Source organism: Pongo abelii, chromosome 14, assembly GCF_028885655.2.
Source record: "Pongo abelii isolate AG06213 chromosome 14, NHGRI_mPonAbe1-v2.0_pri, whole genome shotgun sequence".
In the NCBI taxonomy this organism is placed as follows: Eukaryota; Metazoa; Chordata; class Mammalia; order Primates; family Hominidae; genus Pongo; species Pongo abelii.
In genome coordinates, this window is record NC_071999.2 from 66486628 (window position 1) to 66558716 (window position 72089).

Genomic DNA, 72089 nt, shown 5'->3' on the forward strand with positions numbered 1-72089 from the left:
AAAGATTTACACCAACCTGAGAATCATGGATCTTTCTGGGAAGACAGTCCAGGAAATAGCATGGGGTACATCTAAATTCTATCAATTATATTTTTATATATATACCAGGAAGAATGATTACTTCTGCATCCTAGTGTGGGTATTGTCAATGTACATACCAATTCTTCTTAAGGCTGTTAAACCCACCATTCTCACTACCAAAATATTATTATTCATTTTGTTTTGAATAAGTTCAATAATCTATGTTGTGCTATTATTATTGTTGTTGTTGTTTAATGAGCAAACCAAGTTTATGAATGTGTGAACAGTGAATGGATTCCATTTTGAGAGACATTGATTTATCACAATGAAATATAGACCAATTATAAGCCACAATTTCTTCAGGTGTGATTTTTAAAATATCTTATTTTACTCGAATAAAAATTCTTTTAGAAATTTAGTCGAATTTTTATTGTGCCCTCTGATAAATTACCTCCTACTTAATGTTGTCTGTATTGTCAGTAAAAAGTTTACCTAATATTTACGTGTATTTGCTGGGACATATCTGAGTTGAATTCCTCATTATGACTCTCACAGTTTATATGACCTAAAACAATTTCTGTTTCATCAGTTGTAAAATTGGTATGAAGAATTACAAGGTTTTGTGAGGATTAATGTGGGATGACATATGTAAAAACACAGGACTATGCTTGGCACACAGTACCATAAGACTTTGTACTATGTGCCAAGCATAGTCCTATGTTTTTACATATGTTAGTAGCATAAGTCATAGTACAAAGTATTACTAGCAACCTTATCAACACTGTTACTATTACCATCAGGCCATTCAATGATTTAGAAATAATTAGCATTTTATGGTTGTTAGCTCTTTACGTCAATACTTTGCATGGTTTTGAAAGTCCTCCTTAATTTCACCACACTTTCCCACATGTTAAGCTGATCTCTTTACCACATTGTATCTTAAATCAGCATGCTCTTACCAGACCTACGGCTTTTGATCTTTCATCAGCCTCACCGACAATGTCCTTTTCTTTGCATTTGTCTATTCTATCTATCTTCCAAAGCTTGCCTCAAATCTCATCTTGTCTACAGTTTCATTGAATTGACTTAAATCTTCTCAACCAATATTTATATTGTCTGTATCAGGTAATTTAGTGGTTAATTATGTTCTACCTTATATTCTTCACTGATGTTTTATATTCACATCGTCACCACAAAGTAAACTGTTTGAAGCTATGGGCTGCATCTGTGATTTCTTTCATTACTCTGATAGAGCTACTCATGAGTGAGTAGCAGATATTTGATACATTTTGACTGTAATAAAAAATAACCCATTATATTTTTCCTAGTATCCGATTGTGTCTATCACTCATCAGTTCAAGGAAAGTCTCTCTGCCATAAATGGTGATTTCCAATAAAATTTATTTCACTTAATTCATGTTGCACTCAGTTTATCTCTTGTCTAAGGTAAACTATCCAAGAAGAAAACCTTTAACAACTTTTCAATGCCATGATAAATACCTTTTGGATTTTTATAAAAAATTTTTACTAACATAATTAAGTGTGACCAAGTAGGATAATAGAATAAGAATGGTTATTCCTAAAGGTATGAAAAAGTGGGAGCATCAGCAAAATAGGGCTGCTATTTCTTATGGTTTTTTTTTTTTTGGTTTAATTAGGCCCGCTAATCTGAGAAATAACCTGAGACTATAAAAGAAATAAATAATCAAATACTTCTCCTAACAGTAGACCAAGTTAAAATACGGTGCCTCAGTCACAGTAGAGCCCCAATTCTTAAAGGACAGGAGCACTGCACACTGTAGCACTGAAATTATAATAAGCCACTGTGGGAATTAGACATCCTATAAGGCAATTTCAAAAATATTACAGATTATTCTGGTTAAAGCCTCCATCACTCATAGGATGATCATTTAGTTTAGAGCCAAAAAAATGCATATCAGATTATAATTTATAACACTGCTTAAAATATGAAGTCTTATAGCTATTTTAAGTTTAAAACATGTTTTAATAATTATCCTTCTGAACTTCTAGGAGCTATCATATATTACTAAAACTTTTGCTCTGCTTGAGGTTTTAGAAAATCATAGTTAACTTATGAAAAATTAAAATATTCTTTTTATCAATGCTCAGTGATGGAATCATGGTTCTAAAAATATATTAAATTTGTAATAGATATATTTTTATACATTTCTCAATCTTCTTTATACATGCAAATATTTTTAGTCTTTTATAATGTTCATCAGCAATTCCTCTAAAGCTTTGTCAGGAAGGTGATTCAGAATATCCCAGGCACTTTATTTCATTACAGTGTTGGAAACCAAATGATGAACTAACATAGACCCCGTATTCAAAAGAATAACTTTTCTGACATGGCTTATAGAGTAGAGATAAATGAAAAGCAAAACCTATTAAGGTGTTTCCAAGCATGTAGTCCATAAAACGCCATGTTCTAAAAATCATTGTTAATAATCATAATACACTTATGATCATTATAAACTTTTTTGTGATCATAATAAATTTTTGATCAATACACTCCTCTGTGTTCTAATTTTGAAGCTTAAAGTTTAGATAATATTTCTGCCTTCTAGGTTATAACAATCTGTATTCATTATTTGTTTTTTATCAACTAAAAAATGGTTATCATTCATCAATCATTTTTAATGAATGAAATTAGACAGTAGAGCACAAAAATAATTAACATGTCTCGTTTGCCTTTAAGAGCTTCATAGCTCATCAGAGAGAGACAGAGAAAGAGTGAGAGAGTGAGAGAATTATAATTGTACCATTTGTATATTAAACCCCGATTCCACCAGGAAGGAAAAACATAAACATAATTATAATTGTAGCATTTATATATTAAACCCTGATTCCATCAGGAAGGAAAAACATCATTTTGTGATGTTTTCTGTTTTCCTGGGGTTGTGATTAAATCCCAGGAGCGTGTGTATCCAAGGCTATAAGTGTGTTGGGGCAGGAGAAGATCTGTTTTCTGAAGGTATTCATTGAGACATATGAGCTGTCAGTAGCACCCTATTGCAGAGCCCAAGCATTCACCCAGCTGTTTCCCTGAGTCTCTAGCTCAGCAGGTAAAGTACAGATGCCTTTGTTCTCAGTCTCCACATCTCTAATATGTCCCCAGGTATCCAACCAGTGGAGCATCACACAGCATTCCACAAATCCCATCTCCACCCTTACTCTCTTCTTACTCATCACGGTTTTCCCTCAAAGACAAATTCCCTGCCCCAAAGTTGTTTGCCTCAGATATAACTCGCATAATCTCCTTAATAGCTAGAAAATTTTGGAAATGTAAGTCCAGAGGCTAACAAAGGATTTCTGTTTTCTGCCTTGTAATCCCTTGCTCTTCTTGAGAGAAGGAAACTCAAAGTACTATCTCCTTTCTGGAGGATGAGGGAGGGGTGGACTGCTCATAGAAAAAGGGAGATTTTTAAAAATATTATGACATGACAATTTAACAAGATCAGCAGAAGAAATAATGCTGGAGGACTATCAAAATGCAATACTAAAAAGACAAGAAGGCTCACAAAAAGACTGTACATTTCCTGGCATTTGAAGGAAAAGTATTTGTACCCACTGGAGAAATGGAAGAAAATATCATTCAAGGGCAATGATGTATGAGGATCATAAAGGAGAAAGGCAGTGCCTTCCCTTTTCCTAAGTAAGAGGATATAATGACAATCAATGGCATAAAATGGAATTCTGACATGCTGATTAAATGTGAAGAGGAGGGATCAGAGCAGGAGGAGGAAGCAGTGCCTAGTAGTGGGTGATATGGACTCAGTGGTGAATGTCAAGAAGGCAAAAATGGAATGGAGTAATGCTTATACAGAAAAATGTGGACTGACATCATGGATTTCACGTAGAAATTCCTTTAAAAAAAATGAACAAGAGGATGTGGCACTAACCCTGAAGTCATGTGCCAAATGACCAGAGCTTGTTGCTTAAGAGTGCCAGATATCCTGAAAATCTCTTAAAATTCTGAAAATCTCCTGAAAAATCAAAGAATGTCTCACTTCCTCCATTCAATGAGGAAGCCCCAGAAATACATGAAGGTGTGAGCCAGAGGATCAGTCACTTAATTAACCAAAGAAGAGTTTCTATAAAGCACAAATTATTTTAGAGAAATGCTGATAGAAAATTAAGCTCCACTACTTCTTTGAGTTTCATGATCTCTGAGCTTGCTGTTACCTGAACTGGGCCTTAATAATTTCCACTTCTCTTTCTCTTTCATTTCTAAGAAATATGGGTTGGTATAGTATTATTTTTCTTTAAAACATCCAAACACTGTTGTGGCATTTTAGGTTTCCTCAGATCCATAATATAAACTTTATTGATTTCTCATGAAATTGAAGGTTTAAACTTATTGTCTTCTAAAATTTCCTGTAAAATTTTAATGGTTCATGGAGAAAATACATTTATAAACCAATGCCTTAATTGATGACTACTAGAAGAGAGATTCAGGGAATTAAGAATTCATTATAAGCCTGTCACTTTCATATTATTAGATCAGGTAGACATTACTATGAAATAATGTCAAAAAAAGTATACATTCTATAGAAGAGAAAAATAGGTTGCATTCTACCTATTTGAAGATTCAGAACTGGAGGATTTGGTAGTGTTAAAATAATAAGTTTTTCTGAATGACTTTTCCTTTTCACTTTTTTACCACAAAGATATTTTTTATTTTTAAAGCTTTCCAATTACTGAGGATACTTTTATATTTCATATAAAGGCAATATCATATTTGAGATTGTCAGCTTTCATAATCAGTAATGTGTGGATACTCTAAATCGTATTACATGAGTTTAGCGTAATAATATGGAGGTACAATTTTTGCAATTGCTGATAGTAGAAAAAAAGACTACATGCTAACTAGTTGAAGTCCCTGCACCAAAGTGATGGAAGGCACTACCTTATGTTATGCTTTGCTGGAGGAATCTTGGCTTTACCTCTTAGTTTTGCCCAAAGTTTTTAATGTCCCAGTTCCTACATATGTGGAAAATAAATGACATAATGCATTCAGAAAGCTTACTCAGCATCTGGCAAATAGTTCGGGGATGATAACTCAAAGTGTGGGATTCATAAAATCAATATTTTCAGTATTTTACAAATAAGAATAGTTAGCTTTCAAGTACGGTGATTCTGTTTTCATTTTTTCTAGATTTTTTTTTGTTCTTTTGTTACAAACTTCATGGTATGGATAATGCTGATCAGGGACAACAAAGAAGGGAGTGAATGAAGAGTCTTTGGTTATTGTTTTGCAAAAGCCATCATTCATGCCTTTATTCCCCCTTCCACACATAAATTTCAGCATGGTTTATTTTCATGCTGATATCATTTGATGTTGATCAATTTGGACAGATAAGCACTACGGATGTGGAAATACTTACACATTAATTGTATTCAATTATATTCACATGTACTTCTGAAAAGCAACTCAAGATATTGACAATTTATTCCACACAAAAGATTGCCCTCTGTGCCTCTATTCTGTGACAGTCAGAAATTAAATTGGGATCATTTATATTGTAACAAGATCACTTTCCATCTACAATTATTACTTGGACTCTAAAATCTAAGAAATACATCATCATAGTTTTATTATATTACACTAGTGGAATCCAGAGTATGTAAACCTTGTATCCTCCCATTACACATTTGTACTCTCAAGCGAGACAGAGAAAGCAAATGTATCTTGTCTCATTCAATACAGTGAGGCAAGTGTCTCCATCCTCATGGAATAGGCCAGGAAGCCACTTGAGTGGTAAGATGTCCCGGTCAGGGCCACAAGGTAGCACATTCCACAGTGAGATTCAGAATTCTGAGGATCAGAATCTGGCAAAATCTGTTCTTCTGATTCAGTTTGCAATTATCTTGACACTATCCCCCTTGTTTTTATGCAAAAACAATTGAACATGTTTTAAATATGAATTGAAAGCCACATACAGACATTGACATTAAGTTTGACAGTGCTTTGGTTCCTGAAATTTCCATCCAAACTTAGTCACACTCTTATTTCAGATCAGTGATTGCCAAGAAAATCCCACAGCTTTGATTGTTACCTTTAAGCATTGCACTTTCTTATCATGACTTTCAAAGTCTGGGAGGAACTCTTAAGAGAAAATTTTATGTGAATAAAGAGTGCCTTTAAAAGACAGGACAGGCAAAACCAAAGGGTATCAGTGAATTGGAGTAGGGAAGTAAGACAATGTAAGTCACTTCAATTAACTGCATAATTATTTCATTCAAGAAACCATTTGATTTTCAATTTTCTAATTATAGAGAACATGATGAAATAATCTCTAACTTTAAATATTATCTTCTAAAATAAAGGACCACTTTCATAATCTTGAAATTTTTGTTGTCGTTCATAAATGTGTTAGGTGCAAGGAATCTATTGCTCTTTGGATCACAAGATTTCATTCATCTTTGCAATTAACTTAGTAATTATTAACCTTCCTTCCTGCCCCATGAATTAATGTAAAGATTGTCAGGCCTCTGAGCCTAAGCTAAGCCATCATATCCCCTGTGACCTGCATGTACACATCCAGATGGCCGGTTCCTACCTTAACTGATGACATTCCACCACAAAAGAAGTGAAAATGGCCTGTTCCTGCCTTAACTGATGACATTATCTTGTGAAATTCCTTCTCCTGGCTCATCCTGGCTCAAAAGCTCCCCTACTGAGCACCTTGTGACCCCCACTCCTGCCCGCCAGAGAACAACCCCCCTTTTTCCTTTATCTACCCAAATTCTATAAAACGGCCCCACCCCTATCTCCCTTTGCTGACTCTCTTTTCGGACTCAGCCTGCCTGCACCCAGGTGAAATAAACAGCCTTGTTGCTCACACAAAGCCTGTTTGGTGGTCTCTTCACAAGGACATGCGTGAAATTTGGTGCCGTGACTCGGATCGGGGGACCTCCCTTGGGAGATCAATCCCCTGTCCTCCTGCTCTTTGCTCCATGAAAAAGATCCACCTACGACCTCAGGTCCTCAGACCCACCAGCCCAAGGAACATCTCACCAACTTTAAATCGGGTAAGCAGCCTCTTACTCTCTTCTCCAACCTCTCTCACTATCCCTCAACCACTTTCTCCTTTCAATCTTGGGGCCACACTTCAATCTCTCCCTTCTCTTAATTTCAATTCCTTTCATTTTCTGGTAAAGACAAAGGAGACACGTTTTATCCGTGGACCCAAAACTCCGGCGCCGGTCATGGACTAGGGAAGGCAGCCTTCCCTTGGTGTTTAATCATTGCCGAGCTAGATCCCAATTCTTCCTCAGCCTCTGATCCCCCACCCTATAATCCTTTTATCACCTCCCCTCCTCACACCGGGTCCGGCTTACAGTTTCGTTGGTGACTAGCCCTCCCACACCTGCCCAGCAATTTACTCTTAAAAAGGTGGCTGAAGCTAAAGGCATAGTCAAGGTTAATGTTCCTTTTCCTTATCCCAAATCAGATAGCGTTTAGGCTCTTTTTCATCAAATATAAAAACCCAGCCCAGTTCATGGCTCATTTGGCAGCAACCCTGAGATGATTTACAGCCCTAGACCCTAGAAGGTCAAAAGGCCGTCTTATTCTTAATATACATTTTATTACCCAATCTGCTCCCGACATTAAATAAAACTCCAAAAATTAAATTCCAGCCCTCAAACCCCACAACAGGACTTAATTAACCTCGCACTCAAGGTGTACGATAATAGAGTAGAGGCAGCCAAATAGCAACATATTTCTGAGTTGCAATTCCTTGCCTCCACTGTAAGACAAACTCCAGCCACATCTCCAGCACACAAGAACTTCCAAACGCCTAAACCGCAGTGGCCAGGCGTTCCTCCAGAACTGCCTCCCCCAGGAGCTTGCTGCAAGTGCCAGAAATCTGGTCACCAGGCCAAGGAATGCCCACAGCCCGGGATTCCTCCTAAGCTGTGTCCCACCTGTGCAGGACCCCACTGGAAATCGGACTGTTCAACTCACCTAGCAGCCACTCCAAGAGCCCCTGGAACTCTGGCCCAAGGCTCTCTGACTGACTCCTTCCCAGATCTTCTCGGCTTAGCGGCTGAAGACTGACGCTGCCCGATCGCCTCGGAAGCCCCCTAGACCATCACGGACGCCGAACTTCAGGTAACTCTCACAGTAGAAGGTAAGTCCGTCCCCTTCTTAATCAATACGGAGGCTACCCACTCCACATTACCTTCTTTTCAAAGGCCTGTTTCCCTTGCCTCCATAACTGCTGTAAGTATTGATGGCCAGGCTTCTAAACCTCTTAAAACTCCTCAACTCTGGTGCCAACTTCGACAATACTCTTTTAAGCACTCCTTTTTAGTTATCCCCACCTGCCCAGTTCCCTTATTAAGCCAAGACACTTTAACTAAATTATCTGCTTCCCTGACTATTCCTGAACTACAGCCACATCTCATTGCCACCCTTCTTCCCAATCCAAAGCCTCCTTTGCATCCTCCTCTTGTATCCCCCTACCTTAACCCACAAGTATAAGATACCTCTACTCCCTCCTTGGCGACCGATCATGCACCCCTTACCATCTCATTAAAACCTAATCACCCTTACCCCACTCAACGCCAATATCCCATCCCGCAGCGCACTTTAAAAAAATTAAAGCCTGTTATCACTTGCCTGCTACAGCATGGCCTTTTAAAGCCTACAAACTCTCCTTACAATTCCCCCATTTTACCTGTCCTAGAACCAGACAAGCCTTACAGGTTAGTTCAGGATCTGAGCCTTATCAACCAAATTGTTTTGCCTATCCACCCCGTGGTGCCAAATCCATATACTCTCTTCTCCTCAATACCTCCCTCCACAATCCATTATTCTGTTCTGGATCTCAAACATGCTTTCTTTACTATCCCTTTGCACCCTTCATCCCAGCCTCTCTTCGCTTTCACTTAGACTGATCCTGACACCCAACAGGCTCAGCAAATTACCTAGGCTGTACTGCCACAAGCCTTCACAGATAGCCCCCATTACTTCAGTTAAGCCCAAATTTCATCCTCATCTGTTACCTATCTCAGCATAATCCTCATAAAAACACACGTGCTCTCCCTGCTGATCATGTCCAACTAATCTCCCAAACCTCAATCCCTTCTACAAAACAACAACTCCTTTCCTTCCTAGGTATTGTTAGATACTTTTGACTTTAGATATCTAGTTTTGCCATCCTAACAAAACCATTATATAAACTCACAAAAGGAAACCTAGCTGACCCCATAGATCCTAAATCATTTCCCCACTCCTCTTTCCGTTCCTTGAAGACAGCTTTAGAGACTGCCCCCACCCTAGCCCTCCCTGACTCATCCCAACCCTGTTCATTACCCACAGCCGAGGTGCAGGGCTGTGCAGTCAGAATTCTTACACAAGGACCAGGACCGCACCCTGTAGCCTTTTTATCCAAACAACTTGACCTTACTGTTTTGCCTAGCCCTCAAGTCTGCATGTGGTGGCTGCCACTGCCATAATACTTTCAGAGGCCCTAAAATCACAAACTATGCTCAACTCACTCTCTACAGTTCTCATAACTTCCAAAATCTATTTTCTTCCTCACACCTGACACATATACTTTCTGCTTCCTGGCTCCTTCAGCTGTACTCACTCTTTGTTGAGTCTCCCACAATTACCATTGTTCCTGGCCCAGACTTCAATCCGGCCTCCCACATTATTCCTGATACCACACCTGACCCGCATGACTGTATCTCTCTGATCCACCTGACATTCACTCCATTTCCCCATATTCTTTCATGTTCCTTACCCTGAACACACTTAGTTTATTGATGGCAGTTCCACCAGGCCTAATCGCCACTCACCAGCAAAGGCAGGCTATGCTATAGTATCTTCCACATCTATCATTGAGGCTACTGCTCTGCCCCCCTTCACTACCTCTCAGCAAGCCGAACTCTGCCTTAAGTCAAGTCCTCACTCTTGCAAAAAGACTAAACATTAATATTTATACTGACTCTAAATATGCCTTCCATATCCTGCACCACCATGCAAGAAGTTTCCTCACTACACAAAGGTCCTCTATCATTAATGCCTCTTTAATAAAAACTCTGCTCAAGGCCGCTTTACTTCTAAAGGAAGCTAGGGTCATTCACTGCAAAGGGCATCAAAAGGCATCAGATCCCATTGCTCTAGGCAACGCTTATGCTGATAAGGTGGCTAGACAAGCAGCTAGCTTTCCAACTTCTGTCTCTCACAGCAACGCTTATGCTGATGAGGTGGCTAGACAAGCAGCTAGCTCTCCAACTTCTGTCCCTCACGGCCAGTTTTTCTCCTTCACATCAGTCACTCCCACTTACTCCCCCGCTGAAACTTCCACCTATCAATCTCTTCAAGGAAAATATCTCCTTCCAGCCTCACAGGCCCATTCTATTCTGTCATCATTTCATAATCTCTTCCATATAGGTTACAAGCCGCTAGCCCATCTCTTAGAACCTCTCATTTCCTTTCCATCATAGAAATCTATCCTCAAGGAGATCACTTCTCAGTGTTCCATCTGCTATTCTACTACCCCTCAAGGATTGTTCAGGCCCCCCCCCCCTTCCCTACACATCAAGCTCCAGGATTTGCCCCCACCCAGGACTGGCAAATTAGCTTTACGCAACATGCCTCAAGTCAGAAAACTAAAATACCTCTTAGTCTACGTAGACACTTTCACTGGATAGGTAGAGACCTTTCCTACAGGGTCTGAGAAGGCCACCACAGTCATTTCTTCCCTTCTGTCAGACATAATTCCTCAGTTTAGCCTTCCCACCTCAATACAGTCTGATATCAGACCAGCCTTTATTAGTCAAATCAGCCAAGCATTTTTTCAGGCTCTTAGTATTCAGTGAAACCTTTATATCCCTTACGGTCCTCAGTCTTCAGGAAAGGTAGAACGGACTAATAGTCTTTTAAAAACACACCTCACCAAGCTCAGCCACCAACTTAAAAAGGACTGGACAATACTTTTGCCACTTTCCCTTCTCAGAATTCAGGCCTGTTCTCGGAATGCTACAAAGTACAGCCCATTTAAGCTCCTGTATGGACGCTCCTTTTTATTAGGCCCCAGTCTCATTCCAGACACCAGACCAACTTGGACTGTGCCCCCAAAAACTTGTCATCCCTACTATCTTCTGTCTAGTCATACTCCTATTCACTGTTAACTACTCATACATGCCCTGCTCTTGTTTACACTGCGGGTTTACACTGTTTCTCCAAGCCATCACGGCTGATATCTCCTGGTGCTATCCCCAAACTGCCACTCTTAACTCTTAGAGTAAATAAATAATCTTCGCTGGCAAGACTATGCTGAATCTCCTTAGGCACTCTCTAATTAAATGTCCTAGGTCCTCCCAATTCTTAGACCTTTAATATCTGTTTTTCTCCTTATCTTATTCCGTTTTTCAATTCATACAAAACCGTATCCAGGCCATCACCAATAATTCTAAATGACAAATGTTTCTTCTAACAACCCTACAATATCACCCCTTACCACAAAATCTTCCTTCAGCTTAATCTCTCCCACTCTAGGTTTCCATGCTGCCCCTAATCCCGCTCGAAACAGCCCTGAGAAACATCACCCATTATCTCTCCATACTACCCCCAAAAAATTTTCACCGTCCCAACACTTTGCCACTATTTCGTTTTATTTTTCTTATTAATATAAGAAGACAGGAATGTCAGGCCTCTGAGCCCAAGCTAAGCCATTATATCCCCTGTGACCTGCACGTACACATCCAGATGGCTGGTTCCTGCCTTAACTGATGACATTCCACCACAAAAGAAGTGAAAATGGCCTGTTCCTGCCTTAACTGATGACATTATCTTGTGAAATTCCTTCTCCTGGCTCATCCTGGCTCAAAAGCTCCCCTACTGAGCACCTTGTGACCCCCACTCCTGCCCGCCAGAGAACAACCCCCCTTTTAACTTTACCTACCCAAATTCTATAAAACGGCCCCACCCTTATCTCCCTTCGCTGACCCTCTTTTCGAACTCAGCCCGCCTGCACCCAGGTGAAATAAACAGCCTTGTTGCTCACACAAAGCCTGTTTGGTGGTCTCTTCACACGGACGCGCATGAAAAAGATCATCTAAAAACAACACAGATTAAAGATAATTTAATCTTAAAAATTAGTAAACTGATATCACTAGACTTCTTACTCCTTCTCAAATATTACATCAGAATATTCTCCAAGCATTTTATGTATCTAGAAATAAAATTATCCACTACAAAGTATAAGAATGACAGCATTTCAGACTTTGTAAATTAAATTGTGTGATTCATGTATTTTCTAAGAATCTGAATGACTTTCAAATGAGCCAGCTACTTTATGTTCTCTAATCCTTCTTAAAAATATAATGGAAGAAATATGCTGATTCTTCTCTTTACATGAATATTTCTACACAAGAGCCTTTTAAATATATGCTCCAATTATTTTATTTCTTTAATTGGATTACATTTCTCCTAGTTCCTTCAGAATCACAATTTGGTAAAAAGAATCCAAAATGACCTTTCTTTTCAGAGGTGGCATTAAAGTTTCAAGCATCTCACAATCATTTTGGTAATAGGTTCACTGAAGTAAAATAATTTATATGAATAAAGTGTTTGTTGATAAGAATGTGCTTATAGAATCTCTGAAGAGCAGCTGAAGAAAATTCACAAATGCTTCTTATCACTGAAATTTAATATTGTTTGGGGTTGATTATTTGCATTTATCAATTTTCATTCTGCCCATAAATATTTAGATTATTCAGACATAAGAAATGGAAATGGTCATGCGCTCTTAAAGGAGAAAGTAAGCTTCCATATGAATACATCAAATAAAATACATATCAGTGAAAGAGACAGAGACTACACCTTTGTATCAGAAGTGTATTTTTAGGTAAAAATTATCATTTTGACCTGTATGTCATGAAGAGCAGGTCTCTTTTCAAAACTGGAAATTCAGGTCATTTTGTCACCTACATGTGAGAGAGGCTTATGCATGGGAGACTTTCAGTAAGAGGATTTCTTGGCCACTTTCATCTCAACTGAAAAATGTCCTTTAATGTGACACATTATATTAATGTCACCTTTGAAAGCAAAACTTCAGAGCAGAGGAATTATCTACTTATTTCTTTGAATTTTAAGTAACCATAAACGTTATAATTCTAAGAAACAGACTTTTGAAAATGTGAATATTAATAAGAAAAAATCTAAATTCCAAAGTAGGATTATCACTTTACTTGCGTAAAAGGACAATTTATCAGAAAACATTTTGACGTCATAAAATGATATGCAAATGTAAGTATTATGATGGCAAAAATTAATCTATGGAATTAATTCCATAAAAAAACTTAAAAAATCTATGGCATTTCCATAGATTTTCACATAAACAACTCTTTTTCCATGCTACTTTCTTTGTGTACATGCTTATGGATTAAACGATAGACATTTCAAAGTAAAATTTTAACTCCTTGGTTATTTACAAATATTTCTTTTACTGTTCTATATAAGAGTCCTGAATATAAAACTCAAAGCTATGAACTGAATTGTGTTCCCACTGAATTCAAATATTGAAGCCCTAATTCTTACTGCGATGGTATTTGGAGATGGGGCCTTTGAGAAATAATTAGGCTGAGATGAGTTCATGAGCATGGACCCTCATGATGGAACTAGTCCCTACAGAAGAAGGAAGAGTCACCATAGCTGTGTCTCTGTCGTGTGAGGACACCATGGGAAGGCGGCTGTCGGCAACCCAGCAAGAGAGCCCTCACCAGAACCGAACCTTGTGGCCAACCTGAGCTTGAACTTCCATCCTTCAGAATTATGAGAAAATCAGTTTCTGTTGTTTAAGCCAGTCTATGATATTTTTGTTATGGCAGGTTAAACTTACTAATACACTCCTAGGTTTATTAACATGGATCAAAGTTCACTATAACTTAACTTTAGTGCTTTCAAAGCATTGAAAATAAACTTATTCCTTCAAAAACTCTATTAACCACCAAAAGCATTAATATGCTTCAAATTCCCATGAAATAAATTTATTAAACTTCAGGAAAACATGAGGCTTAGTAAGTTAGTGTGTAAAATTATTTTTACTATAGAATATAAAACATACTGTATACATTTTTTTAAAAGATGATAATTTTACAGTCAAATGGTAGGTTCTGAGAGGAGTTTAAATAGTACTTTATCTACTTAGGTAAATAAATGGTCTCTGGAAAAAAAGATACCAGAGTTGAAAGAAGAAAAGTACAAATACTACAGAAAAAATTCTACAGACTAAACCATAAATTATTATTTTAAAAAATTACTACTACTAGAGGCATTAATTTTATATGCCTTATATTAACTCAGTCTTTATGTTTGAAATGAGTCACAATGCCGTGATAGAATGACTTTTACCTGCCATTCTATGCCAATTATTTGGAGCTGTTAGATGGGATAATGGATGCTTTTGTCTCTTTTGCTCTAATAATAGTAATTTCACAAACTGAATGCATGTTTTTAATCCATAATATTTGGCACATGATACCATTTATTCATCACATCAGTGTTGAAAGAAATACACTATCACAAATTTACAGATGAGAAAGATGCTTAATTCCAATTCATCTGCCTGATGCCCATGCTCCTCTCAGTATACCGCCTAAATATTTTTATTAAAGCTGCTATTTTCAAGTCTTCGTAAAATTTGTAAGTGAAAATTTCTATAAAATCTTGATATATATGTAAAAATTCACGTATATGATCATTATACTATGGGTTTTATAATTATTTAATGCATATAATTATTCAAAGTGAAGAGAAAAAATCTGGAACAACAAAGAGCTGGTTACAGTTGCAACATCAATAAGAAACATTTTACCTGGTTTTTAATGACTATATGATATGAGTGGTTGGAACACTCACAGAGCATTTAGGAACATTTTTCACCCAGACTTAGATTAGAATTTACAGTCTTCATTCAACTTGGTGTCATCACTGGTACACCACCTGAACATGTTTATATCCACGTAGAGAATTTTCTCATGGTCTTACACAGTTTACTGCCCTTTCTCCATTTCTTTTTTTCCCTTAAATTAATCTTATCCTAACATACAGTTACTATTAACTAGTAAACAAGATAAATGTCCTCTGCACCATTATAGAGCATGAATAATTGAAAAAGTGAATGAATGGATGAATGAGCATTGTCAGCTATTCCAATCTAACCTAATATATTCTCTAAGATCTCTTTTCATGCATGCTTTTTCTCCCCTTTAAGCCATTCCTTTCACTGCAATCAGCCATCTTTTATAAACATGTTTTTTGCTTGCTCATGGGGTATTAAAGATGTTTCCTCATCCTAACATGTTCTTTCCCATCCTTTTATCTAGCTATTTATAAAATAAAACACCAGTTGCTTTCTTTTGGAAAGCATTAGTGAACACTAATGAATTATTTTAGTATCTCCTAATCCCATGTTCATGTCATACTCTATACCTCTTTTGCAGCACATTTGCACCAACTGTTAATTAAGCATGTGGTTACTGTTTTGATGTCTGTCTTACTCAATTGAAAACTTCATGAGGACAGGACCATCTGTGCTGATCTGTGCACAATCCAGCAAATATCTACAGACTGGATAAGGGATGCGTTGATTGAGTGTAGGAGAAAACGCTCATTACAAGTGAGATAGTACAACTGGAAAAACTGCAAACGTTATCCTTAGATATAGGAAACTTTGGAGAGAGGATGACACCATCAGCTTTAGATAAACCATTGTTATGATAGCAGTCAAATACAGGCATTTCTAAAGTCAATTATAGGCTTTTCTTCATACCTGGTAAAAGATGTAATGGAATTCAAGTTGATCTATATATATGTTAACTACTATATAAAAAACAAATGTCAATTGCAGCAGGCTATAGTTCATTTTGCCCATGCCATGTGATGAAGTTCAATTATACAGCTGATCAATATTGAAACTGACTATGTGAGGATCTTGCAGATAACCAAATGTTATAGTAATACTCATTTTCATCTTTTTTTTTTTTTTTTTTTTTTTGCTGCTGACTCAGTGATTCCTCTAAGAATCACTGTTTGTGTCTTCCATGTCTGGTTTTTATCATGTCACTGATCATTGTGTTGGCTATATGTTAAATGCATATACATCTGTGTGTCTCAAATATCTATAAGTATTCCATATTGTCTGAAATTATGTCTCAGTATGTTCTTGTAGTCTATGTCCTGTTAAGACTAATTGAATTTTTTTCACTCCATTATTTTTTATTACATTAATAAATCAATGCAGTCACACATGCTCAAACTGTGCAAGAAAATGTCATTTTTCTCTTTCAGTTGTAAAACACACATTACAGCTTAGGAAAACCATGGCATTTTGGCTTATTTCAATTATGCAGAGAGCATACAACTTTCAACAGGTTTTATCTAGATACTCTACTTTTATGTTTCCTGAAAATATATCCCACTAAAGTTAATTAGATTATTTTAGTCTTTTATACTATTGGAAATAAGACATATCTTTAACACAAGAAAATCAGCATTACTAAAGCTTATGTTTGCAAAGAGAAGTGGAGTACTTTGTAAAATCCAAAACCAATTGCTTTCATATCAAATTGAAATTACATAATACTCCAACTGTTATTTATGCTACTTAGGCACAGAATATATAAGCCTCAACAATGTGCATCTTATCAGAGTGTTACATAACTAATCACAGTTTAAGAGTTTATCCAAAGACTTTCTAAATGTATTCTAAATATATTTTTCAATTGAAGTTGAGGTATTAACTCATAGTAATTAAAAAAAAGACAGCCAATGATTTCTTTGGAGAAGGGACTTGGCTGTGTTCAGTTACTATTCTGTTATTCTGAAAACAAAATGTCAAACACCAATTAATGTCAGAAATTATTTAAATATGGCCCCTAGATTAATGTATTGTTTGTAATATCCAGGGGAGAATATTACTGGGAGGACACTGCTCCCAGTATTGCAAGGGGTGTATACCCCCCTGTGATATTGCTCATAATATGCTGGGGTGGAGAGTACGATATTACTCCCAATATCGCAGGGAGTGTTCATTCCCCTTGTGATATTGTTTGTAATATCCGGGGGGGGGGGGGCGATACAATGATATTACTTCCAATATCCCAGGGGGTGTACACCCACCTGTGATATTGTTGCTAATATCCAGGTGGGAAGAGGATGATATTACCCCCAATATCAGAGGGGGTGTACAACCCCCTGTGACATTGTTCATAATATCCAAGGGGTAGAGGATGATATTACTGCCTATATCGCAGGGGGTGTGCACCCCCCCGTGATATTGTTTATAATATCTAGATCGGGAGAGGATGATATTACTCCCAATGTCGCAGGCGGTGTACACCCCCTGTGATATTATTTGTAATATCTAAGCGGGAGAGAGGATGATACTACTCCCAATATCGAAAGTGGTGTACACACCTCTGTGATATTGTTCGTAATATCCAGGTGGGGAGAGAATGATATTACTCCCAATATCTCAGAAGGTGTACACATCCCTGTGATATTGTTTGTAATATCCCGGGAGGGTGAGGATGCTATTACTCCAAATATCGCAGGGGGTATAGACTCCTCTGTGATATTGTTTGTAAGATCCAGGAAGGGAGAGGATGATATTACTTCCAGCATCGCAGGGGGTGTACACCCCCTGTGATACAGTTTGTCATATCCGGGGGGGAGAGGATGATACTACTCCCAATATCGCAGGGGGTACACATTCCCCAGTGATATTGTTTTTAATATTCAGGGGAGGAGGAGATGATATTACTCTTAATATCGCAGGAGGTGCACCCCTGTTCACAATATCCAAGGTTGAAGAGGATGATACAAATGCCAACATCGCAGGGGGTGGACATCTTCCTGTGAAATTGTTCGAAATATCCGTGAGGGGAGAGGATGAAATTACCCTCAGTATCGCAGGTAGTGTCCACCTGCCTGTAATATTCTTCGAAATATTCAAGGGTGAGACAATATTACTCCCAGTATTGCATGGGGTGTACACCCTTCTGTGATATTGTTTGTAATATTCTGGGGGGAGACAATGATACTACTTTTAATATCGAAGGAATGTACACCCCTGAGATATTGTTCATAGTATCCGGAGGGGAGAGGATAATATTACTCCCAATATCCCAGGAGATGTACACCCCCCTGTGATACTGTTCGTAATAATCAGGGTGGAAGAGAATCTAATTACTCCCAAGATCGCAAGAAGTGTACACCCCCTGTGATATTGTACCTAATATCCAGACGGAGGGAGAATGATATTACTCCCAATATCGCAGGGGCTATACACACCCTGTGATATTGTTCGTAATATCCACGGCGGTGGGGGGAGGGGTGGATGATAATATTGCCAGTATCGAAGTGTGTGTGCTCCCTCCTACAATATTGTTTGTAATATCCAGGGAGAAGGAAAATGATATTACTTTCAATATTCCTGGGACTATACACACTCCTGTAATACTGTTCGTAATATCGAAGGGAGAGAGGATGATATTACTGCAAGTATCACAGGAGTGTACATGCCCCATGATATAGTTTGTAATATCCAGAGGGGGAGAAAACGGTATTACGAACAATATTACAGGGGCGTACACCCTTCTGTGATATTTTTCCATAATATCCAGAGAAGGAGAAGATGATATTACTCTGAATATCGCAGAAGGTGTACATCCCCTTGTGATATTTTTCGCAATAGCCAGGGGGGAAGAGGATAACATCACAATATTGTAAACACCCTGTGTGCACATCCCCCTGTCTTATTGTTTGTATTATCCACGGAGTGAGAGAATGATATTACTTCCAATATCACAGAGGGTGTACACCCTTGTGTGATATACTTCCTGCATACAGGGGCAAAAAGGATGATATTACTTCAAAGAGTACAGGTGGTGTAGAACCCCACCCCGTGATATTGTTCCTAATATCCAATGCGGGTGTGGATGATATTACTTTTAATATCGCAGGGTGTGCATACCCCCACAGTGATATTGTGTCTAATATCCATGGGGGAAGATTATATTACTTTCATTATTGCCGGGGGGTGGGGAACTCTCCCTGCGATATTGTACCTAATATCGAGAAAGAGAGAATGATGTTACTCCCAATATCACAGCGGGTGTACACCTCCCCCCCGTGATAATGTTCCTAACATCCAGGGTGGAAAAGGATGATATTACTCCCAATATCACAGAATGTGTACACACCACCTCCCCCACGATCTTGTTCATAATATCCCGTTTGGGATAGGATGATATTAATCCCAATATCTCAGGGGTGTACACTCCCGTGATATTGTTCCTAATATCCACAGTCGGAGAGGATGATATTACTCTCAATTTCGCAGGAGGGGTACACATTTTCGGTGATATTGTTAACAATATCCAGAGGGAGAGGATGATATTACTTCAAATATCGCAGAAATTGTACACTTCTTCTATGATATTGTTCCTAATATCCGTGGGGTAAGATGATAATATTACTCCAAATATCTAAGGGGATGTACACCGCACCTGTAATATTGTTCCTAATATCCAAAGAGGGAGAGGATGATATTACTCCCAATATCGCATGTGGTGTACACCCTCTCTGTGGTATTGTTTCTAATATATGGGGTCGGGGGAGAGAGAAACTTATTACTCCCAATATCGCAGCGGGTGTACACCTCCCCTGTGATTTTGATTCTAATATCCAAAAAGGGACAGGAAAATATTACTACCAATACAGCAAGGGTTGTACACCCCACCTCCCGTAATATTGTTTCTAATATCCAGGGAGAGAGAATATTGCTCTTAATATCACAGGGGGTGTACACCTCTCTGTGATATTGTTCCTAATATTCAAAGGGGAGAGGACGATATTACTCCCAATATTGCAATGAAATTACATCCCCATATGATTTTGTTCTTAATATCCAGAGGGGAGAGGATGATATTTCTTCCAATACGCAGGAGGTGTACAACCTCCTGTGATACTGTTCCTAATACACAGGTGGGGAGAGGATAATATTACTTCCAATATCAAAGGGCATGTACACCCCGGTTGTGATACTGTTCCTAATATTCAGGAAGGGAGAAAATGATGTTACTCCCAATACCGCAGGGTGTGTACAACCCCGCTGTGATATTGTTCCTAACATCCAGGTAAAGAGAGGATGATATTACTCCCAATATCGCAGGGGTTGTACAATTCCCCTGTGACATTGTTCCTAATATCCAATAGTGGAGAGAATGCTATCACTTCCAATATCGCAGGGGGTGTACAGCCCTTGTACGATATTGTTCCTTATATTGGGGGGCAGAGGATGATATTGCTCCCAATATCGCAGTGGGTGTACACCCCCTTGTGATATTGCTTTTAATATCTACAGGAGGAGACGATAATGTTGCTGTCAATATCGTAAGTGTTGTGCACACCCTTGTGATATTGCTCCTAATATCCAAGGTGGTAAAGAATGATATTACTCCCAATATAGCAGAAGTTGTACACTCCACCTGTGATATTTTTCCTAATATCGGGATGTGGGAGTATGATATTACTTCCAATATCACAGGGGTTGTACGCTCCCCCTCCCGTGATATTGTTCCTAATATCCAGGGGAGGAGAAGATAATATTACTCCCATATCACAGGGGTGTACTTCCCCTTTGGGATATTGCTCCGAATATCCATGGGAAGAAATATCGAAGGGAATGTATATCCCTCCGTGATATTGTTTTTAATATCCAGTTGGGAAGAGGATGATATTACTCCCAATATCACACGGGTTGTATATCGCCCTGTGATATTGTTGCTGCTAACAAAAGCGGGAGAGGATGATATTACTCCCAGTATTGCATGCGGTGTACACCCTCCCCATGATATTGTTCCTAATATCCAGGTTGGGAGAGGATGATATTACGCTCAATATTGCAAGAGGTGTGCAAGCCCCCTTAGATACTATTCCTAATATCCAGACGGGGGGAGGATGATACTACTCCCAATATCACAGGGGGTGTACATCCCCAGTGAGATATTGTTCCTAATCTCCAGGAGGTGGGGGAGAGGATAATATTACTCCCATTAGCGCAGGGAGTGTACACTCCCCCTGTGATATTGTTCCTAATATCCAGGGGGCGACTAGATGATATTACTCCCAGTATTGCAGGGAGTGTAACACCCCCAGTGATATTTTTTCTAATATTGAGGGTGTACACACCCCCTGTGATATTGTTCCTAACATATAGGGAGAGGATATTACTCCCAATATAGCAGCGGGTGTACACACTCCCTGTGATGTTGTTTCTAACATATACAAAGGGAGAGGATGATATCATTCCCAATATTGCGGGGGGTATACAACCCCCCGCGATATTGTTCCTAATATCCAGTAAAGGAGAGGATGCTATTACTCCCTAGATTGCAGAAAGCATACACCCCCCTTGTGATATTGTTCTTAATATTCAAAGGGGGAGACGATTATATTACTGTTAATATCGCAGGGGGTGTACACCCCCACTGTGATATTTTTTCTAATATCCAGTGGGGGAAGAAGGTGATATTACTCCCAATATTGCAGGGGGTGTACACCCCCCTGTGATATTCTTCCTAATAATAAGAGGGGGCGAGAGGATTACACTACTTTCAATATCGTAGAAGGCATACAACCCTACCGTGATATTGTTTTTGATAACCAAGTGGGGGGAAGATGATATTACTCCCAATATAGCAGGAGGTGTACACTCCCCCTGTGATATTGTTCCTGCTATCCAAAGCGGGAGAGGATGATATTACTCCCAATATCGCATGGGGTGTACACCCTCCCTGTGATGTTGTTCCTAATACCCAGGTTGGGAGAGGATAATATTATGGCAAATATCGCAGGAGGTGTGCAACCCCCCTTTGATATTGTTCCTAATATTTAGAGGGGGAGAGAATGAATATAGTCTCAATGTCAAAGATGTACACCCCCCCCACCATTATATTGTTCCCAATAATTATGAGGAGAGAGGATGACATTTCTTTCGATATCACATAGGGTGTAAACCCTGTATGTGGTATTGCTCCTAATATCCAGGGGCAGGAGGATGATATTACTCCCCAAATAGCAGGAAATGTTCACCCCACCCCCCGCGATATTGTTTCTAATATCCAGGAAGGTAAAGGATGATAATAGTCCCAATATTGCAAAGGGTGTATACCCCTTCTGTGATATTGTTTCTAATATCCAGTAAGGGAGAGGATGATATTTCTCCCAGTATCGCAGGGGTGTACACTCCCACTGTTATATTGTTTTTAGTATACAGTGGGGGAGAGGATGATATTACTCCCAATATAGCAGAGGGTGTACACCTACCCTGTAGTATTGTTCCTAGAATTTATGAAATAAGAGGATAATATTACTCCCAATATATCACAGGGGCTGTATACCCTCCTGGTGATATCGTTCCTAATGTTCGAGGAGGGAGATGGCAATATTACTCCCAATATCGCAGGGAATGTACAACACCCCCCATGATATTGTTCCTAAAATCCAGGTGGGGAGATGATGATATTACTCCCAATATCAAAGCGCGTACACCCCCCTTTGATATTGTTCCTAATATCCATAGGGGAGGTAAATGTAATATTAATCCCAATATCGCAAAAAGTGTATACTTCCCTTGTGATATATTTCCTAATACTCAAAGATGGAGAGGATGATATTACTTTCAATACTGCAGGGAGTGTACACCCCCCTGCGATATCGTACCTAATATCCAGACGGGGGGGAGAATGATATTACTCCCAATATTGCAGGGGCTATACACACCCTGTGATATTGTTTGTAATATCCACGGGGGGAGTGGATGATAATACTGCCAATATCGAAGTGTGTGTACTCCCCCCTACGATATTGTTCGTAATATCCAGGGAGAAGGAAAATGATATTACTTTCAATATTCCTGGGACTGTACACACTATTGTAATATTGTTCATAATATCCAGGGGAGAGAGGATGATATTACTGCAGGTATCACAGGAGTGTACACGCCCCATGATATAGTTCGTAATATCCAGAGGGGCAGAAAACGATATTACTCCCAATATCACAGGGGTGTACACCCTTCTGTGATATTTTTCCATAATATCCAGGGAAGGAGAAGATGATATTACTCTGAATATCGCAGAAGGTGTACATCCCCTTGTGATATTTTTCGCAATAGCCAGGGGGGAAGAGGATAACATCAATCACAATATTGTAAACACCCTGTGTGTACACTCCCCTGTTCTATTGTTTGTATTATCCACGGGGTGAGAGGATGATATTATTCCCAATATCACAGGGGGTGTACACCCTTGTGTGATATAGTTCCTGCCATACAGGGGCAAAAAGGATGATATTACTCCAAAGAGCACAGGTGGTGTAGACCCCCCACCCCGTGATATTGTTCCTAATATCCAATGCGGGTGAGGATGATATTACTTTTAATATCGCAGAGTGTGTGCACTCCCACAGTGATATTGTGTCTAATATCCACGGGGGAAGATTATATTACTTTCAATATTGCTGGGGGGTACACTCTCCCTGTGATATTGTACCTAATATCGAGAGAGAGGATGATGTTACTCCCAATATCACAGCGGGTGTACACCTCCTCCCTGTGATAATGTTCCTAATATCCAGGGCGGTAAAGGATGATATTACTCCCAATATCGCAGAATGTGTACACCACCCCCCCCGCCCCCTGCCCATGATCTTGTTCGTAATATCCCATTTGGGATAAAATGATATTAATCCCAATATTGCAGGGGTGTACACCCCCCTGTGATATTGTTCCTAATATCCACAGGCAGAGAGGATGATATCACTCCCAATGTCACAAGGGGTGTATACATTTTCAGTGATATTTTTCCTAACATTCACGGAGGGAGAGGACGATATTACTACAAATACCGCAGAAGTTGTACACCTCTTCTGTGATATTGTTCCTAGTATCCGTGGGGTAAGACGATAATATTACTCCAAATATCTAAGGGGTGTACACCGCCCCTGTGATATTGTTCCTAATATCCGGGGGCGGGGGGTGGACAGGATGATATTACTTCCAATATCGCAGGTAGTGTACACCCTCGCTGTGGTATTGTTTCTAATACACAGGAGAGGAGGGGAGAGAGAAATTTATTACTACCAATATCGCAGCGGGTGTACACCTCCCCTGTGATTTTGATTCTAACATCCAAAAAGGGACAGGAAAATATCACTACCAACATGGCCAGGGGCGTACACCCCATTCCCGTGATATTGTTTCTAATATCCAGGGAGAGAGAAAATAACATTGCTCTTAATATCGCAGGGGGTGTACACCCCTCTGTGATATTGTTCCTAATATTCAAGGTGGAGAGGATGATTTTACTCCCAATATCGCAAGGAAATTACATCCCCATATGATTGTTCCTAATATCCAGAAGGGAGAGGATGATATTTCTTCCAATATTGCAGGGGGTGTACAACCCTCCTGTGATATTGTTCCTAACATACAGGTGGGGAGAGGATAATATTGTTTGTAATATCCAAATGGAAAGAGGATTAAATTACTCTCAATATCAAAGGAGGTGTACACCTCCCCTGAGATATTGTTTCTAATAACCATGAGGGGAGAGGATGATATATCTTCCAATATCGCAGGAGGTGTACACCCTACTTCTGATTTTGTTAATAATTGCGAAGATGGGAGATGATTATATTACTGTAAATATCTCAGGGGGTGTACAACTGCCTTGTGATATTGTTCTTAATATCCGGGGGAAGAGAGGATGATATTAATTCCAATATCGAAGGGAGTGTACACCCCCCCGTGATATTGTTGCTAGTACCATGGGAAGAAGAGGATGATATTACTCACAGTATCGCAGGGGGTGTTCACCCCCTTTGTAGGTGTGGTTACTAACACTTAGGAGATGAGAGTGTGATATTATTCCCAATATCGCAGGGGCTGTTCATCCCCTTTGTGATATTCTTCCTAATATCCAGCAGGGGAGAGGATGATATTACTCCCAATATCGTAGGGGGTGCACAACCCCCTGTTATATTTTTTCTAATATATAGTTTGGGAGGGGATGATATTACTTTCAAAATAGCAGGGGGTGTACATTCTTCCTGTGATATCATTCCCAATATCAAGAAGGGGAGGGATTATATTACTTCCAATATCGGAGAGGGTGTAAACCTTCCGTGTGATATTATTCCTAATATCCAGGTTGGGGGAGAAAAATATTACTGCGAATATTGCAGGGGGTGTACACCTCTTTGTGATTTTGTTCCTAATATCAACAGGGGGAGACGATGATAGTACTCCCAATATCTTATGGGGTGTACACCCTGCCCCGTGATATTGTTCCTAATATTTAAGTTTGGAGAGGTTGATATTACACCCAATATTGCAGGAGGTGTACACCTCTTCTGTGATATTGTTTCTAATATCCACGGGAGGAGAGGATACTATTACTCCCAATATCGCAGTATGTGTACACCCCCCCCCGTGATATTGTTCTTAATATTCAAAGGGGGGAGAGGATATTACTCTCAATATCACGGGGGTGTACACACCCGCTGTGATATAGTTCCTAATATCCAGGGGAAGAGAGGGTGGTGATATTATTCCCAGTATCGCAGGGGGTGTACACTGTGATACACCTGTGATATTGTTTCTAATATCCAGGTGGCAGAGGATGATATTACTCCCAAAATCGCAAGGGCGTACACCCTACAGTGATATTATTCCTAATATCCAGGGGTAGGAAAGGACAATATTACTCCAAGTATCGCAGGAGGTGTACACCCTTTCTGTGATATTTTTCTTTATATTCAAAAAGGAGAGGATGATATTACTCCCAATATTGAAAGGGGTGTACACTCCCCCTGTGATATTGGGATATTGTTTCCTGTCATATTGTTTCTAATATCAAGAATCAGAAAGGATGTTATTACTTTCAATGTCGCAGGGGGTATAACCCCCCCCTTGATATTGTTTTTAATAATCAAAGGGGGAGAGGATGATATTATTTCAAATATCGCAGGTGATGTACTCTTTTCCTGTAATATTGTTCCCAATTGTCCATCCTCTGGATATTAGGAGCCACATGGCAGGGGGGTGGGCACCCCTCACCATATGGGGAGTAATATCAATCCCCTCTCCCCCCAGATATGAGGTGTTTCCACGTGTGTTTACAATATTAAGGGTAATGCCATCTCCCCCTTTGGAAATTACAAACAATATCACCGGAAGTGTACAGCAATTGAGAATAATATTATCCTCTCCCCCTTCTGGGTATAAGGGAAAATATCACAAAAAAGGTGTACACCCCCTGTGATATTGGGAGTAATATCATTTTCTCTATTTTTGAATATTAGGAAGAAATATCACAGAGGTGGTGTATATCTCCTGCGATATTGGGAGTAATATCATCCTCTTCCCCCTGGATATCAGGAACAATATCACAAGGGGGTGTACACCTCTGCGATATTAGGAGTAATATCATTGTATCCCCCTGGATATTAGGAACAATATCAAAGGGGGGCATATTCCCCCCTGTGATATTGTGAGCAAAGTTGTCACCTCCCCCTCTGGATATTAGGAGAAACATCACAAAAAGGGTGCACACCTCTTGCAATATTGGGAGTAATGTCATTCTCTACCCCACCTGGATATTAGGAAAAATATCACAAAAGGGTTGTACACCTTCTGCGATATTAGGAGTAATATCATCCTCTTCTTTTTTGAATACAAGGAAAAATATCACAGAAGGGGTGTACACCCCTTGCGATATTGAGAGTAATATCACCCTCTCCTTTCATGAATTTTAAATACAATATCAAAGGGGGTTACACACCATCTGCTATGTCGGGAGTAATACTGCCGTCTCCCCCACTGGATATTAAGAGAAATATCACAAAAGAACTGTACATCTCCTGTGATATTGGGTGTAATACCATATTCTCTCCCTCGGGATATTAGGAACAATATCATGGGGGGGGTGTACACCCCTTTCGATATTGGGAGTAATATCATCCTCTCCTTTTTGAATATAAAGAAAAATATCACAGAAAGGGAGTACACCTCCTGAGATACTTGGAGTAATATTATCCTCTCCTACCCCTGGGTATTAGGAATAATATCACTGTGGGGTGTACTCTCTTGTGATATTGGGAGTAATATCATCCTCTGCCACCTGGATATTAGAAACAATATCACAGGGGAGGTGTACACCCCCTGCAACATTCGGAGAAATATTATTGTCTCTTTCCCTAAATATTAGGAACAATATCACAAGGAGCGTATACACCCCCTGCAATATTGGGAGTAATATCATCCTCTCCTTTCGTGAATTTTAGGAACAATATTACAGGGGAGGTGTACCTTTCCTTCTATATTGGGAGTAATATCATCCTCTCCCCCACTGGATACTGAAAACCATATAACAGTGGGGTGTACACCCCTGCGATACTGGGAGTAGTATCATCCTCTAACCCCTGGATATCACGAGGGGGTGTGTACATTAACTGCGATATTTGGAGTAATGTCATCCTTCTTCCTTTGGATATTAGGAACAATATCGCAGGGACGGTGTACACCCCTTCCTATATTGGAAGGAATATCATCCCCTCCCCTCACGGTTATTAGAAACAATATCACGGCGGGGGTGTACACCTCCTTCGATATTGAGAGTAATTCAATCCTCTCCCCACTTGGATATTACAAACAATATCACAAGGGGGTGTACACACCCTGTGATAATGAAAGTAATATCATCTCCTCCATATTTGAATATTAGGAAAAATATCACAAGGGAGGTAAACACTTTCTGCGAAGTAATATCACCCTGTCCCCCCTGGATATTAGGAACACTATTACAAAGGAGGTGTACACCGCCTGCGATTTTTGGAGTAATATCATTCTCTCCCCCTTTGAATATTAGGAAAAATATCAAAGAGGGGGTGTACACCCCCTGCGATATTGGGATTAATGTCGTCCTCTGCCCCCCTGGATATTAGGAACAATATAACAAAAATTGTACACCCTGTGATATTGGGAGTAATATCATCCTCTCCCCACCTGGATTTTAGGAACAATATCATGGGGGAGATGTATATTCCCTGCGATATTGGGAGTAATACTGTCATCTCCTTCCCCAAATACTAGGAACAATATCACCAGGAGGGTATACAGTCCTCGTGATATTGGGAGTAATATCATCCCCTTATTTTTTGAATTCTAGGAACAATATCACAGGGGACGCGTACATCCTCTGCTATATTGGGAGTAATATCACCCTCTCTCCCACTGTATGCTAAAAACAATATAACAGTGGGGTTGTACATCGCTGTGATACTGAGAGTAATATCATCCCCTCCCTTACTGGATATGAGAAACAGTATCACAGAAGAGGTGTTCACTCCTTGGGATATTGGGAGCAAGATCGTCCTTTTCCTTCCTGGATATTAGAAACAATATCACGGGGAGTGTGGTGTATATTCCCTGCGATTTTGGGAGGAATATCATCCTCCTGCCCCTAGATATTAGGAACAATATCACATACAGGGTTTACACCCTCTGCGATAGTGAAAGAAATATCATCCTCTCCCCTCATAATTATTAGGAACAATATCACAGGGAAGTGTACATCTTTTTCGACATTGAGACTATATTCATTCTCTCTCCTTCTAAATATTAGGAACCATATCAATGGGGGGTTGCACATCTCCTGCGATATTGGTCATAATATGATCCTCTCTCAACCTGGGTATTACGAACAACATCACAGGGAAGGAGTACACTCCATGCGATATTGGGAATAATATCATCTTCTCCCGCTTTGGATAGTAGGAACAATATCACAGGGGGAGTGTACACCTCCTGCCATATTGGGAGTAATATCATCTTCTCTCCACTTGGATATCAAAAACAATATCACGGTAGGGTTGTACACCTTTTGCTATATTGAAAGTAGTGTAATCCTCTCCCCCCTTTATTATTAGGAAGAATATCACAAGGGTGGGTACACTCCCTGCAATATTGGGAGCAATATCACCCTCTTCCCCCACTGGATATTAGAAAAAGTATCACGAGGGGGCGTACACCCCCTGCGATATTAACAGTAATATCATCATCTCCCCCCTTGAATATTAGGAACAATATCACAAGGTGGGTGTATGCTTTCTGTGATCTGGGGATTGATAGCATCCTCTCCTTCACTGGATATTAGGAATAATATCACCAGTGGTTGTACACCCGCTGCGATATTTGGAGTAATATCATACTCTCCCCTTCTAGATATTAGGAACAATATCACAGGGGGGTGTACTTTCTGTTTGACATTGAAAGTAAAGTTACCCTCTCCCCTTCTGAATATTAGAAACAATGTCACAGGTGTGTACATCACTTTCGATATTGGGAATAATATCATCCACTCCCCATCTCGATTTTAGAAAAAATATCACCGGGGTGGTTACATACCCTGTGATACTGGGAGTAATATTATCTCTCGCCCCCTGGATATTAGGAACAGTATCACAGGGGGAGTGTACATTCCCTGCGCTATTGGGAGTAATATTATCCTCTCCCCCTCTGGAGATTAGGAACAATATCTCGCTGGAGATGTACACCTCCTGCAATATTGGGAGTAGTATCATCCTCTCCCTGTCTGGATATTAGGAATAGTATCTAAGGGGCGTTGCACACCTCTTGTGATATTGGGCGTCATATCATCCTCTCCCAACCTGGATATTAGGAACAATATCACGGGGAGGGTGTATGCCCCATGAGATACTGAGAGTAATATCCTCTCCCGTTTTGGACAGCAGGAACAATATTACAGAGGGGTGTACACCTCCTGCGATATTGGGAGTAATGTCATCCTCTTCCCAAATGGATATTAAAAACAATATCACTGGGGGATATACATTCTCTTCGATATTGGGAGTAATATCACTCTCTCTTCCCATGGATATTCGGAACAATATCCCAAAGGGGGAGTACACTCCCTGCGATATTGGGAGTAATATCATCCTCTGCACCCCTGGATATAAGGAACAATGTAACATAAGGGTTGTACACCCCTGTGATATTGGAAGTGATAGCACTCTCTCCCCCACTAGATATTAGGAACAATATCACTGGGGAAGTGTACAACCCTGCGATATTGAGAGTAATATTATCCTCTGTTTTCCTGGATATTAGGAACAATATCACCGGGATGTTGTCCACCCCCTGCGATATTGGGGGTAACATCATCCTCTCCTTTCCTGAATATTAAGAACAATATCACAAGGGGAGTGTACATGCCCTTTGATATTGGGAGTAATATTATCCTCTCCCCACCTGTATATTAGGAACAATATCACAGGAGGTTGTCCACCCTCTGGGTTATTGGGAGAAATATTATCCTTTCCCTTCTGGATATTAGGAAAAAAATCACAGGGGGCTGTACATTCCTTGCAATATTGGGATTAATAGCATCCTCTCCCCACTTAAATATTGGTAACAATATCACCGGGGGGTGTACAACCCCTGCTATATTGGGAGTAATATCATCCTCTCCCCCCTTTTAATATTAGGAACAATATCACGGGAGGGGTGTACACCCCCTGCGATATTGGAAGTAATATCATCCTCTTCTTCTTTGAATATTAGGAAAAATATCACAAAGGGGTTGTATATCCCCTGTGATATTGGGTTTAATATCATCCACTTCCCCTTTGGATATTAGAAACAATTTCGCAGGGGGGTGTACACCCCTGTGATATTGGGAGTAATATAATCTTCTCCACACCTGGATATTAGAAACAATATCACAGGAGGGTGTACACCCCCTCTGATATTGGTAATAATATTGTTGTCTCCCTCTTTCGATATTAGGAACAATATCACAAGGAGGGTATACACCTCCTGAGATATTGGGAGTTATATTATCCTCTCTTTTCGTTAATATTAGGAACAATTTCATGGGGCGGGGGTGTACACCCTCTGCTATATTGGGGGTAATATCATCCTCTCCTCTTCTGGATGCTAAAAACAATATAACAGTAGGAGTGTATATGCCCGGCGATATTGGCAGTAATATCCTCTACTTCCCTGGATATTTAAAACAATATCACGGGAGACGTGTACATGTCCTGGGATATTATTTTCCTTCCCCTGGATATTAGGAACAATATCACATGGAGGGTGTATACACCCTTTGTGATATTGGAAGGAATATCATCCACTCCCCTCATTTTTATTAGAAATAATATCACAAGGGGGGTGTACACATCCTGCAATATTGATAGTAATATCATCCTCTCCCCACGTGGATATTACATAAAATATTACAGGGATGTGTACACCCCTTGCTATATTGAGAGTAGTATCATCATCTCCCACCATGAGTATTGGGAAAAATATCACAGGGGGGTGTACACCCCTTTCGATATTGGGAATAATATCATCCACTCCCCCCATCAATATTGGAAAAAATATCACTGGTGGGGGTTACACTCCCTGCGATACTGGGAGTAATATCATCCTCTCGTCCCCTGGATATTGGGAACAATTCGCAATTCCCTGCGCTATTGTGAGTAATATTATCCTCTCTTCCCCCTCAATATTAGGAACAATATCTCACTGGGGGTGTACACCCCCTGCGATATTTGGAGTAGTATCATCCTCTCTCCTTCTGGATACTAGGAACAGTATCTAAGGGGGGTTGCGTACCTCCTGTGATATTGGGGGTAATATCATCCTCCCCTAACCTGGATATTAGGAACAATGTTACAGAGAGTGTGTACACCCCATGTGACACTGGGAGTAATATCATCCTCTCCGGCTTTGAATAGCAGGAACAGTATCACAGGGGGGTGTACACCCCATGCGATATTGAGAGTAATATCATCCTCTTCCCAACTGGATATTAAAAACAATATCATGCGGGCATATACATTCCCTGTGATATTGGGAGTAATATCATCCTTTCTTCCCATGGATATTAGGAACAATATCCCAAAGGGGGAGTACACCCCCTGCGAAATTGGGAGTAATATTATCCTCTCCTCCCCTGGATATTAGGAACAATATCACAGCGGGGATGTACACTTTCTGTGATATTAGGCATAATATCATCTTCTTCCCACCTGAATATTAAAAACGATATCATAGGGAGAATGTACATGCTCTTCGATATTGAGAGTAATATAATCCTCTCCTTCCCTAATTATTAGGAACAATATCAAAGGTGGGCGTACACGCCCTGCAATATGGAGAGTAATATCATCCTCTACCTCCCTGGAAATTAGGAACAATATCCTAATATTTAGGGGCTGTATTTAGAGTAATATCATGTCTCCCCCCCTGGATATTCAGAACAATATCACAGGGAAGGAGTACACTTCCAGTGTTATTGGGAGAAATATCAAATTTCTGTATTTAGAGTAATGTCTCTAAATACAGAATTTAGAGCATTTAATTTATTTAGATTAAATAATCTATTTAGAGTATTTAGAGTAATATCATGCTGTATTTAGAGTAATATCATGTATCCCTCCCTGGATATTCAGAACAATATCACAGGGAAGGAGTACACTTCCAGTGTTATTGGGAGAAATATCAAATTCTCCCCTCTTAAATATTAGAAAAAATATAACAGGGGGTTTACATCCCCTGCCATGTTTAGAGTAATATCATCCTCTCGCTTTCTGGAAATTGGGAACAACATCACAGAAGAGATGTACACCCCCTTCTATACTGGGAGTAATATCCTCTCTCTCCCTGGATATTAGGAACAATATCACGGGGGGGGATGTAAACCCCCTGCGATATTAGGAGTAATATCATCATCTCCCCCACGGATATTAGGAACTATATCACAAGGGGAGTTTATGCCCCATGCGATATTCGGAGGAATATAATCCTCTCCCTCTTGGATATTAGAAACAATATCACACAGGGGCATACACCCCCTGCGATATTCAGAGCAATATTATCCTCTCTTTCCCTGGATATTAGAAACAATATCATAGGGGGGTGCACACCCCATGCCATATTGTTAGTATTATCTTCCTCTCCCTTTTTGGATATTAGAATCAAAATCACCGGGGCTGGGGGGAGGTGTAAACCCCCTGCGGTATTGGGAGTAATAAATTCCTCTCTCCCACATATAACAGAAACAATACCACAGCCTTTCCATTTGTCGCCTTTATGCTATCTTCTTATTTTTATTTTTTGCTATGAATGGTGTTTTCATTTAATTTATCATTAGGGAGAAGGTAATTCAATTAAGTTGGGAATCCAGTCTGGTAAAATTTTGTAAAGAACAGGGAGATTAAGTATAAAGAACAATATTGCGATCTTTGAATTCTCTTTTACTTCATTATATTTTCCTCCTTTACATTTTCCTTATTTTATTTACATCTTTCCCTTTTCTCATTCTTGGAGGCATTGGCCTGTACCCTCTTTAGGCTAAGTCAACATGAATCTGAATCCAGCCTTCTTCTCTTATTAGTTGTAAGGTCTTAATAAAACTTGTTAAATTTCTTCAGTTAGTACGAAAGTAATGAGTTAATAAAAGTCAAGCAGTTGCCAGTTTCTAGATCAATAAATTTATACATCATTCATTCACTTCTTGTTTTACCCTATCACATACAGTAGATCAAAATAGCCCTTTACCTTTGTCATAAACAGCATTCTTACCATAATTCACAAATATAAATTTTAAACCAAAATAAACTATTTAAAGCCTTGCATTTATAATTAAATTGGAATAGAAACATTGTCTTCCACACATTTGGGAATTCTTTGTCCAAATAATTAATATGTCATTAACTTACTATGTATTATTTTTTGAATTATTAGGTTTACTTCTAAATTTCAAGCACAATGCATATATTTTCCCAGTGTGGGAGGCTGATGAGTTACACTTGCATTCAAAATGGCATTGAGCTCAGAGTACATACTTTTTTTGAGAGCCATGGTTAGATTTAGCTTTTATTTTTAAACTTTTAATTTTTATAAACACATAATAATTGTGCATATTTAAGGCATACATAAATCACACCTTACATAAGTGGGAAACACTTGAAAAAAAACTTTCCTAAATGGACTTAGGTAGAAATAATAATAATTATGAAAAGCAAAATAAAACAAAGCCCACCTGAATTCTATATGATTCTTGAAAGGGAGTATGCTGTATAAATTAAGAACATAAAGTCTTGAACCAAGCTTTTTGGGACCAAATTCCGGCTTCATCAGTGCTAGCTGTGTATGCTTGGGTCTTAGAGCAGCCCCTGACACACTGCTCATAACATCATGAAATATTGTTAGCTACAGCTGTTAAAAAATCAATCAATAGGTTCAACATGGCTGACTAGAGAAATTGTACATCTAATCCCTTCTCAGAGAAGAGTCAAAATAGCAAATAGATAATCACACTTAGAGTAGAACATCGAAGAGAGTCAACAATGGAATTCAGCAGAGAAGTGACAGGAAACACCTGAATCACAGAGGAGAGAGAAATGAGGCAGCTAGCTCAGCCAGGATCTGCTGGGAGCCCAGAGAGGTTCTCCAGTGTGGGCAAAGAGTGAATGAGAGATTCCCAGAGATTCACATTCTCATCATGGACTCCTACAATCCTAGACACAGGAAAGCTCCTCGACCCTCACAGGCCCTTCGACTAACAGGGAGAAGTGTGAAGATTGCGTGGCAGCATTGCTCCAGAGAAGGAGTTCAGTCTCCAAGACTTAAGCAGCTATAGCATAGTGCCATTTTGAGAGCACAGCCACCATCAGACTGCATCCTCAGTGCCCAACAGCCCTTGTATTTTCACATCTGTGAAGCCCCACTGACATCTCCTGTGTCTACCTGGAGGACTGCAGAGGTGCAACATGAGATAGACCCAGCAGTGCAGTGGGGTCCCCAGCAATCTAACTCACACAGAATCCTACACCCTAAGGAAGAGACAACGCAATGCACCCTAGAGACTGTTCCTGGGAAAAAGGGAGCTGAAGCATGTGCTCCCCAAAGCCTGAGAGCTTCCCACCTGCCTAAGGCCATTCTCACTGACAGTAACTCTGCTGCCCCAACAGCACCACAGATGCTGTGCACTAACACATACTCAGAGGATAGGCTTTCCTTGCATTCTTTGTTGCTGCTGGTGCTGAAGTGTATACTTCCTAGAGCCTGAAAGCTGTCCACCTTTCTGGGGCTGCTCCCACTGACAGCATCTCTGTCCTGCTCAGCAGCAGAGCTGCTGCACATTCACATGTGCCCCGATGTCAGGCATATCTGGTTTGCTGCTGCCACCTAACATCCTTGTCCCAGAAAAGTCTCCCAACAGTGTCTACTGACAAATGGCAACAAAGCCACTGAGGAAATCATAGGCACCATTGCCAATATTCATAGCTGAAGAAATCATACATTGGCTACTCTACTACGCACACCCAGAATTAAAGTCAAAGCATCCTATCCAAACATCACTATAGACATGTCTTCAGGAAAAAATCCTTCCTCTACCAAAGCTAATCCAAAAAATTGAAGCATGCAACTCTCATACCAGATGCACAGATATCAATGTATGGACACAAGAAACATGAAAAGCCAAGAAAATGCAACACCTTCAAAGGAATAAAATAATTCTCTAGCAATAGATTCCAATGAAACAGAAATCTATGAAATGCCAGAAAAATAATTCCATAAAGGATATTAAAGAAGCTCAGTGAGATACAAAACAACACAGATAAACAATATGAAACATTACAAAAGTAATTCAGCATATCAATGAGAAAGTCACCATAGAGATACACACTGTTTAAAAATATAAGAATAAAAAAAAAGAGATCCTGGAAATGAATAATTTAATAAATGAAATTTAAAAAGTGCATTCAAGAGCTTCAATAATAGACTAGATCAAGCAGAGGAAAGAATTTCAGAACCTGAATCAGGCTTTTGAAATAACCTAGTCAGACAAAAAAATAAAAAAGAAAGAAAAAGAATAAATCAGAATAAACAAAGCCTATGTGACATATGGGGCATTATAAAATGACCAACTATTGTAATTTTTAGTGTCCCAGAAATTGAAGAGAAAGCCAAAGGCACAGAATACCTGTTTAATAAAATAATCACCAGAAACTTCCTGATTCTAGCAAGAGACTTAGACATCCAGATACAGGTAGCTTAGAAATCCCCAGATGATTCAATCCAAAAATGTCTTCCCGACAGCACATTATAGTCAAACTATCAAAAGTCAAAGACAAAGAATTCTAAAAACAGCAAGAGAAAAGCATCTAGTCACATATAAAGGAAACAACATTGGACTAACAGTAGATTTCTAAGCAGAAACCTTATAGGCCAGGAAAGATTGGAGTGATATATTTAAATTGCCAAAGGAAAAAAAATCTATCATCTGAGAATACGACATTCAGAAAAGTTACCCTTCATAAATAAAAGAGAAACAAAGTTTTTCCAAGACAAGCATAAGCTGAGGGAATTCATCATCAATAGACCAGACATACAAGAAATGTTTAAAGAAGTCCTAAACCTAGAAGTGAAAGGATGATATCTACCATTACCATTATGAAAACACATAAAAGTCTTAAACTCATTGGCAGAGAAAACACTCAAAGGAAGAAGAGAAAGGACTCAAATGTTATCACTATAGAAAACTACCAAGTTGCAATGATAAATAAAAGAGAGAAAGAAAGGAACAAATGACATAAAAAGCAACTAGAAAACAATTAACAAAATGACACGAATAAGTCCTCATCTATACAATAATAGTTAGGGACTTCATCACTTTACTGTCAGTATCAGACATCATCTAGACGGAAAAACCACAAAGAGACATTGGATTTGAATTGCACTTTACACCAAATGGACCTAATAAACATTTATAGAATATTTTATTCAACAGCTGCAGAATACACATTTTTCTCATCGGCAAGTGGTATATTCTTCAGAATAGACCACACGTTAGGCCACAAAACGAGTCTCAAGAAATTGAAAAGAAATCGTATCAAGTATTTTCTCAGATAACAATGAAATAAAACTAAAAATCAGCAAGAGGAAAAACTTTAGAAACAGTAAAAATTTATAAAAATTAAACATGCTTCAGAATGACTACTGGGTCAAGGAAATAAAAAAATTTAGTGAAACAAATAAAAATCAAACACGGTATACCAATACAATGTACCAAAACCTATGGGATACAGCAAAAAACAAAACAGTAACAACAAAAAAGTGCTAACAGGGAAGTTTATAGCAATAAATGCTTACATCAAAAAGGTAAAAAGGCCAGGCGTGGTGGCTCATGCCTGTAATTCCAGCACTCTGGGAGGCCAAGGCGGGTGGACCACCTGAGGTCAGGAGTTTGAGACCAGCCAGGGCAACATTGTAAAACCCTGCCTCTACTAAAAATACAAAAATTAGCCAGGCGTGGTGGTGTGCACCTGTAATCCTAGCTACTTGGGAGGCTGAGGCAGGAGAATCGCTTGAACCTGGGAGGTGGAGCTTGCAGTGAGCCAAGGTCACACTGCTGCACTCCAGCCTGGGTGACAGAGCAAGACTCTGTCTCAAAACAAACAAACAAACAAACAAACAAACAAACAAAGGTAAAAAGACTTCAAATAACTAATCTAATGACGTACTTCATGGAACCAGAGAAGCAAGAACAAATGAAACCCAAAATTATTAAAGGAAATAAATAATAAACAACTGATCAGAACTAAACAAAATAGAGACTAAAAGAATACAAAAGATTAATAAATTGAAAGTTGTTCTCTCAAAAGAAATAAAATTGATAAACTGCTAGCTAGACTAACAAAGAAAAAGAAAGAATACCCAAACAAACAAAATCAAAAACGAAAAAGGAAACATTGCCACTGATACTACAGAAATACAAAACATCATCAGAGACTATTGTAAACAAGTAAATTCCAATAAACTGGAAAACCTAGAGGCAATGAATAAGTCCCTAGAAACATACAACCTCCCAAGATTGAATCAGGAAGTAATAGATAACCTGAACCAATCAATAATGAATAACAGGATTAAATTGGTAACAAAAGTCTTCTCAAAACAACAACAAAAATCCCAGTACTGGATGATTTTACTGCTGAGTTCTACCAATAAATAAAGAAGAACAAATACCAATCCTCCTTAAAAACTATTCAAAAAAATTGAACAGGAGAAAATTCTGCCTAACTCATTCTGCAAGGCTAGCATTACCCTGATACCAAAACCAGACAAGGCAACAACAAAAAAAGGAAACTATGGGCCTATATCCTTAATAAATATAGATGCAAACATCCTCAACAAAATTCTAGGAAACAGAATCAAACAGCACACCAAAAAGACAGTATATCATAATTCGGTGGGATTTATCCCAGGGATGTAACAATGGTTCAACATGTGCAAATTCATAAACGTCACACATTACATCAACAAAACAAAGGACAAAATCCATATGATAATCGCAATAGATGCAGAAGCAAAACTTAATAAAATTCAACATTTCTTCATGATAAAAACTCTCAACAAATGGAGTATAGAAGAAACATACCTCAACATAATAAAGTTCATACGTGACATACCCACAGCTAACATCATACTGAAGGGAAAAAAGGGAAAAGTGTTTTTTCTAAGAACTGAAGCAAGACAAGGATGCTCACTTTAACCACTCACTCATATTTGAGAGCTACAAAAGTTGATCTCACGGAGGTAGAGAGTAGGATGATAGTTAACAGAGCCTGGGAAGTATGTGGGCGTGGGGGCAGGGTGAAAATAACTTGGTTAATGGGTACAAACATGTAGTTAGATAGAAAGAATAAGTTCTAAAATGTTTGCTAGTAGAGTGACAATAGTTAACAATAACATTTCAAATTAGCTACAAATGAGGATTTGAAATGTTCTCAACACATAGAAATGAATGCTTGTGGTGATAAAAATCCTAAATATCCTGATTTGATAATTACACATTCTATGCATATAACAAAATATCATCTGTACCCTTAAAAAAGTTCAACTATTACATATCAATAAAAAATTAATTGATAGTCAAAGATTTTCATAGATATATACACATAAACTTCCACAAACACCAAGGTTGAATGGCTCCCCAAGCAAAATCTACCAAATATTCAAATATTTTAAATCTAGCACATATTTATATCTTTCCGATTTTATTTAAATTTTCTCAGAGAGTGGGAAAAAGGGAGTAGTCTTTATCTAAATTTATAAGAGTAGAATAATCTTGATAGAGAAATCTGATAAGGAAAGTATGAGACAAGAATATTACAAGTCATTCTGACTCATTAACAAAGGTTATACCAAAATAGTAGATAAATGATTCCAGCATTTTATAAAAAGTATATTTCAGTATGACAGAGTTGGGTTTAATCTCAGGAATGCAACTTTACTTTCATATTAGAAAATAAATGAACCTATCACTCAAATTTAAAGATAAAATGAACACAGAGAGCATGATACATAGCAGAGATGCAATGGAAGTTTTTTTATTTACATTTCAGAATAAGACAAGGATGCTCAGCATCACAAATTGAAATTATAATGCAGGTTCTAGATAGCAAGTGAAAGAAAGAAAGAGGAAAGGGCAGGCGAAAATGGGAAAGAGAAGAGAAGAAAGGAAAGAACTGTCATGATCCACAGATGTTATAATTACGTACATAGAAAATCCAAGACATTATCTAAAGACCAATTGTAAGTTATAATTAATGAGTTAATGAATGTATAATATAAAATAAGTATTCAAAAATCAATTTTAATTAAATATATCAGTAAAAAACAGAAGGAAATATTAAATATCCTGTAATCGAAAATATAAATTACCTAGGAATAAATCAAATAAAAGAAGGACAAAGAGATCATGGAGTGAATTACAAAACTTTAGAGATATATATTAAAAGTAAACATTAGTAAATTGAGAACTATTCTATAATCTGTTCGTGGATTAGAGGACTTAATATTAGCTATATATAAATATTCCTCAAATGAAACTATAATACAATTCCAAACAAAATATTCAACATGGTTTTTCGAACTTGCCAAGCAGATTATAAAATTATAATCTCCTGTCTGCCCAACTGGAGTCTGCTTCTGGACTCATTCAGGTTTTTTGCATAATTCATCTCCCTGTGGAAAATTATCAGCTATTGGCTAGAGTCTATCCTCAAGTCCTAAAGTCAGCCCGAATTTCCTGGCAGGTGGCACTCTCTATAGGCAGTTAACAACAGGGCTGTTAGCTTCCTCAAGGCCAGCAAGCAGAAGAATCACTCCTGTCTGCCCAACTGTATTGGATAATATACAGGTCTAAGAATAACAAAATCTTGAAGAAAGAAGAATAACAAGGAAAAGAGTCTTTATCATATATGCAGATGTTATGAAGGAATAGTAATTGACAGTGTTTTATTAGTGTAGGATAGAAAATTACACTCATAGAACAGAAAAGAATGCTCATAAACAAAGCATATTTATGAATAATTGACATGTGACAGAGGTGGCCCTTTAGATCAAACAGGTATTTTGTACTTTTAAAATAAATGTTGCTGAAACAGTTGTTTATCTAAAGTCAATCTAGTTCAATTAAAGACCCAAATGTGAAAAGAAAAACTACAAAGCTGACAGAAGATTATAATAGAAATTACTTCATAATCTTGTGGCAGGGAAAGAGAGGATTTTTAAAACCTGATGTAAAAGGCACTAATAAAGAAAAATATATCTACGCCAAATTTGACAACATTTAAAATCCAGGTCTTCCATTATTCAAAAGATACCACAAAGAGAATGAAAAGACATATTTGCAAAATAAAAAAATCAATGAAAGGCCTCTGCTTTTAGCAAAAATAAGAAAAAAAGAACATAAGTTAGGCTACAATGGTTTTCTTATATGGTTGAGGTCAGTGATTCCTGAATGAAGGGAAAAAATGCTGTGGGGCTTACAATTTCCTCATTTTTTGCCCAGATTTTCTGGGATGCAGTGTAGAGATGGTGAATTCAAACAAAGTGTGGTGGATTCCTTGAGTTGAGAACATGAAGCTAGGTGTATGGGAGGCCAAATGCATTTGTATTTCACTACTGTACAACAAATTACCGCAAACTCAGTGGCTAAGATAATACCTATTTATTATATCACTGTTTCTGTGGGTCAGAAATTCGGGCAGAGCTTATCTTGGTCCTTGCTCAAGGTCTTATAAATGACAGCAATCAAGGTGTCAGCAGGGCTGCATTCTCATCCAGAGGCTCAACTAGAGAAAGATCTGCTTCTGGACTCATTCAGGTTTTTTGCATAATTCATCTCCCTGTGGAAAATTATCAGCTATTGGCTAGAGTCTATCCTCAGGTCCTTAAGTCAGCCCGAATTTCCTGGCAGGAGGCACTCTCTATAGGCAGTTAACAACCCGGCTGTTAGCTTCCTCAAGGCCAGCAAGCAGAAGAATCTCTCCTGTCTGCCCAACTGGAGTTGTATATAACATAACTTAATCCAGGGAATGAAATTCTGTTGTTTTTAGCATATTCTGTTGGTTAGAAGTATGTCACAGGGTCTGCCAGTACTCTAGAGGAGGGGATTATACAAACATGTAACTCATTGGGAATCACTTTGGAATGCGTCTGTCACAACAAGGTAGTCAGAATTTTCCAGAAAAAGTACAAGGAAGAGAAATCTGTACAGAGAGAAGAGAGTTGTATAGAATGACAGCTCTAGGGGTCTAAAATGGGTTCTTTAGCTAGTTATTGGTCAGCACTTGCATGAGAAGATGCTACTTGGGACCAAGGGAAAAAGCACTTACAAGGAAAAGACAGTCCAATCCCCAGAAATAAGACAGGATAAGCCATAGTGTACCCATAAACCAGAAAAAAATCCTGATGAATGAAGTACTGGGGAGACTACTCAGAGGGCCCTGCCTCAGTAGAGAGAAAATTAGTCCTAACTTAAAGGCTGTTCTGATAGTCCTTAATAAATCTTAAAATAAAATATTTAAAAGATTAACTATCTTCAATAACTATCACAGAACAAAGCCCTAAAACATTTGAAGGAATTGCAAAGAAAAAAATCTAGCTCCTAACATGATAAAATTCACTGTCTGGCATCCAGTAAAAAATTACCAAGCATTCAAACAAACATGAAAATATAATACACAATGAGGAGAAAAACGAATCAATAGAAACAGACCCAGAAATGATTCAATGCCCATTTCTAGTAAAAAGATTAAATACATTGTGATATATTCATACCTTGGAATACTAAGTAGCAATGGTTTTTCAAAGTGCTGTCAAGTATCCCTGACAGTCCTTGGGGCACTTTAAGAGGGTCTGCAGAGTCAAAATTATTTCGATAATAATAAGACACATTTTGCTTTTTACGTTGTATTAACATTTGCAATGATTACGCAAAGTGATAGCAAATGAAGCCTTCGTGTCCTAACACAAATCCCAGCAGTGGCACCAAACTGTACTAATATTCATTGTGTTCTTCACTGCAGTCACAAGAGAAAAAAAGTTTCAATTAAGAATCTCCTCAAATGAGCAGTAACAATATTAAATGTCATTGAAACTCACTCCATGAATACATATGTTTTTAATATTCTATGGAAAGAGAAGAGAGTTTATAAAGCATTTCTGCCAGATACTAAAATATGATGGTTTTTACCAGGGCACAACACCTTTTTTTTTTTTTTAAGGTGCAAACGAATCAGCTGCTTTTTCCATTTCTACTTGAAAAAAATAACTGATAAGCAAATTATGGATATTCTGACTTAAGTATTTCATACTTGTCTTAAAAATAACAAAGTAACCCCATCACTTCAAGAAAAACAACTTCCCCTATTTATTGCTAATGATAAAATTTGAACCCATAAGGCTATAATTTCAAGGAACTTTTACCCACCAGTTGGAGTTTGACTGCTTTCTATTATTTAAAGGCTTTTTCTGATGAGATTCCTGATGATACTGACAAATCAATTTTTTAATATTATTTAATGAAATGTATTGACATTTAAAAGATCTTCATAATTCTGATAACTTGATTTTCCAAATGACCAATGAATAATGTTTCAGAATGTTAGATACGTAAAGATTGATTCAAAGTTGCAGATAGACAAGTGGATTTTAAACTAACAGAATATAAAGTTCACTGATATAGTTTCAAGTTCACATTGCAACTTAACTTTGAAAAACAACCATGTTTTGAGTTTTGTGCAGTGTCAAAAATAAGGTGTACACTTTATTAAGATTCTGATGTCTTCTACTTAGATATCTGTGTGATGTTGGTTTTTATTTATGTTTTTTGTATACTTCTTTGTACCTATTTCAACAGATTAAATGGAGAAGAAAATAGTAGAATCCAGCTATCTCTTTTTGTCAGATATTAAAGAGATGAAAATATATGAAACAATGCTACTCTTGTCACTGAATTTTTCAAATGGCAATAATTTTTTAAAAAATTATGTGATTTGCATTGCCATGTAATAATATTTTTGTAATAAGCTTACATAAATTATTATAATAAACATAAAATTTATAAAATATTTTATTTTTTATTTCTAATTTAATAAATGTTTATAGATACAACACATAAACCAATACTTTCTGTGGTTCTCAATAATTTTTAGAGTGTGAAAAGGACATGCAATCAACAAGTCTGATTACTCCTGTTATACAGTAGTAAAAATAAATGAGCTACAAGCTACACACAACAATCCACATGCATCTCATAATCACTATGATTAAGAAGAAGTAAGTTGCTTATAAATACAAACCATATATTTCCCTTATCTATCAGAGAGATGGCCTATGCAGTTTAGAAGTCATATATAATTGGTACAATAAAAAATAATTCTAAGGATATTATATTCACAAAATCAGGGTATTGGTTATCTCCAAGAAGAGAAGGAGTAGGTAATTAGGGAGGAATACACACGGAAATCAGGCAATGTTCCATCACTTTACCACTTTGTAATTATGCCTAAAATTGCTCACATATATCTTTTGCACTGTTCTGGAGGTATATTTCACAATTAAAAAGGGTAACAAATAAATCAGTTATGGAAAATATTTAAATTGAAAGAAAATAAACATAGTACAGCAAATGTTAGGTAGATAAAAAAAAAATTACCCATAAGGAAAAACAATCTTTTTTAACTTAACAAAAAAAGCATAAATTTTACATTTGAATGATAAACTTATAATTCAGTACTGCACAAATCTAAATTTTGTTTTCTTCTTCATCTAGTTTATTCCACAGCATATCATTTTATTTACATTCTCCTATATTCTCAACACCCTGGATCCTTCAATATTTCATTTCCTCTGTATGACAATACTTTAGTCCTGAACAATCCCCAACTGTCCAAGTTCTTACAAGTTCTTATGCCTTCACTTAGTGTATTAGTCCATTTTCACGCTGCTGATAAAGACATACCTGAAACTGGGAACAAAAAGAGATTTAATTGGACTTACAATTCTACATGGCTGGGAAGGCCTCAGAATCATGGCAGAAGACAAAAGGCACTTCTTACATAGCAGTGGCAAGAGAAACATGAGGAAGAAGCAAAAGCGGAAACCCCTGATAAATCTGTCAGATCTTGTGAGACTTATTCACCATAATGAGAATAGCACAGGAAGGACCAGACCCCATGATTCAATTACCTCCCGCTAGGTCCCTCCCACAATACGTGGAAATTCTGAGAGTACAATTCAACATGAGATTCGGGTGGAGACATAGACAAACCATATCACTTAGACAATCAAGAAATTCTGGAGAAATTACCATTGATGCTAATGATATCTTGACTCCTATAATATTTACCAACTTCAAATGCACTTGAACATCCTAACCATTATTATATTTCTATTTGCAACTTATTCTCACCCTCCCACAAGAGCTAGTTCAAAGCTCTTCATTCCTTAATCTCCACCCACCTGAAGCCTTCTACGATCAACTGATGGCATTCCTATTAATAGTAATGATGATAATAAAAAGGAAATTGTAAAGGAACAACCTCATCTTCCAGATATCAAACAATTTTCATCTATTTAAACATATTACATTGTTGTTTTGTATTACAGTGGGAAGTTATTCCTCTTTCATTTAAGACTATTTTCTCCACATGGTTTTGTGGGCTCTCCTGTGCATTTGTACCAATAGTTGTTTAATAATAAATATAAAGGCAAAATAATCTCAAATGCTGACACTTTGCAAATACATGTACTGAACTAATCTTTGTAATAATGTGTCAATATTTTGAAATATTCAGTTGGAAACATATAAATATATACTTTATACATTTCAAAATTGAGGCTGTTTAGTCACTACAGAGCAAAAAAAAAAAAAAACCCAGTAAAGATATATATGGCATTTTTTATTGTTAACATCCAGTAGTATACAGGCAGCACACAAACGTAAAGCAATACATGGCTTGGAAACATAATGAGAAATAAGATATTTTCAATGATGATGTATCTTAATTATGTGAATTACAATTATATTTAGATAAAATTAAATAAAATGGTTACATAACTCATCTTTAATATATATCTTGATTTTACTTTAATGTAACAAAAAGGATAAATATGTTCTTTACTGACATACGGATATTAGTGAATTCAGGAATAAAAGATATATAGTAAAAATATTAATAAACATTCAGGATAATGTTAAAATTGTCACTCCATTGATATTGAAGCTAAGATTATTTTTAAAGTACTTTAAAATTAGTATTTTAACAACAAATCTATTATTTAGTTTTCAGCTATATAACTACAACTGGAAACATGACATTCTACTACTTTATCTTATCAGCACTTTAAATGATACATTACATATTAAACAAAAATCCCATTCTATTTATTTAAGATATAAAAGAAGCTAAACCATTTTATAATTGTCTATTTGTTCTTTCCTGAGAATCCCGAGGCCAAAAAGGCTTAAAATTTTATTTCATTTCTTTCATATCAAGTAATTTCAAACTCCATTATTAAAAAATGGACTGCTTACTTTTGCTTTTACTGATAATGTCTTTGAGATTTAAGTGATTTTTCTGTATAATCTCTACTAGTTAACAGAGCATCTTTAAAGCTAAATTACAAAACAAAGTCATAAAACATCCTGCTTTGTATTATAAAGGAGGGCATTGGATTACCTCTCAGATATTCATTTTTGATATTTTTCTATGGAGCATGAAAACTGCATCTAAACACTTATTGATTACTATTATTATATTCAATTTGCCCATAGACTCAAGTTTATTCATGCATGTTTAATTGACTTGCCACCCTGAAGTAGAAAGAACTTGTTTTAGGACTTAGGAATCAATACGAAAATTAAAAATGAATTATAGAAAATTACAAAGCAAATAACAGTCAATACTTTCATCAATGGGAATTTGCCACTGTTTACTTCTTGGCATATTTGCTTTGAGTGCTTCCTTTCTGTTTCTCTCTCTGTTTCTCTTTTTCATACTTTCTCACTCTCTATTTTTTTTAAGTTTTTTTCTTAATTTCAATTTTTATTTTAGATACAGGGGGTACACATGCAGGTTTGTAACATGGGTATATTGCTCCTGAGTGGTGAGCATAGTACCCAGTAGGTAGTTTCTTAATCCATGCTCCCCTTTCTCTCACCTCCCTCTAGTAGTCTGCAGTGTCTAGTGTTCTCATGTTTATGTCCATGAACGCTTAATGTGTAGCTCCCACTTAAGTGAAGACACACCTTATTTGGTTTTCTGCTCCTGCATTAACTCACTTAGGATTATGACCTCCAGTTCCAACCATGTTGCTGCAAAGGACATGATTTCATTCTTTTGTATGGCTGCATAATATTCCATGGTATATATGTACCACATTTTCTTTATCCAATCAACCATTAATAGGCACCTAGGTGAATTCCATGTATTTGCTCTTATGTATAGTGCAGTGATGAACAGATGAATGCATGTGTCTTTTTGGTGTAATAATCTATTTTTCTTTGGATATATGCCCAGTAACGGGATTGCTGGATTGAATGGTCGCTTTGTTTCGAGTTCTTTTAGAAATCTCCAAACTGCTTTCCACTGTGACTGAACTAATTTACCTTCCCATAAACAGTATATAAGCATTCCCTTTTCTTTGCAGCCATGCCAGCATCTGTTGTTTTTTGAATTTTTAATAATAGACATTCTGACTGGTGTGAGATGGCACCTAATTGTGATTATAATTTTCATTCCTCTGATGATTAGAGATAATGAGCATTTGTTCATATGTTTGTCAGACACTTGTATGTCTTCTGAGAAGTGTCTATTTTTGTGTTTCGTCCACTTTTTAATGGGGTTGTTTGTTTTTGCTATTGATTTGTTTAAATTCCTTATACATTCTTGTTATTAGACCTTTGTCAGATGCACAGTTTGCTAATATTTTCTCTCATTCTGTCCATTTACTCTGTTGATAGTTTCCTTTGCTGTGCAAAAACTCTTTAGATTAATCAGGCCCCACTTATTAATTTGTTTTTGTTGCAATTGCTTTTGAGGACTTAGGCCAAGTCTTTGCCAAGGCCAGTGTTGCGAAGGGTATTTCTTAGGTTTTCTTCTAGGATTTTTATAGTTTAAGGTTTTACATTTAAGTCTTTAATCCATTTTTACATAATTTTTGCATATAGTGAAAAAAGAGACTGTCCAGTTTCATTCTTCTGCATATGACTAGCCAGTTATCCCAGCACTATTTATTGAAGAGGGAGTCCTTTCCTGGTTGCTTGTGTCATGTTTAGCACTCTTATAAGGCTGGTCTGGTGGTAACAAATTCCCTTAGTGTTTGCTCGTGTGATAAGGATTTTATTTATCTTTCACGGCTTAGGAACTTAGTTTGGAGAGATATGAAATTGATGGTTGGAATTTATTTTGAGGATGTTAAAATTAGGCCCCAAATTTCTTCTGGCTCATAAAGTTTCTGCTGAGATGCCTGCTGCTAGCCTGATGGGGCCCCCTTTATAACTGACGTGGCCTTTTTCTCTAACTTGCCTTTAAGATTTTTTTTTTTTTTTGCAATAACCTTGGTGAATCTGTCGACTATGTGCCCTGAAGATGGTCATCTTGTATAGTATCTCACAGGAGTTATTTGTATTTCTTGAATTTGCATGCCCACCTCTCTAGCAAGATTGAATAATTTTTCATAGACTATATCCTCGAATATGTTCTTCAAGTTGCTTACTCTCTCCCCTTTCTATATCAGGAATGCCAATGATTCATAGATTTTTTTCTTTATATAATCTCATATTTATCAACGGTTTATTTTTTTAAATTATTTTTTTCTTTATTTTTGTCTGACTGAGTCGATTCAAAGAATCAGTCATTGAGCTCTGAGATTCTTTCCTCAGCTTGGTCTATTCTCCTGTTAATTCTTCCAACTGCATTAGGAAATTATTGCAGAGAATTCAATTCCAGAAGTTCAGTTTGATTCTTTCTTAAAACAGTTCTTTTGACTGTCAGCTCTTGGATCATTTTACTGGATTCCTTGGATTCCATGGATTGGGTTTCAAGTTTCTCCTGAATCTCAATGAGCTACCTTGTCATCCAGATTCTGCATTCTATTTTTTATCATTTCAGCCATTTCAATGGGTTAGAAACCATTGTTCTGGGACTAGTGTGTTTGTTTGGAGGTAAGAAGACACTAGCTTTTGAATTGCCAGAATTATCGCACTGATTTTTTCTCATCTGAGAGGGCTTTTGTTTTATTAACTGTGACATAAGATGAGTATAATCAGCTCGCTTCATTTCTGGGTGCTTTCAGAGGTCTAAGGCTCTGTACAGGATCTTTATTTGTGAACAAATTTTTGCCTTAGGTTTCAGGCACTGTATACTGGCAAAATATTTTTGGTGTTGTAATTTGGTCTGGTATCCAGTAAATGGCACTTAAGAGTGATGGCTGGCAGATAGGCTCTTATTCAGCCATGTGGCTCTTTTGTATTTCTGTAGTATGCTCTGTGATGCGAGGGAGAGAGGGAGAATTCCCTCATTAGGTCTGTTCCAGGGCCTTGGAGGAGCCTCTGCCCATCACTGGCACCATGCCTACATTTCCTTTGTTAGGTGCTTCATGACATGGGGTACCCTCAGGAAGAGGCCACAGCTAGCAGACAGGGCATACTCTTTTTAAACTGGTTCTGTAGAAGAAGGCATGGCCCTCTCCCCTGTCAGTTCATGAACCCAGGCGTCTCACCCCACTCAGTGTTCTGGGTGTAGGAGCCCCTCCCCTCCTTGGGTGCTGCCCAAGCCAGAGAGTCTTTCCTGGCTATGGAGTTACCCCATGCACTGTCTGGGTGTTTCCTGGAGGAACACAGGGCTGTGTTCCCCAGCAGAGTTCAGGCAGGAGAGCGGCTGCTGTACTGGAAGCCTGAGGTGGCAGGTCCCACCTGGCTAGTAGCCGTGGGGTTGGGAGGAATTGCCCAGTCCACTTTCTGGATTTTTTCCAGGGGAACACAGAACTGTGCCCATTGGCAGAGTTCAGGCAGTAGAGTGGCTGCTGCACTGGAAGCAGGAGCAGAGCCTTGTTGGGCAGGGAGGAGTGGAGCAATCTGACTGCTCCTCCAGCACTGTGACTGCCTCTATTGGTATTATGGCAGCTGGCCCTGGGCTGCCGAGGAGTCTAAGGCCTGTGGGGCCCCCTGTGGTCTCGAGTGATACCTCTTCAGAAACTCTGGGCAGATCTCTGTATTGGTCTAGAGGCCTGCTGGTGTTGTGAAAGGATTCTTTCATTCTCAGTATTGCATAGGTCCCTGTGGGAAATGTGGATTCCCTGGGGGCTCTTACTCTCTCACCCTTTCCACATGTTGGGAAGCTTCTCCTAGCTCTGTACCAGTCCTGAGTGGGCACCTGCCCTGCTTTACTCTTCTCTGTCACCCGTGTATTCTCTTGCCCCCTTGATGTGTCCTGATGTGGTTTATTAAACGATTCACCATAAAACTTAGTATTTGCTCAGCACTTTGTTTCCTTTCCATGACAGCAGTGCACATGAGCTGCTTTTAGTTAACCATTTCGAATCTGTCTCCCCTCCTTTTTTTTTTTTTTTGACAGAGTCTCACTCTGTCTCCCAGGCTGGAGTGCAGTGGTAAGATCTCGGCTTACTGCAACCTCTACCTCCCGGGTTCAAGCGATTCTCGTGCCTCAGCCTCCGAGTAGCTGGGTTTACAGGCTTGTGCCACCATGCACGGCTAATTTTTGTATTTTTAATAGAGACAGAGGTTTCACTGTGTTGGTCATGCTGGTCTTGAACACCTGACTTCAAGTGATCCGCTTGCCTCGGCTTCCCAATGTGCTAAGATTACAGGCGTGAGCCACCACACCCAGGTCTCTTTCATTTCTTAATACAAACTATTGCATTGTTGTAAACTTGCTATATGCTTATTATTTTTAGTTTTTCCACATTTATTGAGGTATAATTAACAAGGGAAATTGATTATATTTATGGTGTACAATGTTATATCTTGATATACCTAAACACTGTGAAATGATTACCATGATCGAGCTAATTAACATATCCATCACTTCAAATAGATAACTTATTTTTCTGTGTGTGGTGAGAATATTTAAGATTTACTCTCTTAGTAAATTTTGAGTATACAATTGTCATGGTTTGAATGAATCCCCCCAAATTTATGTGTTGAAACATAATCGCCAATGTGCTAGTATTAAGAAGTGGGACATTTAGCAGGTGGTTAAGTCATGAGGATGGAGCCCTCATGAATGGAATTAGTGATCTTATAAATGTGCATCATCCCCTTTCACCCTTCTGTCCCATCTGCCACAGGATTTTTCCCTCAGAGGGACATAGCAAACAACGCACCATCTTGGGGCAGGCAGCAGCCCTCATCAGATACTAACTCTACGGGCACCTTGATCTTGGACTTTCTTGCCTCCAGATAGTGGGAAATAAATTTCTGTTGTTTTTTAAATTACCCAGTCTGTAGTAATTTGTTATAGTAACACAAACAAAGACAACAATACAGTGTTATTAACTATAGTCATCATGCTTCACATTACTCCAGAATTTATCCATCCTGCATAACTGAACCTCTGTAGACTTAGACCGACATCCCCTCATTTTCTCTACCCCCATCCTTTGGTAACCAACACTTGAGTGTGACTCCACTTCTGAGTTTGACTTTTTCAGACTCCAAATGCAAGTAAGTTCATGCAGTGTTTGTGTTTCTATGCATGGCTTAGCATAACATCCTCAAGTTCACTCATGTTGTCACAAATGACAGTGTTTCCTTCTTTATAAAGGCTAAATAATATTCATGTGTGTGTGGATATGTGTGTGTGTCTGTGTGCGTGTGTGTAAAGAGAGAGAAAGCAAGAGAGAGAGAGAACATTTTTTTAAATCCAGTAATCCTTTGATAGACACAGGTTGATTCCGAATCTTGACTATTGTAAATAATGCTGCAATAGACGTGGGAGTGCTGGCATCTCTTTGACATACTGATTTTATTTCCTTTATATACCCACAAGTGAGATTGTTGGATTATAAGGTAGTTCCATTTTTAATTTTTTGAGAACTCTCCATGCTGTTTTTCATAATGGCTCTATCAATTTACCTTCCCACCAACAGTGTACAAGGATTCCCTTTCCTCCATATCCTTGCCTACATTTGTTATCTTTTGTCTTTTTGGTAATAGCCATTCTAAAATGTGTGAGATCATGTCTCACTGTGGTTTTGATTTACATTCCCTTGATGATTAGTGATGTTGAACACCTTTTCATATACCTGCTGGTCATTTTTGTGTCTTCTTTTAAAAAATGTGTATACATGTTTATCTTAAAGAAAATAAACAGTAAATTTGTTGTAAATTTAAACACAACTTTAGTGTTTAAAAGACATGTTTTAAAGCATCATCCAAATTCCATCAGTCAGAAAAATTAATTTTTCTTGTTAGGTGATATAATTAACATGCTTTTTTCATTTATAGAGGGAAAGGTATTAATATGCATCACAAGATTATATCACATTACAGATATAATTTCAAAATACATTAATATATAAATAACAGAAGAAAAACTAAGGTGGAATGAAAAGAATTACAAAATTTCAATCATGACAGAAAATATTAATTATTTAAAATACTCCTCCAAGTTTTTAAAAAATTTGAAACAAACTGAGTAGGATAAAGTAATTCTGTTTTTAAAATTGCATATTTTAAGAAGACATATAAATAACCAATGAGCATATGAAAAGATGCCCACTATTATTAATCATTAACCACAATTATATACTACTCATACTTACCAGAAGAGCTAATAAAACAAAACAAAATACTGACCATAATTAGTAAATGAAGAAATTAGAACCTTCATACATTGCTGGTGGAAATATAAAATGGTGTAACTACTGAGAAAAAACTGTTTTGTGGTTCTTTGGTTCCTCAGACAAACATAGAATTACCGTATCACCCAGCAATTTCACTTCCAGTTATACATATATGGAAAATAATTGAAAATAGATATTCAAGCAAACATTTGTACATAAATGCTAATAGCGGCATTATTCATAAGAGCTCCAACGCAGAAACAGCTCAAACATTCATCAACTAATTAATGGATAAATAAAATGTATATCTATATTATCTGGCAGTAAAAATAAATGAATTACTAATTAGTGCTACAACATGGATTGACCTTCAAACATCATACTAAGCAATAGAAGCCAGACAGAAAAACTACATATCTTATTATTACATTTATATGAAATATCAAGAATAAACAAATCTATAAAGACAGAAAGTAGATAGTAGTTGCTGCGGGTTGGTATAGGGGAATGAGGTCAGGCCATTAATGGGTATAGGCTTTGGGGGCTCTCTCTCTAAAATATTGAGAATTCTTAATAAAATTTTGCTGAGATATAATGTGTGATTTCACATTAAAGTTTCATAGATTTTTTTCTCCTCTTCATGAACATTTTTGTGTTAAATTGTTGAATAAGCCTACTTCCATTTGTTGATTTCTCTATTTCACTTACATCAGTTATCTATGTTGGATTATCTTTATCCATCATGCATATGTATTAGCTTCTTTCCGATTACTTTTATAACTTCCTATTTTTAAGCTGTACTCACAGTGATAATCTAGAGGCACTCTTCCATGTATGTATTATGGTTTTCAGTGTTTTCCATTCCTTGCTGCTTCTTATATTACTATATTTATTAATTGTACAAGAATCTTAGTTGGGTCTGCTCTTTTTTACTTTTATTGAAACTGTCTTTTTTATTTTCTTAATAAACTCACACACAAAACCTATATTCTTTTATGTTCTATAGGGTGAAATGATTTTGAGAAAATTTCTTCTGTTACTTTAAATAAATTCTTCAAATTTAGTACTTTGCCTTTTGATATTATGGTATGTATCTCATATGTTTGTTGTGTTGAATTTGCATAACTACTTACCTTTTCTAGTTTTCTTGTCCATAATGAAAGATTCTGTTCAGAATTTATTCTCATGTGATATAGGAATATCTCAGATTATTTATGCCATATCTGAGAAGGGTTTCTTTATCCTCAGAGCAGTATTTGTGCCCACCCACTTTTCTATTGTCTGATGGATTGGTGCGGGTAGCAGAAGACAGAGAGTTCAGCTGAGATCTTGAGTATTCCCAGTAGAGTACTTGTTCTGTGTTCTCATAGACATGCTCCACTACTCTTCAGTGAACCACATTGGGGATTTATTCTATCTGCATGTGAGGACTGATCCAGTCCTTCTGTTACTTCCCTAATTCGGTATAAAACCTTGCTATTTTTACTTCTGTCTGAAAGCAAGCTATGTGGTTATTTTCTCATTACATCTATTTCTCCCCGGTAGACGTGTTTACCTCTTTTTTTTAGTCTGATAACCACCTAGTTTACTTTTCTATAGAATCTAGGTTATTAGCTATTATTTTTACCAACTTATCAGTATCCCTTAGAGGAATGGCTTGTCAGCCCATCAGGAAAAGCTAGCTGTGCTGACATTTTCTTCAGAATATATTTTTTTGAAGTTATGTCAAGTTTTTGTGTTTTTATTAGATTATCTCTTTTTCATTTAGTTGGTTTCTGTAAGCAACATTTTGTAGTTGGAAATTATTACTTAAGTTGCACTTTTGAGGAAAATTGTTCCGTAAACAATAGCAGAAATAGTTCTCTTCAAATGAATAAATATTTATGAAACATCTATTTTAACAAGAATTATGATACATAATATGTAGTACAACAAAAACACAAGCACAAACAAAACACACTTAGCCTCTTGAAGCTGACTATGTATCGGGAAATGAGTAAAATAAGGACCCATAGCTGTCAAATAAAATGATGACAAGAAACAGACTGCTGTAGGCATTTAGTTCAGTAATATGAGGAAATCACCAAAAGTCTTAGGGTGGAGAAGGCTGTCAAAATAGCTCTATAAAATTAGGTAGCATTTCCATAGGGTAGTTTAAAAGAAGGTTGCATTCTCAATAGGGAAAAAAATGACATGAATAAATTTAGGGAAGTTGGAAAATAAAACAGCACATATAAAAATCTAAGTTTTTGGAACATGGTGAAAAAAATTGGAGATACAAATGAAAAGCTATGATCAGCAATTTACTTCTGTTCCACAAATATCTACTAAGCACCTCATAGTTGATCAACGTTGTTCTAGGTACTTCCTGAGGAAGAAGTCATGTTCTTTCTTCTAAGATATATAGAACTCATTGATTGAAATAGAAACATAAACTGTTTTCCAAAAAATGAAGTACATAAACTGATAGGGTAATGCCACAAGTTCTACAAGATCTTAAAGGATGGGCCCTTAGCTTCACTAGAGGTGGGATGACAGGATTCAAAGAACACTTTCTAGAGGGCATAGTGCCTGAACTGAGTTTTAAAAGGTGAATAGGAAGTTTATCCAGCAAAATACAGGAAAGATAAGAGTCAGGGATAATGCCAGATAGAGGAAACTGCATGGACAATGAGGCATGAAATAGATGTGAGGAACTAACTACTAGATTAATCAAACCGTATGATAACGGGTCCATGTGATATATATAACCATATGATAACAGGACAGGAAATGGGAATAAATAACACTCCAGAGGTTGGCATGGATGATTGGTAGAGAACATTGTAAGTCATGTTAAGAAACATAGACATGACCCTATAGAAAAACAAGTTATGAAAGGGTATTAAGCAAATGAAGTTTTAGCCAGTTCAGTCTAGAGGCTACATGAAAGATGGTTTTGAGGAGGCACAAAGTTGGAGGTTGGAAACCAGTTAAGAAACCAGTGCAGAGCTCATAAGTGCCTAAGCAAGGTCAGTGAAGAAGAGGAGTGAGATTTTAAAACTTTCATAGCAGGTGAAAAAAAAATTCAAGGAGAAATTATTATGGAACTCAAACTATACTTTTAGATGAGTAAAACAAAATTCCTGAGTTCTAGAAACTCACAGCTTGAGTTTGGAGGAATACTAAAAAAGCAATCACAATACAAGTGTGGAGGGAATGTAGAACTCTTGATTATGTATTTTAAAGTCATGTATGATTAATTTAGAAAACCACTAGAAGGAACCTGGATTTTTACAAGCCATGTGGCCTCATTGAAAGTTGTGAGCAGAGAACCAACACGGGTGGATTTGTTTTAGAAATGCAATTCTAGGGCCCCAAAAGAGGAAGGACAGAAGGGGAAGAGAACTGAAGGACCAGTTAAGAGAACCTTAGTTTAAGTAAAAGATAATATTGTCTTGGATTACAATGGCAGAGGGAAAGAAGGTAGAGAGAAAGTAAGATATTTAGAAAATAAAATAGACTGAACTTGGTGACTAATTTAAAGTGGGATGTGAGCAGAAAGGAATTAAGAATATCTATGAGATCTTTATTTGTGAAAGTGGGTGTATGATGATTCTATTGACTAGGACAAAAATATAGGAGAAATGTCAGCTGTGAGGGGAAAGAGAAAAAATTGCTTGGGACATTTTGAGCTTGAAACCTCTTTCAGAAATAGAAAAATGATTCACATATTCAACTTGAAATTCCTAATTTACAATTCCTTAAATAAATAAATCATAAATTATTTTTTCACTCCTTGTTTCACAAAAATTTTGCCCTGACTAGAATTTCTCCTAAGTCTCTTTTATCATTGCCACATTTAATATGGTCTTCTAATTCTCTGTGGATGTTCTGCTTTAATCAGTTTTCAGTTTTCATTTAAATAAAAGTGAATCGAAATATATATGACATAAAAGAATAAAATGTAAAAGCAATTTGATCTTAATATATGGTTACTATATCAAAGTTTTTTAGAAGATACAATAATGACCACTTTTTAATTTTGTTGGACATTGTTAAGGAAATATAAAAATGGCAAGTGTTGTTGAAAGCATTTAGCTAGTTACAGTAACAACTACTACTTCTGATGAAATAATATCATCTCATAGTCAACAAAAAAAAGTCAGTATACAATGATACCTGAAGGAAGAGATAGAAATTGTAAATTTAAGAAATGCAGACATTTTTATCTACCATGGATAAAGATAAATGGTGACTGGTTAATCAAAGTGTTACAGAATATAATATCCTACTTGAATAATTAATATTATGATAAAACTTTCAACAGTCCATACAAGTCAACATATATTCCCGAGAAACTATTTTTTTTCACGCCACCATTAATCATGTTTTCAAATTTTCACTTTTAGAATATTAACTTAACAGTATAAAAGCATAATGGGCCTTGAGAAAACTAAGAACTCAGAGTGAACATTTAAACTAGTAAAAATATACTAATGGGCAAAGGATTATGAGGCATAGTTGCAAAGTATGACCCCAAATGTTGCAAAATATGACCTCAAAGTGGTTGCTGGTTTTATACAGATTTGTATTATATTTAAAATTATGTAAAGTTATTCAGGCAATAACAAAAACATAAAATGCTAATCTGAGAGTAACACCAGTTTTAGTAAGGAGATTTAGTCTAATAATAACAGAGCCATTTTGTATGTGGATAAAGTATCGTAGAGGCAGTCTACTCACTAAGCTTAACATTTCTTCATTAGGAAGAAAATTGAAAGGGTTGAGCCATACTTATGAGCTCTGTTGGGACATTCCATTTCTTTTCCTTCTTTTTCTATCCCTATTTGGAAGAAAAGCTCAAGGGATGAATCTAACAAAACATACACCAAATAAGGTCATCCTCCCAGGGCCTTGTTAGGAAAAGCAGCAGCATTCACATGTAAAGTTGGATGCCAAAGTTTTTAGGTTATAGTTGAATAAATCAACGAGGCTCATGCTGTTCAAGGGCCTTACAGTAAAGATGAAAAATTTGTAGGAGAACATTCTAATTATATAGAGGACTTGGGCAGCAAAGTGAAACAAATATAAGATGTAGGGAATTTTAAAATAGAAAAAAAAGGAGTTTTATTGTACAAGTTCATACGAATATAAACCTAATATTAAGATGAGATGAGGTGTAGGGAAAGGAAAGAATAAACAGCTATATTTTACTTTCAGAAATACTTCCTTTCTCACTAACTAGATTCTCCCCCTTGGCGCCCCCTGCCTCCAACTTGTACTATTACAAAGAAGGTATAATCTCATGGAAAATGAATGTAAGGGATTAAATGAACATCTTTTAATGAGTAAAAGAGAAACATGATGCCAAGCCTGTTGCATGGTCTATGTTTTGACAATGGGTTTTACAGATCTTTCAAACCTTGTGTAATTATCATCTGTTACAGAGTTAAGCTAAAGTACTATCTAAGCCAGTGGGTATATACATGGATGTTTGATATAACTCAAGATGAAGAATTCATGAAGTTTAAGACACCAGGCACTATAAAGTAAATTTTCAGTACTAATTTTGGAAACATTCAATAATATTAACATTATTAATATTAGTATACATTATATTTTCACAATGGATATTGAATAATTAACTGGCCAAATTTATTCTTTACTCAACAACAAAAAATAGTAATTAAACATTAAGCTAGCAATGACATCACCTTAGACTATTTTGCAATTTACCATTGCTTTTATGCAATTTATTGGTGTATTAATTAAATTTTGTAAGTTTGTTAAATAAAATATATCTTTGTGCCAAATGAAAGTTTTGGGGTCAAGTGACTGAAAGCTTTATTATATTTGTTTAGGTAGCCACATATGGAATACATAGTGAAGACTGGGATCCTCATACAGGAATATGTATCTACTAGCTGTCTAGAGATTCTCTTCTGCAAGGGATTGATTTGTATTTGCACTTACTTGCAGAAGAATGAAAACATACCCAGTTATCTAGATCCGTACCTTTCTCCAAGCAGTTATATTTCAGGTATTTAGATGCTTAGTAGGCATCCCTTATTTCCCAGAAATACAAACATTTAACCACTAAGTTGGAGAGAAGAAAAATGAGAGTTCTAGGATTCCCAGTGGCAGCAACATCATACACCTCATCTAAGACTGTGTTCAGGGTAGGGTTGCTCAGTTAAATTTCAATTTCACATAAACAAGCACTACTTTTTTGTACATATCTATGTCTCTCTCTGTATATATATATACATATATATATACACACACATATGTATATATAGAGATGTATATATATATATATATAGAGAGAGAGAGAGACATAGATATGTACAAAAAAGTAGTGCTTGTTGTTAATATGAAATTCAAATTTAACTGAGCAACCCTACCCTGAACCCAGTCTTAGATGAGTTGTGTGATGTTGCTGCCACTGGGACATATATATATATAATGTCCCATTATATATATATTATATATATATATGAAATACTTTTTGTAATGCTTTAATACACAGAGAGGGAGAACCATTAGCTCTTAAAATATCAGGAAGAGACAGAAATCATACTGCATGTATTTATCTTAGTGGTTTTAGTGTTATATTAAGTGTTATATTAAAATTGAAACCTTACAGTAAAGCTCTCATGAATCACTTGATTGTTCAAGCAAAAGGTAGAAGAAATAAATGGTAGAAAGTAGAACGAGGAAATGGCAAAAAGGGTAAAACTTCTTAAAACAGAAGATTTTTTTCCCCTAATTTGAATCACTAAACAGTAATTGGCATTAAATGTTATAAAAATTGGCATTAAATATTATACAATTTGAATATTTAATTTGAGACTGAATCTAAATTTACTTATACTCCTTGGATGTCAAGCTAAGTCAAAATAATTATAAATAAAACATAATTAGGTCATATTATACATGTACTTATTGTAAGTGTTTGAGATTATAAAGCAGTAGGAATGCCATACAAATTAAATTAGGTATTTTAGTTTTTAAAAACAGACTTCATTTTTTTAGAGCAGTCTTAGATTCACAGAAAAAATTGAGAAGCAACTTCAGAGAGCTCTTATATACTCCACCCCCCTCCCACATACACAGCCTCCCTCATTATCAACTTACTGCATCAGAACAGCACACTTTTGACAACCGATTAATCTACATTGACACATGATTATTATCCGAAGTCCATAGTTTGCTTTGGGGTTCATTCTTGGTGTTGCACATTTTATTGGTTTTGTAAATGTATTCACCATTATAATATCATACAGAATACTTTCACTGCCCTAAAAATCCTAGGTTCCACATATTCATCCTCTGTCTTCTCAACCACTGGCAACCACTGATCTTTTTACTATCTCTATATTTTTCCTTTTCCAGAATGTCACATACACTGTAGTTGGAATAATATGGTATCTAGCCTTTTCAGGCTGGCTATATACTTTTTCATTTGTTATTAGACACTTTACGTTCCTCCATGACTTTTCATGACTTGATAGCCCATTTCTTTTTAGCTCTGAATAAGATTTCATTGTCTAGATTTATCAGTGCTTATACATTCACCTACTTATCAATTCCTTTTATTCATGGATCATGCCCTTGATGTTGTATCTGAAGAGTCATCATAAACTCAAGGACATGTAGATTCCCCCCTTTGTTATAAGTCTTTTATAATTTGCACTTTACATTTAGGTATATGATTCATTTTGAGTTAATTTTTGTGCAAAATGTAAAGTCTGTGTGTAATTTCATTTTTTTTTGGCATGTGGATGTCCAGTTGTTGTAGTATCATTCATTGAGAAGACAACATTTGCTCCACTATGTTGCCTTTGCTCCTTTGTCATGTATATTTTTCTTCTATATATTTCTATGTGGAAAATTTTGTATCTCAGAGGCTATATAGACCTTCTAATTATCTGCATTGAATATTTGTTTGCTGTTGAAAATTCTCCTCCTTGGTGAGGTCTCAGACATTAATTCAGAAACCTTCCATCCCTTGTGATCAAAAGGAGGAAGCCCAAGAGCTCCAGGGTTGAGAGACACTTGAAAACAAAATCCGACTTTGCCTTCACTTACCTTCCTGTCTATGCTTTCCCTTTGCTTTAGGATCTACAGACTCTCTTTTCATGACATCTCAACTGCAAGATTAAACATCTAATCCATTTGGATTATTTTACAGATGCTATTAGGGACATTTACTAGTCATCTTTCTGGAAATGGAAATCTCTCAGAGTTTATCTTTCTGGTATCACAATATAGAATTATCTAATTTTTATTTTGTTTGTTATTGGTCTTTGCCCCCACCTCATGTCATCAGGTTAGCAACTTTGTCTATTTTATGCTCATAATATTTCCAGAAGGTAGACAAGTATTTGGTACTTAGTAAGTGTAGAATATACTTTATTGAATGATTGAATATATAATTCAATTAACTTGTTTTTTACTTTATAAATGTTTTTCCTAGTGATAAAAAATTCATTAGAGTGATTTTTATTGCTACATAAAATGTATACTAGAATAGTTTAATCCTTTCTCATATAGAAAAACAATTACATTGTTCTTCATTTTTTTACTGTTCTAAATGTTGCTGAGATTAAAATTATGGTTTACAATGAGTTTTTTATATTTTGTTAGTTCTTCAGATATTTTCTCATAGGTACAATTATCAGGTCAAAATACTTGAAATCATTTTAAAGCTCTTTATATGTATTGTAAAATTGCATTCTAGAACTAGTGTGTGTGTGACAGATATAATAATATCTGTTTCATCATTTCTCACAAGCATTTTAAACTTTGCTGTATAAATCTCACATTATATGTGTTAATAGACTTTTCCTTTACTGGGGACCATGGGGTCTAGAGATGCTGATGAGAAAAATATACCCCAGAATTTGAAATAGAGAAAGCACACATAATCTTATTATATTCCACACATGTAACAAGCAGTTATTTTACAGCATTAGCTATTTTAGGCATTGTCAAAGACAGGTTTTATTACAAGAAGAAATACAGAATAAAAGACACTGATCATATACCAATTAATAATGCTTAATATTTGTTAAAAATTTACATGTTCTAAGTGCATTTGATTTTCAAATTGAAAACTCCACTTTTAAAAAATGTTGGGATCAGAGCCATCAGAGCCACTTCTTTCCTACTTCTGACATTTTCTGACTTGTGGAGGGACATCTATTTCTGTCCTTCTGCTTTCTCTTGCCTCTTACTCTCTTGTCACCAGGGAGGATGGAGTGACTTCCTTGTTTGGTAAAGTTGGGAATGCTTGGGTTGAATGGTTCTGCTTTCTCAGGAATGAGGTCCTAGCATGCAGTACATGATCTACTGTGCTCATTGCCACATGCTTTATAAGATCAGGCATACTTGGTGAATGACTCTGTCTACTGCAGGAGGTTAACATAAGGAGCTTCACTCATTTGCTCATAGACATAAGTCACAATCATGAATATATTATCAATAATAAGGGAGATATTTTTGTCTTCATACTATAACTTTTATTTCTCTGCTGCTTGAGGGTTTAGGTAGAAAAATGTGTGTTATTATTGGACTTTCCTCATGTCACCAATTTTAGATTTGTTTTATAAGTTTTAAAAATCTAGCTTGTTGTGGTTTGATTCTTGAGAGACTAGGTATTTGGTGAAACCAAAGTTTGTAGCTAGGCTCTTCCTAATTGCAAAGCTTATGCTTATAGTCAGTTCACCATATACATTGTAAAAAAATACCATTTAATGAGCAAGTTAGACTTGTAGATGAGACAAGTAAATGGAATGAATAATTATTGTCTTAGTAGCATAGAGTCATAAATGTTTTCATACTTTTTGGAATAAAAATCTTGTTCAGTCTGGAATCACTGGAGTTAAAATACATGCATATTTTAAATAATTATTATTTTTATATTCATTAAGTACCTATCATCGAGTAAAGGAGGGGGCCAGAGTATATAGGAGCTCTCTGTAGTTGCTTCTCATATATATATGTGTATATATACATATACACACACATATATGTATGAGATATGTATATATATATAATCTCATATATATACATATGTATGAGATATGTATATATATAATCTTATATATCTCTCATGTATATATCATATATATGTGTGTATGTGTGTGTGTATATATATATATATATATATAGAGAGAGAGAGAGAGAGAGAGAGAGAATGACAGAGACAGAGTCTCACTCTGTCACCCAGGCTGGAGTGCTGTGGCGAGCTCAGCTCACTGCAGCCACCTCCTGGGTTCAAGCAATTCTCATGCTTCAGCCACCCAACTAGCTGGGATTACAGGCATGCACCACCATGTCCTGCTAATTTTTGTATTTTTAATAGAGACAGGGTTTTAGAATGTTGCCCAGGCTGGTCTCGAACTCCTGCCTCAAGTGATCTGCCCGCATCAGCCTCCCAAAGTGCTGGGATTACAGGCATGAGCCACCATGCTTGGCCTCTATTATATATATATTTTAATGCAGATTTTTAATTGTTAACCTCTAAAGCAACTTCTATTATACAGGACAGACTGATTATGTCTACAGCAATGAGACAACACTGGATAAATTCTTAAATACCTAAGAATGTCTTGGTTTGGTTTGATCAGACAGCCAGTTCTCTCAGAGTGAAAAAAAAATGCCTTGGGAAAATTACATTATTCAGGACATTGGGAAATGACTTCACCTTAATGCTTAATGTGAATGTGCTTATTTTTCATGGGAATATTTACTGCAATGTACTATGCCAAACAGCTCTATAATAGCTACTTACCTATTTAATTGTGCATATAGATATAGAAGAGAGGATTTTCCTGTGTTTTTTTTTTTAACTCAAAAATAAATGTAAGTCTGTGACAATCCTAGACTTAATCTGAACACAATTTTATTTCTACTTTTAAAAATGTCTCCCTTTGTTTAGGCACACTTCTTTGATTATTCACAGGAGGGCTTCTTTGGAAGATACATTGTGCAAGGTCCAATATGTTTGTTTTTAAAGCCTTGGCCAATATGATATTGACATTAGAACATGTAGTTTGAAATTTCACACATTTCAAATTTTCTTTTTAGTTACTATCTTTCCTATTCTTAATTCCTTAATGTTTTCTCAATTACTTAATTAAAATTTAGATCATAAATAAGCATGCAAAAGTTTCCAAACCAATGTTTTGTTTTACTTAATTTATTTTTAACAGCTTTATTGAATTATAATTGATACACACAAAAAAGCACGTTAGTGTACACAATTTGATGAGTGTGGACTTATGCACATACTCCTAATACTAGCACCATGATCCAGGTACAGGTGGACATCATCTTTGACACCTTTCTGATAATTCTGTTATACAAATATTACATGTGATTGAACAACACATTCATTATTAGATGCAGTTTTATACCCTCTGCTAAAGAGTTTTCTTTAGTACTTAAATGCCATGTGCATCCCATAATGTTACAAAAACATAAAGTCATTTTTGCAGCTTAGTATAACTTTACGAAGCAGGCTGGTGTAGCGGAAAACATGTGAGCTTTGTAGTCCAAGACAGCTAGGTCCACGTTCCACGCTTATTAGATGTATGATTTTGGAAGAAATGCTTAACTTTGTTAATCTTCAGTTTTGCTACTCAGAGTAGTGATGATTGTACCTACTTTGCAAGACTGTTGAGAGGATTTTAGATACTCTTAAATATCTGGCATTTAGTTATTGCACAGTAAATCAAAGCTCTCTGTATTCTAATAATTAGCTTTCTCTAATTCTTTTAATAGAATTATAAGATAACATAAACATGACTTTTAAAGGCTTGAAATGTCATAGACTCAGGACCTCTTGGCAGGACCATGACTCTGGCAAGAGGAAGTGACAGAAGATCTCCTTAGTACCTCACTTCATTAATCTAAGTCTTCTACTTTATTTATCTCCAGGGTGCTGAAGTTTTTCTCTAAAAGAACTGATGTTTGCATCATTTAGATAAATGCCTTGAGGTTCCTTATGCTAATTAATTCCTTTGTGCTTTCTCTTTACTAACAATATTAGACAGTTTTCTAACTGACAATGATTTATGCTTCTCAGTTTTTCAGATTTCCTGCTGTTGGCAATCATATATCCCAAGGCACCTGCATGTAAGGTTCTCCAATTTCAGCAAATATGTCCAGACAAAAGGTGTATTCTTACAAATGGAGATAGATAGACTCAGACCAAAGAAAGGATTTTTTGTTTTCTTTTAGATACATTGAAGTGCTACAATTGTATGTTCTCCAACAAAAAATTATAAAGAAAGTAAATTACCTTCCTATGATGTATTTGAAACTTCTCTATTGGTATAAAACTTTGCACTTTATTTGTAGTAACCTGGATACAATTCTTTCTTCAGAATATCTAAAATGTCAGCTAGACTTGTTAGCATCAAAGACATAATATGACATGTTTTGTCTAACACTTTAATTTATGCAAGGGTAAACAATTCACTTTAGTGAATTTGGTAAATAATGCAGTTGTTTGACATTCAATTCTGCATTTAAATTATTTTATATTTACCCTTATTTCTTATCTGTTGTTTACATTTTCTGTCATCATTGATTCTCATTCTTTATTATCACAGGCAATTCAGTGCCACAAATGTCATGATTTGTTTAATTTCTAAAGTTCTTCCATTATGAAATCTATGAATTATTTACTTTTCAAACAAGATAAAAAGATTTTTTTTGTACACTTATACAAATACTCTCCATGTTGTTATTTTTAATTCTATAGACTTTAAAAAATTTTTTAAATAAATTTGATTTATTATCACTATCTTAGATTTGTTTCTATTAAATATTGAATTGGTACACAAAAACCTTAGACAAAATGTATAAGGCAGAGAGAATAGACACCACTTAAGAAACAGAGTACAACTTTTAGTCCTGAAGTGTCCTGTAAATATTTCCCATTATTTCCCCCCTACTCATCAGTATAAACCTATACCAAGCTTTTCATTTATTAAATATCTCAACTTTACAATTTTAATCCAAATCTTTAATTTCCCAATATATTTTGTTTAGATTGACTTTAAACTTTGCATTAAAGAAATCATACTACTTGTACCCCCTATAATTGCTTTTTCTTCATTCAATAGTATTCTTTTAAGAGTTATTTATGTTGTTTGTTTTTTTCTTGTAAATTTGTTTGAGTTCAAAACAAACAACCCCATCAAAAAGTGGGCGAAGGACATGAACATACACTTCTCAAAAGAAGACATTTATGCAGCCAAAAAACACATGAAAAAATGCTCACCATCATTGGCCATCAGAGAAATGCAAATCAAAACCACAATGAGATACCATCTCACACCAGTTAGAATGGCAATCATTAAAAAGTCAGGAAACAACAGGTGCTGGAGAGGATGTGGAGAAATAGGAACACTTTTACACTGTTGGTGGGACTGTAAACTAGTTCAACCATTGTGGAAGTCAGTGTGGCGATTCCTCAGGGATCTAGAACTAGAAATACCATTTGACCCAGCCATCCCATTACTGGGTATATACCCAAAGGATTATAAATCATGCTGCTATAAAGACACATGCACACGTATGTTTATTGCGGCATTATTCACAATAGCAAAGACTTGGAACCAAGCCAAATGTCCAACAATGATAGACTGGATTAAGCAAATGTGGCACATATACACCATGGAATACTATGCAGCCATAAAAAATGATGAGTTCATGTCCTTTGTAGGGACATGGATGAAATTGGAAATCATCATTCTCAGTAAACTATTGCAAGAACAAAAAACCAAACACCGCATATTCTCACTCATAGGTGGGAATTGAACAATGAGAACACATGGACACAGGAAGGGGAACATCACACTCTGGGGACTGTTGTGGGGTGGGGGGAGGGGGGAGGGATAGCATTGGGAGATATACCTAATGCTAGATGACGAGTTAGTGGGTGCAGCGCACCAGCATGGCACATGTATACATATGTAACTAACCTGCACATTGCACACATGTACCCTAAAACCTAAAGTATAATAATAAATAAATACATAAATAAATAAATAAATGAAAAAAAAGAGTTATTTATGTTGTTGCACGTAGTTTATTCCATTCCCCTGAACAGAGGCATCATTCATCAGACAATGATCTGATTTTCATTGTGATAAAAAGTTTCACTATATTAATATATCACAAGTTAGTTATCCATTCGATTGTGATGGTCATTTAAACTGTTTTTCACTTTCTTTTGATATGTTTTGGTTCTGCTATTACAACCAATGCTGCTATGACTATTCCCCTATGTGATGTGTCTTATACAGGGTTGTACACTCCACAACTATCCTTATTTGCTATGCTAACTCCTTATTCCTTGTCACCTCATCTATTTGAGAAAACTAGAAATTCATAGGGTTGTTATAGACTTTTTTCTTTATAGTCGTTTAAAAATTTAATTATTAATGACAATTACATATATTTATGGGATTAAATGAGTAGTATATAAAATGTTTAACATTAAATACTATATGAGCATTGATGACTATAATAATGATGAAATGTTCTGGATCATATGTACAAGAAGACGTACTTTGGAGTGGAATTTCTGGGTTATAATATACAAGCAACTTCAATTATATTTATGGCTAATTGTGAGCAGTCCTACATTATCTGTTTCTCTACCCATGGTAATGCCATTGTTTCCAGGAACATGATTGTCTATGTGAAGACAGCATTTCTCATTCTTTACAGCCATGTAAAAGCTATGTGACTTAGTTTTTGCCTAGGGAATGTCACAGAAAACAATAGATATCCTCCGTCTTCTTGCCCTTACATTTTTGAATATATATTCCTTTTGTATTTCTGTGCTATTCCCCATTCATTATCCAGTTGTGGAAAAGGATCAAAATTAGAGCAAACGCATTGGAGCTGCAGATGGAAGTTGGCCATGGCTAATGGCTGTTAATTGGTGAGAGTTTTACCTAAGGTATCTCTCATTCCAAGCAGAGTTTACATATAGCTGTACTACTAGATGGTCTGCCCACTAGAAGGATTTTCCATCTCTGGTGTTCTAAACCACCATTAAATGAAGTTGCAATGCTGCTTCTGGCTGTGCCAACAAATCTTACGTAAACACCTGAAAACAAGGCTTGATTATGTTCTTCTTTTGTCAACTTCATATGGATTATTAGGCTATAGGGAACAGGCTTAGCTGCTGAAGAAATGAGAGCCCAATATTAGTGCCTGAAATAGAGAAAAGTATTTCTCTCAATGTTACAGCAGAACCGGTAAAGTAGTTATGACACCGTCAACATGTGACTTCCATCTGTGATGGCATTTGGTTTTTAATTCTTGTGTTAATTTGTTTAGGACAGGCACTGGGGCCTGTTCGAAGGTGGAGGATGAGAGGAGGGTGAGGATTGAAAACCTGTCTATTGGGTATTATGCTGGTTACCTGGGTGACAAAATCAGTTATACACCAAACCCCCATGACACACAATTTACCCATGTAAGGAAACTACTCATGTACCCCTTGAATCTAAAATAAAAGTTAGAAAAAAATGAAAATTAACTATCACATGAAGACTTTTGCCCTCAATTGATTGGGCTCTGTTTTCCTGTGTATTTTCTTATTTGTCAATATGAACTCATATTTCTTGATGTTTAATCTGTGAGAATTCATTGAGTTTTGTAGTTGGGATCTATCATAAAACATTTGCAATTGCTTCAGTCAGAAACCAGGGAACCTACCCACCTGCCTAACTGTCCCGCCGTAAATTATAAGTTAGGTTTTATTGACCATATAAATGGGATTTATTTAAGACGTAAATCTATGTGGAAATCCATTTGGAATTACAAATAAACAAGGTAGAAGGTTTTTTCCACCAGCAGGTGACAATATTGAAAAAGGTAATCTTTTATTCTGTCTCTCTCAGTGTCAGGATATTTTATTTTTAGTTTACTCTTGTCACTAAGGGTTCACTCTTTTGAGTAACGGGGATCTGTGAAATATCTCTTGTTTAATACATCCAATGGGTTTCATCTCCTTTCCACCACATCATGCAAGTTACAAGACCTGTAAGTCAAGGCTTACCATAGTGCATTCAGGGTATAAGCAGGCTTTAATTATTAGCTTTTGCCTGAGGTTTTTGGTTTCACTGAGTTTTTGGCACCTGAAGATTTATTTATTTTCTTGCCAGATCAATGATGCATACAAATAATACTTTTAAAACTCTGCTAACAGCACATTTAGTTATTTTCAACAGGAAGGGGTTTTTTGGGGTATCTGACCAAACATATTGCCTGAAATAGAATCCCTTCAATTATTTTTTTATCAAAGACTTCGTATACATATAAGAAAAATTTATATAATAGCTTAATAAACCTTGCTTAAAGTATCATAAAATGTAAAGTATTTGTAAATAACTCAGTGAAGAAATGTGAATACACTGTATTATTATCAACTATAAAAATAATCTTACTGTATTGAGAGAACAAATGTTTACTACATAGATAGCAATAATTTACATCTTTATATTACAGTTAGACAATCGAACATCATTAGATTATATTTCCTAGTAAAAGTCTCAAAATTTAAGCATTATCAGAAGAGAGCACTGGAAATTTATTATACATGTTGTTTGCATCATCAAAGCAATCACACATCTATCCATAAATAGTTTCTATGTAACTTCTTGTTAAGGGCATTTTATGCTCTTATAGAAATACTTTATTTCTATACTCTTGCCACTAATTCTGAGCTAATTATTTATTTAGAATTCAGGAATATGTGGAATATTTATTCATATATTTCTTTTGTAACTTCTACTTTCTAAAAAATCTGGAGAGAAGTAGCTAGATATATTTTCTTTTTTTATGTAAATAAAGAAGAAATATTGAAAAAATTCCCTAATTTATTATATGGTCAATAAAATTTACTTGTATAAAAAGAATTAGTATTCTTTGTTTTAACTTGAAATTTAGACTCAACAAATGTATTGAATAACACATATCAAGTTTAGACAAATTTATGTTTATCCCTATTGCTTTTCATAGCAAGTTAAGTTCATCATGAAGCACAGGGTACAAAAAAAAAAAAAAAAAAAGGAGGAGAAAATCATATCCCAAGCTGTGAACTGGAGCCAAGTCTTGCTGAACCCACCTGAGCCCAACAGACCAGCCAGATCAATTAGTGGGAAAATGTATGTTTACTTTTGAGATTATGTAAATAATTAAAACATTATCATTCTAATCATTGGGAATATTAATATTAACAAAATTTTTTTCTCTATATGGCACATTTGTTCTAAAAAGAAATGTAGACTAAGAGGAAAGCAATTTTGATATTGAGGCCGGGTGCGGTGGCTCATGCCTGTAATCCCAGCACTTTGGGAGGTCGAGGCAAGTGGATCACCTGAGGTCAGGAGTTCAAGACTAGGCTGGCCAACATGGCAAAAACCCCATCTCTACTAAAAATACAAAAAATTAGCCAGGCATGGTGGCATGTGCCTGTAGTCCCAGCTACTCGGGAGGCTGAGGCAGGAGAATTGCTTGAACCGGGAGGCAGATGTTGCAGTGAGCCATGATTGCACCACTACAATCCAGCCTTGAGGACAGAGTGAGACTCCATCTCAAAAAACAAAATTTTTTTTTGATATCAAAAATATATTTAATAACAGATGCACATATTAGTTTAGAGTTGAATAGATCAAGTATTTTTTGGTGGTTGTTTTTCTTGTTGTTGCTTATTAATATTTGTACATATCAGGAAAAGCTACCCAGAGAGAAAGAGTCTTGGTGGGTAAGTCAAAATGTAACAATATAGACTGGGGGAAAAGATGTCAAGCAGATGGAAGAGAATCTGTAAAATCATAGAGTTGTGAAATCACCTGTTTATCAGCAATGAAGGTTTCATTCTTTCCAGATCTTAGAGAGAATATAATATGAATGTGCATGGTACAGAATACATATTGGTAGGCAGAGGTTAGCTATGTAGGGCCTTATTTGCAATCAGTAGATTTTTTTTGTTTTAATTATTAGGGAATAAAAAACCAATACAGCAATTTCATGGAAGGATAAGGAGTGTGAAATATTTGCTTTGTGGAGGAGAAATAGAGAAACAGGACTAATTCTGTCTTATTCTGTATATTCTCCAGATGCTTCAGGCCATAAAAGAATAAAAATGAAAACATGAATTGGAGAGATATAGAAGAGGTATAAATGTAAATCTTGGTGAACTGCTTTGGGAGATAAAGCGAATACACAGTCTAGAATAATTTAGGTAATTTGGAGAACATCATTGTCAGCAACAAGTTCAAGACCTACAAGTTCAAGACTTAGTTTTGAAAAGATAGTGAATTCTAATGCATACATGGTGATTTGGATACATATGTAGGATATCCAGATAGACGATTCTAATAAGCAAATAGATAATGAGGTATGGTCATGAGAAATGTTTTGCCTGATGCATATGTTTGGGAACCAATAGGCTATGTGTGGAAAGAAAAACTCTGATCATGGGTAAAGTACTAAGACAGAACTTTACATGGGAAAACAGAAGGACAAAGCTCTCACAAGTTCAGATAAAAAAGGGGGAGATATTTTGAGATAACCAGTTCTTTCTGCCACACTCAATGAAAAGGATGTATGCATCCTTCTGAATTTTTTGCTTTGTTTTAAAATGATAGAGAAGTCATATCATTTATATATCGAAGGGAAATACTTGAGATAGGAAATGTGAAATTGTGAAAGGAAGGGTATAACTCAAAAACAAGTCTCTGAGAAGAGAGTAAATCAGATCTACAGAAGTAAAATAGGTGACAGTTTTAAACAAGAGAGAAAACTCTGGTTTACATTGCTACAAAGGAGGAAATGATGTTATAAACGTAAGTAAGTTGTTTGAGGGAGGAGTGGGAATTTGATGTCCTCGTTTTTCTCTCTATGGTAAAGTATGGGGTCATTTACTGAGATAGAACAAGATGCAGTATGATAGGAATACCAGAAGCCTTTGAATTTTAACATTCTCCATAATTGTGTGAATCTTTTTCAGCAGCTCATCAGCTAAAGGGCAGAGAGATATCACATATCTTCAATTTTCGTAACATAATTTCTTTTTAGAAAAGTAGCAATCAAAATAAATGATTATCCACATGTTAAATTGATCTGAGTTGCTGTTGGAGGGCAAATGGGAATACATCATGCAAGTGAGAGAGGTAAACACAAATTTTAATTTTGAATAAAGCTTTTTTCATGGTTTGAGTTCTTTCTAATTTGAAAACTACAGTTATGAGAACCAGTTATCATACTACTTCTGGGGTTAGTATAAACAGGTTAGAAGGGGGTTGAATAAACACAGTTTTATATATTTTGTTCAGTTTTAATTAGAATCAAGTAAGGAATTGATGAGGGTGGAAAGAGGTGTGTTGGATAGATTGCTCAGCTTGAACAAAAAAATATCTGCACATGAGAAGTTCATCACAATTTTCTAGGTGATTGGATTAATCAGTAAATGCTAATATCCCACTACTGTGCTAGGATTATATTGGTTTTAAAAAATAGATGCTTCTAAAGAGTTTACATCAGAGAAACTAAAATTTTTTAAAAAATTGAAGGAAAATCAAAGAATTATTTTGGAGATAGAAGTAGTATGATAACTTGTGCTAAAGAAGACTAAATATCTTCAGTTTTTACTCAATAACAGCAATCTTCAAAATTCTATGTATTTAAAGGTGAGTTGTGTTCAATAATCATAGCTCAAGAAAGATATATATGAATTCAGAC